Below are 72,089 nucleotides of genomic sequence, written 5' to 3'. Positions count from 1 at the left end.
TGGGGCTTTACTAAACTCTCTCACGAAGCCGAGCGTCTCTGTTTCCACATCCCCGCAGACCGTCACGGTTTTCCAAGCGCCCACTTGCGTCTTCTCTCGGAGCAGTGCGTGTGCTTTCTGAACAGCCTGTCAGATCTCAATCATAAACGTCACTGGGTAACCTACATGCATGCCACAACAATGCAAAAGTGAAAAAGAAGGGCGCCACAACAACTTCCTGCAACCTGAGATGTTTTCTTAAGAGTTCTAAGAGCAAGTTCGCTTCTTAACCTGAGTTCCCAACTGAGTCGATCTGATTCCTCTTCTGTTTTCAGTGGACTGAGAATGAAGGCATTTAGAGCGAACGGCTCATTTCCTCTTTCACACAAATCCATGTGACTTTGAAACGGTAGAGTTGGTATAACTGCAGTGTGACGACGTCGCACATGCATTTAAGGTTAACACTTTAGTGTAGGGACCAATTCTCACTATTAACTAGTTCTAAATTAGCATGGCTGTGGTTAACTTATTGGCTGTTTATTAGTGCTTCTAAAGCACATATTCTGGCTGATGATATTCTACATCCCTAATACATAAATTTAACAACTACCATACTAACTATTAATAAGCAGCAAATTAAGAGTTTATCAAGACTTAATGTTAATGGGTTAATGACCATTTTAAATGTTTGCACAGACAATCAAATTTTTTTTAGGTGTTTTAAGTTAGAATTGATGAGCTTATGTTAGTCTGTTTGTTGTAGTGAACTCGAACAAAAATCTGAAGGATGATTCAAAAATGTGAAGAATGTTTTTTTTTTTTTTTTTAAGTTTTTAATATTATTAGAGTATGTTTAACAAAGAAGATATGAAAACTGCATGGAAATTCAATGCCGCGGCTCATTTCTGTGCAAATAATTGTATAATTTACTTGCAATTTCTGAGTGAAAATTGCTTCTACACCATTCTTTCTCTAGTGCATGTGTCCAAGCTATTTCTTTAAAAATAAATGATACACTAGTAGTTTATACTACTGTCTACATGGATCTTTAAAGTGCATGCAGTGTGGCTCAGAACTCAGATCAGGTCTTGTTCAGATGATCAGATGTTCCTCTCGTCCCTCCTCTAAGCCTTATGTTCCAGGTTTTATCCAAAGCCAAACGGTCTGAAATCCGTCTTGTGGCACTCTTGTCAGTTCCAGGTTGAATAAAGGAGGGATAAAACCGAACCTTCATTCTCCACACAGAGATGTCTTCATCCTAACAGTTCATATAGCTGCATTCTGTTCACGGTCAAGTAACAGCTTGCTTCCTTTCACCCAAACCTCACAGGATACAGAGAAACTCGGCTGCCTCTTTTCTATTTCACGTTCACTGACACTGCATCGGTGCACAGCCAGCACATACCAGACATCACCTGCAAGAAAAACAGCAAAACAATAGCACAAAAACCACAGAACTCACCTCAGGTGGTTGTTCTGGTGCTGTGCCGTGAGATTTTAGATGGCCATAACCCGGGGAGCTCGGCAGGGAAGAGGCGTTGCGTGGCCTCAGTGCAGCCACAGGTATCAGGAACAAGCTTTGATGCAACCGGCAGCTCCAGCGAGTAACTCCACAAGACTCACCCGCAGCTTAGTTCAGAGCATCAACCTGCCTCTCACAGTGACGTCAAAGCTGCTGGTCACATGACCTGCCTGGAGAGCCTATGAGAGAAGAACTCTGCACTGACTCTTGCTGTCTGCCACTCCTTCAGTACTTCTTAAAAAGTCAGAAAATACAACTACACTGAAAAAATTATTCATTGAATTTACTACAGTTTTAAAGGTAAGTGGTTGCAATCAATTTACTTTAGCTACATTCAAATTCTAAATGTATATAAAAAATATTATTTGCAACCACTCACTTAAAAAATTTGGTATAATTTTTTTTCAGTGTATAGAGATAAAAGCAAATAATATGAAGGAACCAAATGAATATATATATATATATATATATATATATATATATATATATATATATATATATACACACACACTGAAAAAAATGATTTATTGAATTAACTAAATATTTTAAGGTAAGCGGTTGCAATGAATTTATTTTAGCTACATTTAAATAAACAAATTTAGTGTAGTTAAAACAAATTGTTTGCATCCACTTACCTTAAAATGATACCAACTTTTTAAGGTGAGTGCTTACAAATACATTATACATTTATAATTTAAATGTAGCTAAAGTAAATCGATTGCAACCACTTACCTTAAAAAATTGAGTATTATTATATATATGATTGAGATGCACTTAAAAATGCTCAATGTACTGTACATGCATACATATGATAAATTTGTTAGCTATTTAATGCAGGAACACATGCACTTGTTGCATGTATGATATAGTGTATGCGTTTGGTTTTCTTTTGGTTTTTTAACTTTCTGTTCTGCAATGACTTTGTTGTCATGATCACATTGTGATGCACAGGACATGAGGAGAGGGTTAGCGTTAAGAGCAGACGTCCCTCACATTGGAGGCCATGCTTTACTTAAGCTGATTAAAGGGAAGTCAAAGCCTCCTCTCATTAGCCTTAATGTACAGACACTTTTTAAGGCTACTTGCTGAGTCAGTCATCTGCATGGCACTCGAATGCATGATCACAAAACACAGGTGCACATGCAAAATACAAGTAATTGCATCTCACGCAGACATTGAGTGTGATTTGCATTCGCAATCTGTGAAACAAAATATGTCATAAAAGTTGCATAACCAGCGCTGTTTGTTGACGTGCGTGGTCATATCCTTGTGCTGATATATGGAAGAGGATTGCACTGCTCAGAGGATGCTCTTTCATAGCTCAGGAGACTTAAGAATGGTTTCATTTAAGAATCAGCTTTGATTGACGTCAGATGTTTGAAATGATAATTGAGAACATAGTGAAATTGTTGCATGGCAGACTTTCTTGGCACAACATTGAGGGTCATTAGGAGAAAAATCAGAGAAACGGGAGCCTTATTGTATGCAAAAGTCTCCATTTGATCTCCATTGCACAAGTAAAGTCATGGGAAAAAAACTTCAAGGCTCTCAAGTAGATCCATCTGAGATATTTTTTGATTTTGGATGCTGTTGGCTGGATATAAAGTGGCCCTGTCTATCCTGTAATGTTGGCTCTGAGCCGCAGCTCCATCAGCCGGTCCGTGCACATCCACGAGCTCTTATCTTTAGATTACGTCAGCTTTAGCGTGGATAATGAGAGCTGTATGGGATGATCATCTGTTACCTAACCCCACAGGCACAGGTGAAGAGCAGTCCAGGCTACTCTCCTGCTGTCATTGCTCTGTGTGTGAGCAGGTTTGTCCTTTACTCTCTTCGCTTCAAAGACAAGGCTTTAGGGTTTATCCTGCGAACACATCGGAAGACTTCAGTTCATGTGAGTTTTCGCAATGTCAGCAAAAAGGTGATGGTGAGATGGTTTCCTCTTGAACTCAGAATGGGGTTTCCATTTATAGATGGTCAGCAGTTCCTGAATATTACATCTAGGCTACACATACTGTAATAGCCTAGTCTACAGTAAATACATTTTAAGGTCTAAAATAATTAATTCTCACAAATGCAGCTCTGTTCATGATCACACGTTTGTAAAAATAAGGTGATTCAGTAAAAAGTGCAATGCCCTGCAGTCGAAGGTCATCACTGCTGCGTGCTGAGAGCCGAGGCTGAGAGCCAGAGAGAGCGAGAAGCTGCCAAAAAAGAAGTGCTCACAAGTCTACTGGATTAGATTGAGTGAGCAGGTGTGTGTGTGTGTGTGTGTGTGAGCACAGGTGGAGCGATTAGAAACACATCATGGCCTCTGTGTACACAGGTAGTCTAGGATACTTCAAACATTATAATATATAGTGATAATAGTATTAATGAGATAAAAGACCGGTTAAGTTTCTTCTCACAGTTTTCATAAGTTCAGCTCTCATTTCAACACACTGTGCTCACGATACGATTATATTTCACTGTATGAATGCAGATTTACATTTCATTTACATTTCCGACATATTACAGCAGAAATGATTTGAATGTGTGTGTTTGCGGTCTGTAAACATTGATTGAATTATTGTGTTGGTGCAATGTGAGCAGAGGGGTTTTGTTCTTACCTCTGAAGTCAGGTCATTATCTAATGCTCTAGAGATAGCACACAGGTGAAGTCACTTTGATCACACACACACACACACACACACACAGAAGCAGAGAGAGTATATTCAATTGCTGAACATTTGTGAAAACGATGTTTGTAGCGTGGCTCTGATCCAGAATTAGACAACAGTTAATGATGCTGGTGACCCAATATGAGGTCAGCTGAACCTGGGAGATACAGTACATTTACATCCTAAAAACATCTCTGCTTTAGTTTAATAAACACATTTCCTTGTGGGAAAAAAATAAATAAACAAATAAAACTTAAACTAAAACCATAAAACAGCTAGTTTTCTATGTAGTTATAACAAAAAAAAAAAAAAATATATATATATATATATATATATATTTAACATAAAGCTTTATTTATTTTTTACATTCAAATGATTAATGTTGCTATACATTATATATATATATATATATATATATATATATATATATATATATATATATATATATATATATATTTATATATATATATATATATTAACTTTATGTAAGACTAAACCTGAAATCAATATATACACCCTGAAATTACTGAAAAAAAAATCTTAAAAATATATATAATATGCAACAATAATCGTTTTGGTCACATTTTATTTTAGGGTCCAATTCTCACTATTAACTAAGACTTTTGCCTCAATTAACTCCTTGTTTGCTGCTTATTAATAGTTTATAAGGTAGTTGTTAAGTTTAGGGTATTGGGTAGGATTATGGATGTCATGCATTATATGTACTTTATAAGCACTAATAAACAACCAATATTTTAATAATAGACATGTTTATAAGTTATTAGTAATAGTGTGAATTGGACCCTATACTAAAGTGTTACCATAGTTTCTTGCTGATACTAAAATAACACCACAAAATACTTGGTAAACCATTAATATAAAAAGATAAACGTTAAATGTAAAGGACTTTCTTTGGCTGAAGCTGATGGTTGAATTGAGTTCAGTGTCATTTGTGAACGCACCAGATTTCTGAATAACCCTGAAAAACACAGGTCACAGATACTTAGCTCAGTGATAAGTGCATTATCATGAGTATTATCTTCAGACTGATATTTAGACAGATAACAAAGACAGATTGTATTTTTGTGGATAATTCTCTGTAAAGAATAGAGAGGTAATATGAAATGGTGAAGGAAAAAAAGAACCTCTGAAACTGTTTTGGTTTGTATTCTATTATATAGCGCTTCTCACTGAAAACACTTCGCAGATGATTTTCGCTATTTTTTATTTTTCTAAGAGTCTAGCGTCATCTTGTGGTCATTCATACAATCAATCAACGAACTGAGCTTCAGCAGTTTCTAGTAAAAATATTTTCTTATGGCTTTTTGTGTATTTGTTTAACACAATAAATGACCTCTTGTAACGGACACATTAAGGTTTGATAAAGATGATGTTATCTTTAATATGCTTCTGATTAACTGATTAATATAGACATCACAAATGTCCTGTTTGTTTTTGTTTTCCCCTGTACTCTCACAGTGATCTAAATCAGGACAGCCATCATTCAGGTCAGAGATGTGCATTTATACAAGTCAACACTTTATCACAAGTATAACATTTAAGTGCTTAAAAGGTTCTTCACAGCAATGCCATTTTTTTGGTTTCATAAAGAACCATTCAGTCAAAGGTTCATTCATGCATGGCACCCCATCCTAAAATTTAAAAGACAGCTATTTATTTGTTTCATTTATAAAGACCTCATTAATAATACTATGAAAAACTAATAATATAAGCATGTGTAAAATATTAATTGGAAATATTTAGTTTTAATGTTTTTTATTCATTTTTTTACTCGCTATAGTACTTTACTGTTAGATGTGTTGTTAAAATCTTTTTTATTTACTTTTATTAAATCATATTCTATGAATTATTTTAATACATTTTAACCAATTATTTGTCTAAATCTAATTTACATATTTTTCAAACCATTTTAATTGTAATTAATTGAATGTAATCATATTTATTATTATATAATAATACATTTTTTAAATAAAAAAAAATCTATATGAAAAATACCTGTAATACTTTTCCATATACCATTTACTTAATTTGTTTAACATTTCTTTCTAATAATTTAATTAAAAAATAATAATAATAAAATAATAATAATAAATTGTCCTGGCGCAGGTAAAATAAAAGCTGCTTCTGATGCTTTTCAGTCTCCAATGATTATTTAAAAAGATCCAAATGTCTGCCGTTATATCAGTTGCTCAGCAGTTTCTTTATTTCAGTTGCACGTGTCTCTTTGCTATTTTCTGCTCTTCACGTAGAGCCACACACTAAAACTGTATAAATGCCAATGTGTGGCACATTTTTCAATCGATACATTTAATGTTAAAACGTTTTAAAGCATAAAACAATTTACTAATCAAAATCAAAAAGTGTTGTGCCACTTTCGAACCTAAGTGAATGATAACTGATGTGATCCTTTGGGCCGGTGGTTCCTCTGTTAGGACACCTGTGTGCACTTGAGAAGAACTTCATAGGTCAAAATCAGCCAATCGTTTGGGTGTTGGGGGTAACTCATTACAAGTAACGCAAGTTGCATAATTAGATTACTTTACTGAAGTAACTAGTAAAGTAATGCTTTACTCTAGAACTAAATCTCCGAGTCACTTTGTGGTTACAGAATATCAGAAGTGAATGTTTTCTGTCTAGTATGAACGTGGTTGTTGTTGTTTTCTCTCCGACGCAGGGTTCAGTGCAGTGTCAGGTTCCTCCCTCGTGGAGGCTGGTGTTCGGCGGAGGTATCCCACCTCTTCTCTTCTGAAGCACGGCTGAAACATCACGCTTGCATATGCATGTGCCTGATGAACATGTTTCAAACATGAACCAGAGAAATCACTGATGGACTGATGGTTGAGCGGTCAAACTGCACAAAGCGCTTGATACACATTTTGCTTGTAAAGAAGTGAAATAGTACTGAAATAATAAGCTGTAACATTTTTTTTGCCAAATCATGTGTGCGGTGTCATTTTTCTTTATAACGTTAGTCATGCTGATAGTTCAGTTTTCATCTCTCTCCATCCAGCTGTGGATGTCTCTGGCTCTCTGCCACGTGTTTCCCAGCAGAGCAGCACTTCTGGTAATGTGACGTAGCTCTGAACCCTGCTGGGACCAGTTGTGTGTGACGTTCTTGTGGGAACAAAGTGAAAATTTTTAAAGCCTCTTCTGCATAAATGATCATGTTAGCAGTGTCAAGTCGTGTCACATCACGGCTGTCTGAAATCTTCACAGCACAGAGTGGCACAAATGAAATATCAAGCGCTGAATCAACAGAAACTACCAAGAAATATCCACATCATATACCACCTTTTGGGGTTAGTAAGATTTTGAGGGGTTCAAGTGTGTAGCTTGCTAGAATGGTAAAGGATCAGCGATCTCCATCTAAAACTGATCGTGCAGATCAAAACCTTAAGTCGTTGAGACTTGAAACTTGTAGAGATGGTAGTACTCAAGAGTAATAATGATCAAACTAGTTGAACTTTCATGGATTTTTGAAAATGGCCCATCATGCGGTGTGTAACAAAGCTCTAAGTGAATGAAAACATCCTACAAAGTTTCAAATCTGAAAGTGTACCGTGTATGAAGTTATTGTCCCTCAAAAGAAAGAGTCAAGTCTGAATCATTGAAACAAATAATTTGTAACTATTTTTTAACTGTTAACGCTGCACACAAAGCAGCACTGCGCTCACAAACGCTGCTTTATCAGGCATCACAGCCTCATGATGACATGAAAATGAGACCAATCCGACCAATCATCACAGATTAGTGCCACGAAAAGGAGGGGTTTGCAAAAAATGAATAGTTGAGCGTATTGTTTGGGAGTCGTTGAGCAAGTAAGGTAAAAATAAATGCATATTATAAGACGATAAGTGTTTTTTTGAGCTTGCATGCATGTCAACCTGTTGTTAGGGACTCCCAAAACCAAAATTTGAACTTTTCATTACCCATAGTAGGGGCACTTTAAACATTTACAATAGCCCAAGCACACCTATATACAGTGCCTATAGAATGTTGCATCAAACAAATTTTGAATGTAAATAATAAACCAACTCCACAGAGGATTCTAAGTGATCAAGGGTGAAGGATGTTCCAGTTCAGTCCATTGCAAGTGCTCCGTCAGAAGTGTGCACTCATGCAATGTAATCAGTGACGTACATGGTTAGAGAATTGGACTCCTAAACATAGGGTTGTGGGTTTGAATCTCGGGCTGGCAATATCATGACTTAGGTGGCCTTGAGCAAGGCATCAAACCCCCAACTGCTCCCCAGGCGCCGCAGCATAAATGGCTGCCCCCTGTGTGTGTGTGCACATCGGATGGGTTAAATGCAGAGCATGAATTCTGAGTATGGGTCACCATACTTGGCTGAATGTCACTTCACTAAAATCCACTGTTGGGAACGTTACTTTAAAAAGTAATTAGTTATAGTTACTCACTACTTGTTCCAAAAAGTAACTGAGTTAGTAACTGAATTACTCTATAATAAAAGTAACGCGTTACCAGGGAAAGTAACTATTTGCGTTACTGTACAAAAAAAAAAAGTTGCTATGTGTCACAGAATTTTTTTCTTTTTTTTTTTGCAGTTTTCACAAGTCAGATGAAATGAGTAGAACAGACAGGTGTTCGTACATAATTTTCGATATTTACTGCACGTCAACAGACAGCAAGAGTTTTATCCTGCACTTAAAGTATTATCTTTGTAAGAAAAGTGTTTTGGGCCACTAGCTTTGTAGATGCGTGTCACATATTACATGTACACATTACATGCACGTTCTTGCCTTTGACCACAATGAATTTAAAGTAGTGCTTATATCTCCACCTTGAAAATGCCAACTTTTCATCAGATTGCTCCCGACTCGCCATTGCTGCCGTTGCGTGTGTGTGTGTGTGGTTGGCGCCGCTGGCGCGTGTGCCCGCATGTGTGTAAAAACACTGGCTCTGATTGGCTACCATGGAACACATGACTCTGCCTTAGCCAATCATAATCGCTTATCTCGTTATTAACCCACCTGCTCACTCGCTGTGTGAGCCAGAGGTGCGTTCGGATTGCATAGTGTATTAAATCAATGCATACATAGTAACGTTAACCGCATTGTAACGACGGGAAAAGTAATTAGTTAGATTACCCCGTTACTGAAAAAATAACTTCGTTACCTAACGCTGTTATTCCAAACACTGCAATCTGGAAAAAAAAAACTTTTCAAATGAAAAGATCAGCTTATTAGAATGATTTCTGTTGGATCATGACTGGAGTAATAATGCTGAAAATTCAGCTTCACGGGAATAAATTAAATTTTACAATATGTAAAACATTTTTTTATCAAAAAAATGTTCCCTTGGTGAGCAGAGGAGAATTCCAAAAACATAAAAAATATTTCCAACCCAAAATTTTTGGATGGTAGTACATTTCACTCCTAAACAAGAATTTTTCATGATAAAATCTATTCACAGTAGCATTTTACAAAATGTGTAAGTTATGATATATATATATATATATAAAATCTTTTCATTACAGTAAATGTGCTTAACTGTAATCAAAATAGCCCAAAAGTTCTTAAATCTCTCAAACATGGTCTTATTTTGATGTGAATTATGAACTGGACATATCTTATGAGATTTAACCAGTGTAACATGACACCGTGTGACTAGTTTAGTCTTCAGAGACAAGTAAATGAGTCATTTTTAGCCTGGCGTGTGACTGTTTGGAAGAAGAGAATGAAACGACGCATTGTTACAGAAACTAAATGATAGCGGTTTTATTCATGGATCCTACTCTTAGATAAAGGAAAGTAAGACTCTTCAGACACTGCTGCTTTGTTCTGTGGGACTCAACCAAATGCAATGTCTTCATCATTTTTGTACAATCACAATTTCTTTTTTTTTTTTTTACATCTCATAAGGTACACTATGTACACATTGTGAGCACTCCAAGATGTCATTTAACAATCTCACAAACTGGATTAAAGCCCTGTAGATATGATAGGACATTTCAAGTAATTTCATATAAAAATAGAGCATTTCATTTTGCCTCTGAAAAAAAGTTGTCTAAAAATACAATGTGTGCACAGCATTAGAAATGCATAGACGTACTTCAGATCCTGCTGCTTTTTCCAACAAAACAAAAAGCAAAATAAAAAATAAGACAAAATAGATCCAATGAAATTAAAACCAATCCGAACCGTGGCGATGCGCTGTCCTGCTGATATTACAGCGCTTCATCCACAGTTATATTGCTGGTGCGTGCTGTTGTTCGGAGTGGAGAAACCTTCTCGAGGAGTTCATGCTGTAAACGACTTCTGAAAACACGGGTGGATGGGAGAGCATTATGGGATGAAGATCTCTTGCTGAGGTTGCCATGGAGTTAGGAGTCACTGGTTGCTCTTGCTCTGTCGATACAATCACAAATCACAGTCAAATATGTCATATTTCAATCACAATGTTAAAGGGCTACTTCACCCACAAAACACTGACTTGCCCTGGTTTGGTTCTAAACCTGCAGGACTGACACTCTTCTATGAACCCACAGCAGAATTGCTGACGTTCCCCATTAGGGGCATGGGCTTCTGAGCTCCAAAACACAAGTGGGAACTGAAGCAATTCTCGCTGGTACCTCGTGAACAACTGTGTTAAACATAACAGACAACGAAAGCATTTTTTGAGGATTAAGCCTAGGAATGAGGCTGAATATCGCCAACCCCCCTCATGATTCAAAAATGCACAATGCAATTCGATTCTGTCACTTCAAATCCATGCTGAAATACATCTACTCTGACTTATCAATAGAAACAGACCAAGCAGGTTTCATATCCCAGTATTACAGGCAACTTTGCATTCACAGTTGCATGCATTTAACTTTAATGCATGCTGTGCAAATACATTTCTCCTGCCTCTGTGCTGCATGTTAATTTTTTAGGGCGATCCCTTTAATTGGCACATTCAGTTTTTCTTAGTAAGCTCTGCCTCTGATTGACATTCTATTAGGAATAATAGGTAGTCAATGTCCCACCATGCAGCAGGGACATCAACGACCGATACGGACCAAGCTCTTATGACTACTGTTGCAAAATGGCATTCAGTATTGGTATATTGTTCCCATATATTAATATTTATACCCTTATTGTCCCCTTGGCCTTCAGTGGTTAATTAAAATGATGAGTGAGTTTAGACCAGTGGTCCTCATCCTTTCTGATCCCCTTTGTCTGAGAATACATTGAAAGGCTTTCCTATCTGGGCTGATATGTACTTCTGTTGTAATTAAAATTAAATCTAGGATGTCAGTTTAGTGTTGTACTTTACTTTTTTATTTAATTTTTTTTAGTTGCTATAGTTGAGAAGCACTGGTTTAGACCATTTTGTCTATCTTTATTTCACCTGAATCTTTACTCACCTTCATTAATACAACATTTAGTCAGAAACTGATGGAAGTAAATTACATATTTTGTTTTGGTTGTCTGTTTTGTTTTCAGAAGCGTGGGAAAATCACAGCTTAAAAATACAAAGACTAATAAATCTGGCATCTCACGAACACCTTAAAACTAGTGTGGTTTCTAATATTAAAATCAGTTCTGCAATCCCCAACCAACATACCGCACACACACACACACACACACACACACACACACACACACACACACACACACACACACAATTCAAGTATTATTGCACTGAGGCTGTGCCAAGAGCTACAAAGTTCTGCCATGTATCGATCACCATTTAAGCTCAGAACAAATAAACACCCCTCAAAAGACTTTGCTTTTTTTTGTTTCAATTAGACATTGAGATCACAATTTAATCTCATTCAATTAGAGAAAGCAAACGTCTACATCTGTGGGGGAAAAAAGCAGCAGCAAAACATCACACCATGCTGAAGCTTAGTCTTAAACACCGACAGCCACGGTCATGAGAACAGCAGCAAGCTCCAAACCAGCACATCATCACGGCACACAAGGCCCGTGTCTGACTCTCACGTACAGCCTGAGGATTTTGAGAAGCCCGGACAAGCTCGTCTTTACAAAAATCCTGCAGATGCGCCATTGCTGCCTCATTCGCTGTGTCACGAACAGCAAATACAGCCCAGACTGCAACCACAATACAAGACACAATTACACAACGCTGACCTGACTCAACTCACTGATCAAATGGAACATGACCTCCATTTTTTTTAAATCACTGTTTACAACAATGGGGGGAAATCAGCTAATCATGAAAATGACACATTTTAAAATATCTTCTAAAATAGGCCATCAGAGCTATGATCACCCTCAGTCTGACTGCGTCAGCATCCCACTAACCAACTCAAAGCAACTCAATTTAGATCAGGGCGTCACACCTACGGACGGTTTTCTCAAATCTCGCCCTCTCTGTCTGTCACATGCACCAATTTAGATCACTTGTGATGGGGGATACTGTAAACGCACACAAAATAATCCAAAATAATTATCTGCCACTGTACTGGACAAACACATTTACATTTAATAATCAATTAATCAAGTTTAATAATCAACAAATAATATATTTATATATAATATATAGCAAAACCCTCCTCTGATATAACTAACTCCCAATGCAACAGTTTGAGCAAAACAAGAAACACTAGCATAATGGTTGGACAAAACAATATGAAGAAGATCCAATTATTATAGGGCTTAATCTCATCTGTGCAGGCTACAGTGAAAAGCCAAATGTTGTGTTATCTTTTCACTGTCTTTATTCTATAGGTTGTGATATAAGCTGTGTTGAGACAATAGTCTGTACAATTGTGACCACATACACAAAGCATGACAAGACTTCATCAGCAAAGTGATAGCAAACCTTAATATTCACTTTGAAGACCCTGTTTCCACAAAAACTGATGACAGAGAACTTCCCAAAGCCAACATCTGTGAAAGAGCTGCAACTGCTCATACTTATTCACAGAAACCACTGATGAAATGCAAATAATACGGAGTCGTGAATAAAACCTAAACTGTTTTGTCAGAAAAATTGCCTGACAATCAGCTAACTTAAATATTATTAAACCACTGTTGATTAGTTTCGGAGAGTGGAGTGAGAAGCCTGTTCCCTCTTTCAACAGCGGGAAGATGTTTCTATACACAACATACAAATGGAGACCATTCAGAAGATGTATGAGTCTATTCTAAGGATTAAAGCTGTATAACATCCAAAAGGCAGAAAAACACTTTAATAAAGAAATACTGCCTATTTCCCAGGTGTTCAGATTATTTTATCCAACCGCTATATACTCTGATAACACAAGTCCACAAATGGCTTAATCTCTAAATGGGCCAAAGACTAAATCTTAACCATTCAGTAGTGAGGCACGAGCATCTCGGATAATAAACACCAAGTGACATTATGAGAACTGAGTGGGCTGAGGCATCTGTGGTATTATACGACACTGCATACACATGAACAGACATGTTGAAATGATTCATCGTGTCAATGAGGAGTAGAGCACCATAATAAAAAATAACACACACATTCCATCCAGACAGACCAGACAGTTTCACCTTTTTCTTTTCTTATCAGGGTCGGTGATCCTGGGTTTTGTCTGCTTCGGAGTCTTCTGCGTGGGGTTGGACATTTTCTCGTCTCGATGTCTTTTGCGAGCACTGGAGAAATAGAAAATAATAGTGTATATAAGCTTAAAATCGAATACTTGAACACGTAGTTTTAACAAGGTCTCATTTCCAGTAAAAAGCCATTTTCCTATTTGCCATCAATAAATGAAGACTCTGCCCAAACAGCAACAAGAAATAAAACAGCAAGTGACAGAATATCGTTGTATTTGTCATGTGGTTTGTTGGGTCAAAACCTCAGATAAACATGGAAGAGATAAGACTTCACGGTGAAGATGGATAATACATGGTGTCAACCATATGGAAGATGTTTTAATGGATTAATGACACAAATTGGGTGAATCTCATTGCAACATTTAACCCCAAATCAAAAGGAAATAATAAAACGGTAAAAAAAAAAAAAGAAACTTTGCTTAAAAAGGTCTTTTTAGGACCATTTTGATGTTTTGCATGGAGACATTATTTTCTTGTCAATCACATTTCTTCCCAAATTTTCATTATCATAATTCCTCTAGATATTGTAGCTTTTATTCTAAAACAAAATGGTTTCATATATTCTTACAGTAAAACAAGATTACTATAATACAGATTTAAATCTGCATATTTTTTAGTAATACCATCATGTATTAAAAAAAAAAGACATAACTGTATTGTAAGGAGATGTTTGTTTAAAATGTGTGTTAAAAAAAAAACACACCAAACAATGCAAAAATGTAAACATGGCTCTTTTTCTTAAAATCACATGATATTTCTTAGTCTATTTTGTATGGTGTAATATGACAAATTGACACTCATTTCATTGAGATTCATCTCATTCTAGAAGCAAATCAGTAATCCGACCACTTTAAAACACTAAACTAATGCTAAAATAATCCTGTGACCGGTTGGATAAACTGCCTAGACTAGTTTTACAAGCAAGTCATCTAATTTGTTTTGGAGACTTGTCATTACTTTTTATATCCATTTGCATAAAACGCAAACTGGCCTAATCTAAATGTGAAAAGACTGATCACCCATTGGTGAAGTGCTAGCAGGACAGACTAGTTCTTAAGACACAGTCTTAACATAGTAGAGATGTTAGTGCAAGTCAGTGGCAGCTGGAATTCATTTGGCAACTAAATAATCAAGCATCTGAAACCGTGCTTGATGAATGCTGATTCCTTATTAGCAGCATGCATGTTTGGAAACAGAAAATGTATATATATGGTGTCTTGCTACATACTTTGTTCCAGCATCTCTGTCTGATTCTTTATTGGGGGTCTCCAGGCCTGTTTTCTTTCCTGTCTTCGGGTCCATCCCGTCCTCCAGACGAGACAGTTTGCTGCCGTTGAAGCGTTCTGTGCATTTGGGAGGCTGTGGCGGCGGGGGAGACTCGGACAGGGGCTCTTGGTCCTCTCTGGAGAGCTCTCGCCACTGTTTCTGCACACACATGAATATCCAAATCAATATCTTCAGCATCAACACAAACGCAGTACATCTAGTCCAGTGTGCGGTTAATAATAACTGTTGGAAATACTCTAGTGATGACATGCCTGCACAGAGGAGTCTCCCATAATGTACTTGGCACCTTCCAGCACAGCCATGTAGGAGAAACGCAGCTGGTCAGGGGTCTGAATCAAACCCATCCGATACTTCCTCATGTCTAGGAGAATCTTTCTGATGTCCACCGCCAGTGGGTCTTTCCTTTTGTCCATCTGAACACATCAGCCATAGCGGAAAAGAAAAGCAGTGGTTAATTACCTCCAAGTCTGAGTGGGTGACAGACAGGAGAAAAAACACAAGTGCTAAACCTCATGATAACACTGGGTATATGTAGTCTTATCACTTGACACTGTATAATATCACTGTCTAACTCAAATATGTTAGTCCCAGATGGTTTACCTTTTTGGAAACACTCAATATTTAATAATATTACCTTATCTTCTCTTTGAACACAATATGTTAATATAAAGGCTAAAGTGCTTAAAATCAGACATTTCAAAAAGCTTTGGAAGTAATTATATTGTATTTTATGTTTTCATATAACTATAAATCTGACTTTTAGTGACTAACAGTCCATAGCAAAACTGAAAATTGCTATGATGGAAGAGAAATGCATTATTGTATTTGAAGAGTTTGGTTCCAAAATGCAATAAATCAATTTTGATTAATTTGAGTAAAAATAAAAAGTGTTTTCTTTACCAAGAAATCTTTTTTTTTAAGCAATAAATACATTGAAACAATATGGAAGTTATTTTTCATATTAAAACTGATGAAATTGCACAAAATAGTAAGTTAATCCACATATGACAGCCTCTGAACTTGGTCAATATTAATCTTATATAAAGGCACTGGACTAAAAATACATTCATCAGTCATCACTCCCAAAATGAATTCAACGGGTCATCTTGTTAATGCTATAAATTAATTACAGCAATATAATAAGACATCATCATGAACAACATCACATTAGTCCACAGAAATGCCAAAAATGACATTTCCCTTACATTCAACTTCCAAAAGTGCATTCATCTTTGCCATATTACATCGCCTCTGGGATGCCAAAGTCAGGCCATGTGGTATTGTGAAAGTGATAGATCTGTCTCGTCTCCCCCGTCTAAGAGGATAAACTAGTGCTATGTGTTGTTTTAACAAAAACATAAATGGCATTAATAAAAACACCTTGCATTAATAATCGAATGCCATTCACCTAATGAACGTGATATAGCAAAGCTTGTCACTGATCTACAGCTCTGTGTACTAAATGTATCTGAATAATTTCCATCTGAATGCACGTGATGGAGATTTACTGGTACTATTAATCACAGAACCAACGAAATGCGCATGACAGTCACATGATTTATCAGGCGGCCCTTGTTTGTGGATCACAAAGTACAAAGTAGATGAGGAAAACTAGGAAGCCGGGTGTATTCAAAGAGCTTCCATTACGGTCTAGACTGCGTGGAATGGTGCGCTGTGATTGGTTGTTACTGTCTGGAGAATGTGGAATGGTGCTCTGTGATTGGTTGTTATTGTTTACAGTGCGTGTAATGGTGCGATGTGATTGGTTGTTATAGTTTACAGTACGTGGAATGGTGCGATGTGATTGGTTGAGCAGATATATTGCATTCTGCAAAAAAGAGAGAGTGGCATTTGTTTCCGGTTTGGAAAAAAAGGCAGAAAACTTGACGTAATAGCTCTGTGTATATCGCATTTTAGGAAAAAATTTAAATTTTACTTTTCAATACAGACCAGATAACTGTTTTGGAACTAAGCTCTTTATTTATTCCTAGTTTTAGTGATCCAACTCACCAAAACGAGACAAGTGTCGACCAGAGAGAATGTTCCCGATCGGCCGATTCCTGCGCTGCAGTGGACCACTGCTGGACCTTGGTCCATCCCAAGTGATCCCGACTCTCGAACCTTGAACAGGAAATTCAGGAAGCTGGCTGGGGATTCTGGGACGCCAAAGTCAGGCCATGTGGTATAGTGAAAGTGATAGATCTGTCTCGTCTCCCCCGTCTAAGAGGATAAATTAATAACAATAAAAAAATAAATAAACAAAACAGAATAGACAGGATTTGTATATGACATTAATATCACTGCAACATAGAATTGCAATTAAAATCAGCATGAGAAGACATCAGATGGCATTCTGTGAGCAAGAACGTGACTTTCAGTGGTCAATGTGTGAAACTTACATTTGTATTCTGGAGTTCCAGCACTCTGGTGGTGTAATATGACTTTATGTCCTCTGACACTAGTGTTACCACAAATCGAGTGTCACGGAACGACATCTCTCGCTCTTCTTGTGTTGGCCAATATTGTGCACACTTTTCCTGCAGTAAGGTATGTGTATAAATAATGAAAAGTAGAACAGAAAATGTATTTCCTTTGTTTAAAACTCATCTGTAAAAGCTAACAACTTCCTGATCTTTCCTGAAATGATGTATTGAAACCCAAAGGCTGGTAAAGAAGTAAATACTGCATTGACTGTGTTAAGGTCAGTGCTTAATTAAGATTTAGAAAACAAAGATCCTACATGGAGTCATGAGATGCTTTACTTACGTTCTGTGATAGTCTTATGACTTCACTATAAAAAAGAGGGTCAGTCTACAATGTCCAAAAACATACGACTGTGTGAAGTGAAAACACTGGTTGGTTATTTTAATTTAGCTGTCTAAGATGTTTTTTACTCAAACAGTTTCAAGTACACCCACTAATGGCATTTGACTCCAAATTTGCAATGATAACCAAGTCAATGCTAAATAAAGATGAGGAGATGTTGATGATAAAGAAAGATAATCTTAGAAAGACGATCTTTTCAAAAAGGGAAATAACCTTTACAAATATCATGTTTACATTTTTTAAACACTCATTAAATCATGTTTATCAGAAAATATATCAACTGCATTTATGATATTTGTTTTAATTATTTTAATTCGCTTTAATTTTTAGATTTTATTTATTCACATCAATTCACAAATTACTTTATTTTTATATTTCTATTTAGCTTTATTTCACAGCGTAGAGTAATTTTAGCACTTTCAAGCGGTTTTAGTTATTCTATGCTTATTATTATGGAAATGTTCCCCATCTATGTTATTTTAAGTTTTATTTCAATTAACTATTTTCAATAGTTATCAAGATCTACAGTGCACTTCTACACATATATGCTGCTTACATAGACTACCTAAGGCACTGCTGAGCTCTGCAATATGAACTAAGAGACAGACTTTACATTTCACTGTAGTATGAATGAGAGTGGAGGCTGAAAGCTCTTAGAGTGGTGCTTTTAAGGAGAAAAGGTTTGGATCAATCACGCCTACCGAGCCTTTCTCTATTACTCTGTTGAGCATGATAACAGCTTTGGTCTTCTGCTCCCAGATCATCAGCCAAAAGTGACCACAGGTGTTTCTCAGAGGACCCTGACAATACAGAAACACACACACACACACAAGTGAAGAATTAGTTGGGATGGGCCACAATAGACAAAAGAATGTGTCTTATGTAATAGAGAAAATTTGACCCAAACTCCAGACTAGATTTTCAGAGCTTTCGTAAGACAGATGAGCCGACTATCACTGGTTGATTTTGAAAAGCATGTCTCGCACCATCTCTAGTAGTTACCTATGCAAAAATCAAGTAATGCAAAAAATTCTAGCACACCTACACAACTGCTGAAAAAATATCAAACTCAAACTGCATCTCAAATGGCTGACTAATGTTTTTGAGAGCGTGTGACCTTCGAAATGCTACCCACACAGTTTGGTTGTAACAGACATTTGTAAAACCTACCAGCTGCCTACTTCATCCTGTAGTAACATCTCTGTAAAATAACTGCCAGAGATGCAGCAAAGGTAACTGTATTCTGCTGATAAAGGTTTTATTAAAAGCTGCTAAGTTGTCTACAGTCTTGTTCTGTGTGTCTGAGCAAAGCCATTTCACCACAGGTTTGTGTGGTGTGGAGACCATCCCTGGAATTAGTCCACTGAAAATAACAAAAATATCTGCTTAAGGCATCTTAGTCACAAGTCAAAACAAAACCTTTCTAGCTCTAAAAACAATGAAAATATTTATTGAAGTCCTATGACTGTTTCTGCCCCCGATTTCTCATATTCATATGAGAGCAAGTCTCATAGTTTTAGTGTCAAGCTGTTTTTCCACGCATTCTCATAAAATGCACAAAATAAACCAAATTATCAGTTTTCTGCAGTTTTTAAAATCAGACTTAAGACTTGCTAAAACCTTTTTAAAGACTAAACTTTTTTTACAGAATATGTAAATATGTATTGAAATCAGTTTATGTACTAATATATCAATAAAAAGAAGTTGATCAACATTGGATATTGATTATGCAATAATGATGTGTTTAAAGAAAGGCTATAAACAGATTATTGTGCTAGAAAAAAAAAAAAAAAAAAAAAAAAAAAATTATATATATATATTGTCACGGGAGGAGCACAAGACAGACACAGTGGGCGTGGCGTCAGGCCTCGGAGAGGCTTTTATTAACAGAAATCATAAAACAAAGGGGATAAAAGTGGCCAAAGGGGGAAAGTGTCCAAAATAACAGGGAATCTGGTGTCCTCGTCGTGCTGCGGGATTTGTGTAGGTCGGGCAGTGTTCAACAAGGAAGGGTCCAGGTAAGGGGCGGAGTCCGGCGGCCGCACGCGCTCCCCTCCTTGGTCCGGGGCGCGAGGGGCGGCGGCTTCATCTAGCGGCCACATCTCTCTCGTCGGCCGCGGCGCTGGTAGGGGATGGACGGCCCGGCATCCTGGCCCGTCGGCCGTGTATACGGGTGCGGTTCCCTTCCGGATCGCGGGTCCGGCAGCTCACGTCTTGGTGGCGCGGGAGTCCCTCAACGCACCCTTCCTGGACCCACGAGGACACCAGTGTGCATGCACGGGGAAGAGACCGGTCTCCTGAGGAGAGGCGCGTTGGGCTTTTAAACAGCGGCGGTAATGAGGCTCCACTTCCTTCAGGTGTGCCCCATCACACGCCGCCAGCCCTGACTCATCCAGCGCCCCTCCTCTCACACACCCACTCCAGTCGGGAGCCTGGTGAAGGGCGGCGATTTAGGACGGGGTGCCGGTGATAATCAGGGAGGAGGCAGCTGACTCGTCACATTCCCCCTCCCAAGCGACATCCCCGTCATCAGGGCGCCGCCCACACGGGAGTGCTACCATCCTCAACCAGGCTCCAAACGGTCGGAGTGGGCGGGGCTTCCTCTCCGGGCGGTCCTCCCTCTCGCAGCGCACCAGAACAGGGACAGAGAAACCGGGTTTTAGTGACAGCCTCAACCAACCACAGGGTAAAATGACAATGGAAAAGTCACTTACCCCTTGTGTGGTTGGGAGGCTGTCCCCAGTTTTCCTCCGTCCCAGTCTGGGTTCTCACGAACGTTTGCAAGCGAGAGGGAGTGACGTCACCAGACGTTTCCCAACTGCGCTGTCTAGGCTCCGCCTTGCCCGCATTCTCCACCAGTGTCACGGGAGGAGCACAAGACAGACACAGTGGGCGTGGCGTCAGGCCTCGGAGAGGCTTTTATTAACAGAAATCATAAAACAAAGGGGATAAAAGTGGCCAAAGGGGGAAAGTGTCCAAAATAACAGGGAATCTGGTGTCCTCGTCGTGCTGCGGGATTTGTGTAGGTCGGGCAGTGTTCAACAAGGAAGGGTCCAGGTAAGGGGCGGAGTCCGGCGGCCGCACGCGCTCCCCTCCTTGGTCCGGGGCGCGAGGGGCGGCGGCTTCATCTAGCGGCCACATCTCTCTCGTCGGCCGCGGCGCTGGTAGGGGATGGACGGCCCGGCATCCTGGCCCGTCGGCCGTGTATACGGGTGCGGTTCCCTTCCGGATCGCGGGTCCGGCAGCTCACGTCTTGGTGGCGCGGGAGTCCCTCAACGCACCCTTCCTGGACCCACGAGGACACCAGTGTGCATGCACGGGGAAGAGACCGGTCTCCTGAGGAGAGGCGCGTTGGGCTTTTAAACAGCGGCGGTAATGAGGCTCCACTTCCTTCAGGTGTGCCCCATCACACGCCGCCAGCCCTGACTCATCCAGCGCCCCTCCTCTCACACACCCACTCCAGTCGGGAGCCTGGTGAAGGGCGGCGATTTAGGACGGGGTGCCGGTGATAATCAGGGAGGAGGCAGCTGACTCGTCACATTATATATATATATTAGTGCTGTCAAAATTAGCGCGTTAACGCATTCGATTAATTTGAAATATTTAACGCGTTAAAATAAAATAACGCAATTAACGCGGTTGCAGTTTTTTTTATTTCCAGTTGTGGCCTATGTGTGTTCAACGTGCAAAGAAATATGGATAAGACCAAGGAAGGACTTTTAGACGGAAAGTTTCAGTATAAAACTCTGCCGGATTACTCTTCAGTCTACCACAAGAAACATTATGACTGTATGACTGTAACAGAGCGTAAATCAGACCTTTCTGTAACGCTAACGTTAATAAGCTTAAACGAAAATAAAGAAATAATTGTGTAGCGGAGTATTTTTTGTACACAGTGCCGCAAACTGTCAATCACTCCTGTACGCGCGCATCACTGTCCTCCTCGCAGCTGCAGCAACTTGCGCTCTCTCTCTTCATCAAGCTTTAAAACAAAAAGGGGACAAAAAGATCATATTGTCTTTGTGCAAAGGCTATAGATTAATTAGATAAATGAATATCTAAATTTGTGCCTTGCCGTCTACGGTATTTTTTTAGAACTTAGAAAAAAGATGCTGCAGCCAATGAACAGCCAGTGGGGGCTGCAGGACGACTGAACCTCCGCAGACAGTTTTTAATGTTTATCAGACAATAAATACTCAAGATTTTGCTTTAGTATAACTCACAACGAGTTTCACACACCTTCTCCGGCCACGTTGAGTTGTTGACACTTAACAGTGGGAAAAGCGACACATGCGCTATTCACTTGTATAATTTAAGGGTGAATGGGTAATGTAGTTTCTGCTCTGGGTGGGATGAATTAGGAAGCTTGCATTGTGAAGGGCGCTCTGAAAATCGGCAGTGCAGGTAAAAGATTAAAACCTCTATTAAAACAGATGTCCAAATGAGCGTACCGGTATGCTACAAGCACGTTCTGGGCGCACGGAGAGGTGGCGGTACGCTCAAGAGCTATATTTGGAAGTGGCGGTACTGAGTACTGGTGCTTACTGGCCCACTTAAAGCACTGGCAATGACTATACTTTGGAATTTTTTTGCAGTCCACTTAGAATTCAACATGGAAATCATTTTTGTTTTTTATTGGCATTGATTGTTTTGAAATTCAAATGGTACTTACATGCCTGTGTTTTTATTTCTGTAATAAATATGGCTTTCAAGCCAACAGTTAATTTGGAGGATATTGATGGTTTATTGCAGGTATGTTGTTTACATGAGAAAATCTGTGTTACAAGTTAAACAAAAATTCCAATAAACAATCATATTTTGAATTTAAATAGTTTCTTTGTCTTGAGTTTACATTAATTATTTACATTTTACATTTACATATCCAAAAAGTTTCAGTCTTTTAATTGCGATTAATCGCGATTAATCGCGATTAATTTTAAAAAATTGTGCGATTAATTAGTTAATTTTTTTTAATCGATTGACAGCACTAATATATATATATATATATATACATACATACATATACATACATACATATATATATATATATATATATACACTGAAAGCATAATTTTTTTTATTTCTTCCTTCATGAGGCATGGAACAAAAAACTACAAGTATTCACTTTCATATTAAATTTCAGATACAGTGTGTCGTGTTAAAAAAAACACCACTAAAATTATTGTAAAACAAATTATTGTGAACAACTCTGAACCAACAGGTCTGCAGAATGTGCAACAGAACATGCAACATCCACATTGATTTTATTCGATCACGGCCTTAAGTTTAATTATCACATTAGGACATGTCGTGATTCACGTTTTTCTGTAACCTATTAAAGATTCTAATTTTAATGAAATTGGAAATAATGAAACTCTTTCAAACTGCACTTATGACTTTTTAAGGACCCGCTCACCTGGGTAAGTATGTATCTTCTCTGGGCTTCTTCCATTAACACCAGGCTGGCATTGATGTAGTCATTTTCTGTGTTTTCTAATTTCACTCGACTGTGGTCAACTGATATGTTTGGAAAAAGTTAAACAACGTCAAATGGAGGATTACATACAGGTCAGTTGCATTACAATGACGAGAGATTAATCCGAATCTGACGTTACTTACACGGGCTCACGTCTCTGTATCGGTTCCGATTGCGATTCTCCGGATACTTGGCCACTTTGAAAGCACATTCATGTGATTGGTTGCGTATTTCCTGGAAAATAAACATTCAAACACTTGAGTATTTTCTGGAAAAGAGCTTCAAAACAACAGTTAAATCAGGTCATCACTGATACATTGATACATGTTCATCAAGTTTAATTTCGGTTAGCTGCCCAAGCCCATGCCCATTACTGTAAACACAGGACAGGAAAAACACATTTAAAAGAAATTAGCTGATCACGTCAGTTGCGATTGAACAGCTTCCAGAAGCAGTAACGTAATATTACTGGAAACATAAATCAAGGAAGCTACATGTTGTTTATTTAGTTACAGACAAACTCACTCAACACAATTTTGAATGAGGCCTATATAAGTATATGCTTATTAAATTGTAATTTGAAAACAATTTAATAGACTTTAATAGTATATTTTTAGTTAATTCCATTTCAGCATCTTAGGCTATTCTCATGGCAAACACACACACACAAAATGCAAGCATAATAAATACAATAAAACCCAGCAAATAAGTTACATTACATATGATTTTTAAATACTTTTAAAGTGCCCACTGTTTACGTGTGTAGGATTCAAAATATAAAAAAGACTGCATGAAAGTTTAAATACTGTCCTGTTGTTTTCAGTGATTAGGAACACATTTAGTCAGAGATAATAGGAAAACCTAACATTTTCTGTTTATAATAATAAACCTGTCAGTTAGAAGAAGCGAACAGCTGTTATTCATATAAACGGAGGGGATGTGTTGCACTGTTGTCATAAAAAGTCTGTTCTAAAAACTAATGTGTTGCCTTCAAAATCAGCCTTTTTGGCCATTAATGTCACTTTAAAATGCTATTTACAGTAAGCAGTTACATTACGATACATTATGATTTCGTACTCTTAGACTATGTCAGTGAGCTTTCTGTTGTTATAATAAAACAATAAGTAACGTTATAATAATGAAGTTAAACAGACTACGATGCCCAGACATGTATACACTCTAGTTGTTTGACTCGGTTTTGGGGCACAGTTACGGTTTCACTCACAACACTGGAGTTTACAACAGAACTAACGTTACCACAATAACATCCCGGCTTCACAGCTTCACTTTCATTTCATTCAACCAAACAGTCAGAAGGAGAACAGTGACAGCACACGGAATTAACGTTTGTAAGGACACAGGGAGATAAAAGGAGACTTCTCCTACGGCTACATGTAGATTGCGTGGCTCATTAGCATGCTAGCTGTGTTAGCTTCACTTACTAAATAAAGGTTCTGCCAGCGGCCCTCTGAGTCTATGTCCTCAAACTCCTGCTCCATGTCTCCGTCAGTTCCTTCGGCTTTAAGCTTGTTGTTGTTTTATTGAGAATGAACGTCACAGCTGTCGAAATCGCTCATTTCTTGTCCTCACACTGAACCGCTGAGAGAGTCTGTCAGTGTTTGTCCGTGTCGCTGACATTTGCGCCGACGAGAAGCCTAGTTCACTGCGCATGCGCTGTGTGAGGAGAGAGGCGCTCATCTGCGCATGCGCATTGAAAGAGCGCCTTCAAGACGTCAGAGCAGAGCGAACATGTCAAACATTTGTCAGTGATTTGGACTGTTGGAAATGCATTTATTTCGTTTTTATTATTTCATATAAGATGATTATTTTGTGTTAAAGTTTGAAATTCATTTTATCAAATGTAATTTTGTAATGATTTACATAAATGGACGAGAGAACATTGTTATCTGTCAAACCAGATTATGGAGGCTTTTCTGCATTTATAGAAATGTTCGTATGGGCTCTACTATATTAGACAGAATTCTGATTATTATTATAATGTTTTGGTATCAGCACCACTATTACTATATAATAAGCCTAAATTAGCCTATACACTTTAATTAGAGCTTTACACACACACACACACACACACACACACACACACACACACACACACACACACACACACACACACACACACACACACACACACACACACACACACATATATTTTCTGATACACTTTTATTATGATATCAGTTTGTCATTAGTATGTTTATAGGTTAATATTACCACAGTTATTTGTGGTACTGCATGCAAATACGTTTCATTGACAGTATTGAACTAAGAAATATGAACTATAACCGTTGGGGGGACAATATGGATTTTGGCTTTATCAGGTGTCCTTTTGTAGTCTCCAAAGTGTCATTTTTGAAAAGATCAATTTAGCTTTAAAAGACGCTCAGAAAATCCAGTATTTCTGAGAATCTGAGTATTAGAGTATTTCTATTTCTGAGAAGCTTAAACCAGAACTTTAAAAAACAGTGGGTTTTTTTCCAAGTATGTTTGTCATACCCTTTAAATCAGTCTTAATATTTCTTTTTTTTCTTGAAAGTATTTCATACAAAAAATGGAGGCTATTTGAGACGCTTTGTCTTTGCGCTTGCTAATTCCGCCGTGAACGTAGGCCTAAATAGCAAAACCGTCTTGGCACGAGTGCAGCTGCATCTTAAAGGGAATGGGAGATTAACATTTTATTGGTTTATTGCATGTTATGCCCAAAAAATACCAATAACTCATTAAGAGAATAGGGTCAACCCTTTTAGACCATGCACCCAGGCGCGCCTCCTGCCTTAAGTAAATGTCAGATGTCAATCTGGAGCTAAAATTAGTGCACTTGCTTCATTTTCTCCTGATAACCTCCTCACATACCTTAGAGCACATCAACAATTGACAGAAATCAGTTGCAAAGTGTATATATTTGTTTTATTATTCTACAAACTTTGAAGTAGGCTATACCAAGCCAAAAGTGTAAAAAAAAAAAAAAAAAAAAAATTAATTCTGTCAGCCAACGTGAGCATATTGTACCATGTTAACAGAGTGCACTGAATGATAGGTTGTGGTTCCTTACTGACAAGAGGACTTTGTGGTACAGCTGGATTAGAATATGCTACAAACGTTGTTTACCTCCTTTTTCTTTTGTAACATTTTAAAGATGAGGTTTCTGAACATTAAGTGGTACTTAACAAGAACTCTGTTCAAAGCTTCTTTATTTAGAGATATTCAGCTGCATCGCTGTATTCATCCTCCATTAATGAAGATCTTTCATGAGGGGTTGATGAACTTTGACCAGGATTCTCAATTGCCACTTGTTCAGCTTCAGGTTCTTTGCTTCCTGATGCTTGGTGGCAACACTTTATACATTCAATAATAAATAGAGGCACAGAGCTCAGACACAGCATGACCAGAGCCACTATCTGAAGTGAAGAATAGTTTTATATACCATTTAAAGCGTGTACAAATTTTATTTAATTTGATGAATCTCATCTTCATCAACACCAGCAGAATTAAATCATCCCATTTCCATTCACCTGTGAAGTATTTCGAAAGCAAAAAAATGCCTTTCAGGGATGTTTTCAGAACTGATCAAAGGCTGACACCATGTTGTTGAAGCAGATATATCAGTGTGGACCGTCATTCCTTCCCAGGAGGTTATCGCACAAGCAAAGTACGGTCCATCAAAGAACAGCAGCATGGTCCAAACAAAAACTTGAATGATGCAGGTTATTGTGAAGAGCAAACACTTGGTTTTGCACTGTGGGCTTTGAATAAAAAACATGAGTGCGCTGGAAAACAGGAAAGCAGGAACTAAAAAATATGCTGCAGAAAACACCAAATTCATCTTTGGATCACGAGGACATGCAAAGTCCATCTCCACGAGTTTCTCAAGACCCACCATTAAAAAGCCAATAATTGCATTTAAATAAAAAGGACTCTTCTTCAGCTCTTTTTTAAAGCATGCTATCCATTCCTTGCTCATTGTCTGGGTTGTTAAGATTGTGAGATGCGCAGACTAAAACTGAAAGTGATTGCACATGCATACTTTTCACATCTTCATATGTCTCTGAGACTCTTTTTTGAGAAGCTATGTGGTTGTGATGGAAAATGTTTTCTTTGTGTGTTCAGCAGAAGAAAAAAAGTCTTTCAGGTTTGTAACAGCACAACGGTGAGAAAATGATGACAGAATTTTCCTTTTTCGGGTAAACAAAGCAGGATCAGATGCTTCAGATGATTTTCTTTCACATGGTTTAAATCTCTCATTATTATTATTTACTCTTTAATAATCCAACAGATTATTGGATTATTGGATTTCATTCCTTAGAAAATTATTTCCTTGGAATTATTTTTCAAGTCTGTGCATCAGTCTTTTTGGCATACTTTTTAAATAGCATGTTAAATGATTCATGAGGTTGTTTGTTGTACATATCATGATAGTTTAGGAATTAAGTGATGCTTAAAAGATAATATTCTGTAATCATAATCCGTGTGAACAAAAGTTATTGGTGTTTTACTGCCTAATTTCACTGCACTTATCCTGAAAGAACAAGAAAAACACAAAGAACTTTTATTCACATAAATTGTGATTACAAGGGATATTGTCAGTGAATAATCAGTGCATTGCTGCAGTTTCTAGGTATTAATTTAATCTGCAGTGAATGCGTGTATAGATACATTTTTTTGCAGTTTTGTAGTTAAGGTACATTCTCCAAGACGAAGGAAAAGTGTCGGACTCCCAATCGAAAGGTTGTGAGTTCTAGTCTCGGGCCGGACGGAATTGTGGGTGGGAGGAGTGCATGTACAGTTCTCTCTCCACCTTCAATACCACGACTTAGGTGCCCTTGAGCAAGGCATCGAACCCCCAACTGCTCCCCGGGCGCCGCAGCATAAATGGCTGCCCACTGCTCCGGGTGTGTGCTCACAGTGTGTGTGTGTGTGTGTGTGTGTGTGTGTGTGTGCATGCATGCATTTCGGATGGGTTAATAAAAGGGCACAAATTCTGAGTATGGGTCACCATACTTGGCCGAATGTCACTTTCACTTATTGCAAATAGTAGCAAATATCTGCACCTCTACATTGTAGTACATTATAAAGCATGCAGTAATAACAGATTGAGTGTAAATTATATTTTTTATTAGAATTATTAAATAGATGCTGCCTTATTGGGTTAATAAAGCCCTCCCTCCCTAAACCTTTTGATTATTTCCTTGTTTCCTTGTTTCAGTTTCCACGTTTCAGTTTCCACGTTCAATCCATCTAAATCAATGTTCAGCAATTCAGAAATTTATCATGTGGCTTTCATCAATTTATTTTATTAAAGTATTATAATATAACTCACTGTATATGAAATCCAACCAATACAAACAAACAAAAATACAAAAACAAAACCAATCATTAATCTCCATAAATGTTCACAATTTATTTAAATATATAATATTACCCAGCCGTATAAATGAAATTGAAAATAAAATAAAAATACAAATAATTAAATCTCCAGATGTTCAGCTATAGGATTTACTGGAATTAAAAATGAGAAATTTATAATGGAGCTTCCATCAATTTATTTTACTGCAGTATATGTAGTATATGTGGCTGTAGTTCCCAAGATGTCTACCTGTCTTTAAGCGCGCATACAGTTTTGAGTTTCTGCTGGATGTCGGCAGAACTGCATTTTTACAGTTAAACTCTGCACATGCAGAACAGCTGCGGGATCTCAGTCTGCTCCGGAGGCCTACACCATCACCGACCACCACTACTGCATCTCGCCCACAGCAGAATGCGTATCACTTGGTTCGCATAAGGGAGGGGGATGAGTGGAAGACCACGTTTAATACTCCCAGGGGGCATTTTGAGTATCTGGTTATGCTGTTTGGGCTATCCAATTCCCCCACAGTTTTCCAAGCACTCGTTAACGACGTACTGAGAGACATGGTCGATCAGTTCATATACGTCTACCTGGATGACATATAGATTTTTTCTTCTTCTCTCCAGGAACATGTTCAGCACATCAGATGTTTGTATGTGTTTGTATTGTATGTGCCCAAATCACAATGATGTATAATGAACAATAGCTAGCCTAAAATGGCATTTTTTTTTCTGAGTGTCATAGTCTTACTCACCCTCAAGTTATTTAATAAAATAAAACTTAAGAAATTCACTTTAAAAACAGAACACATTTCACTGACTGACTGAAATAAATACAAATCAAAACATAAGCAAAACATATCAACATTAACATGTTGGAAAACAGCAAATAAATTAAAATAATAATTCTAAATAATTAGGATTATTATTGAGCAAAAATTCGATGTTTTTGTTGTAGGTACCTAATTTTATCTTGTCTTATCTAGAACTCTGCGTCATGCGCGTGACGACGCAAATATGATGAGAGCGCAACAGTTATTCACATCCATCTAACGTTACCATGTTTACATTGAAAAGTAACGTTACTGTATATAAAATCGACTTAGAAGCTAGTAATTATATTGGTATGTTGAATCACATTAAATGTTTCATGATTAAAACATACATTTATATATTTAGAGATAAAATAAACATAGTTTTGAGCATCCGAGTCAGCTAATATGAAGCAAGCTAAGTTAACTGCTCCCTACGTTACCTGTTTTTTACACAGGACAATGATAAAACTTCAGACACAAATAGTTGAATGGACCTAAAATAATAATTTATCTGACTTTAATAACTCACCTGAAAAGATGTGCTTGTGTGCTCAAACACGAGTTGAACCAGGCACAAAAGCGAAGTTTCACTCCTCGTCCTCTCTCAGTCCTCGACTTTTTACAAACGCTTGAAAGAAACTCTCGCGATAGTTTCGCAGTCCGAACGTAATCGTTTTGCCGTGATCGATCGAGGTAATTTTGATCAAAATCTAATAAACTATTATTATTATTTATGGGTGGCCACTGGCCAGTGGGGTGGCCGTGATAATTTCCATGGTGGCCATGGCTAGCTCCGCCCCTGCCTTTTAGGGGCCAATAGGGTAATGAAAGGTTCATATTTTGGTTTTGGGAGTCCCCAACAACAGGTCGACATGCATTCAAGGTCAAAAAACCCTTCCATTCTCTTATAATATGCATTTATTTTTTACCTTACTTGCTCAATGACTCCCAAACGATTCGCTCAGCGATTAATTTTTCCAAACCCCTCCTTTGCATGACGCTAATCTGCGGTGATTGGTCAGATTGGTCTCATTTTAATTTCATCAGGTGCCTGTGATGCCTGATAAAGCAGCGTTTGTGAGTGCAGTGCTGCTTAGTGTACTGCTTTAGTGCTCTCCAGGCTCACCCCGGTCTGAAGCATGATCAATATTCCCCTGCATTCACTAATAAATGACCTCTATGACAAAAAGACTGAAACCTTCTGGTGCCAAGGGAAGAAAAAAAAGAAGAGAAGAACAAGAAAACGGGACAAAGACAGAGTTATATAAATAAATAAACTAGATGAGGTAAACTTTATGTTGGCCTAGTCTAGAAAGCCTAGTCTAAAAGTTTAAAATAGCATAATAACAATGTTTTTTAGTATTTGGGTATTTTTTTTTTTTTATTTGAATCAGCTAATTTAATAATTATTCAAAATAGCAACATTTTATGTAAAATCCACTTGAAGATGTATGTTTTCCAGCTAAATTTGTGGCGACGAAAGAAAGGGCTATAGTTTAGTTGAACATTGCTGCCATCCACTGGAAATTAAATTAAAATTAAAATTAAATTTTTATGATAAACAGTAACTAGAGAAGTGTTCAGACACAACTGTATTAGTTTTGTGCAGGAAACGATTTAAAATAAGGTTATTTTTCTGTATCTAACATTAAGAAATGGTATGGCACATATACTCCTTTCATTTCTCTCTTCAGATGCACTTTTGAAATATCTAGCTATGCTGTTTCTGTGTACTGTAAATGTTTAAACTCAATGGTGAATGGGCTGAGGCACGGGGCAAGTGGTCAAATATTGTCTAGGGCGGTAAATTGATGAAATAGTTTTTCAATCTCCTTTGTGCAGAAACCCTCCAGTTTCTGTCTCAGATGAGAAACTGATTTTCTTACATCACCAAAAGAGCTCTTACTGAATTTGGGGTAATCTGGAGATCCAGGACGAACTGGGAAAAAACGATAACTCTACATAGACACAAAAACAAAGAAAGAAGAAAATCACACAGAAGCAGAAAAAGCTTTAAAGAATAGCCTAAAGATCATGGTGTTACCTGGAGGAAATGTATGTGATCATGTGTGTGTGAAAGTTGCTCCAGCTCAGTGTTTCTCTTCCTCAGTTCATCAATCTCCTGCTCCAGTTGCTTCATGTGTCCTGCAGCTTGACTCACAATAGTCTTTTCTCGATCTATGATCATCTGCTTGACTGAGTCTGAAAGCAGTAGATATTTTTCTTCTCAAAACTCACCATGTGAGTCCTTACAGCCTCTTCCAGCTCCTGAAGCTTCTTCTCTCTCTCCTTGATTTGCTGCTGGTATTTGCTCTGTGTATTACCCAAATGTTTCTATAGGAAAAAACTAATTATAGAAATATGATTGATGTTTAAAATCTTTTTTTTTTTTTTTTTTAGGCCTCCTGCCTTTGTTTATTGATCACACAGAATGTCTCTGGTTACACATGTAACCTCAGTTCCCTGAAAGAGGGAAGACTTTTTTAAATCTTTCCTGAAGCCCAATAGAATCAGGCTAATGCACCTGTTTGGCCAGTGGTGTTCAAGTGGTGTGTTTTTATTTATTTTATTTTACAGTGAATGCCTCATTAGATCAGCACTATCTCAGGGACAGAGAACAACATGCACATTCTTAAGTTTAAAGGGTTCATCAGATGACCATTTTAGCAGAGTTTCTGGGCACTATTTTCTGGTGCTGCGTAATATCACTGCGCCTGCTGCACCCATGGTACAGCAGCAAAGTTCCTTGATTATAATGCTGGAATGAGAGTATAGTTCCTAGCCATATCGGCATAGAAAATCTGAACTTTTCATTTCCGTTGGTCTAGGTACACGATGTAACTACAGAAGAGTCAAGGTATGAATAGGAAAATTCAGAAACTCTTTGGTCATTTTTAAACGAGATGCTAAAGGTCTAATCAGATTAAATGATCTATGCTAAGCTAAGCTAAAAGTGCTACCGCCAGACCTGGAGATTGACTGAATGGATTCGAAAATGGTAAAACTCAACTGTATAACTCTAGGGGAGTTGGAAAATGAGTCTTTTTTTTTTTTGTTAATGGAGTGTTCCTTTATATGTTAGTTAGCTCTGCTCACCCCAAGACTCTCTTCCGTGCAGGGCCATATTAACCATTTATTCTATATTTGACCTTTGAATGATATGTGCATGTATCTATCAGGTGATTTCTGGCCAGTATGTCTACATTCACCTTTACTCTTCACTTCGGTCTGGAGTAATCTAGAAATGGTTGTGCAAAGAACAATATTCAAAAAGTAAAAATTTCACAAATTCTGAAGGAGAGGGACTCAAATTTTTTTTTTTTTTTACTTGAAATACAAACAGCATGAAAAACATGAGCTATGCTGGGTACACACCAAAAGATTTTTTACATCTTATAAGATTTTCAAAATATGATAGACCACAAACATGAGGATAAAAAAATCCTTGATTTAACCGTTTTGCTCCTATAGTGTGTTGTGTGCCGTGATGTGACAAAGACAGCACACCACACACAAACCGATTTTCAACCAGAGTCTCACTGTGAACACAGGAAGTCTTGCAAAATCTCGCGAAATTTCAGAATAATCATGGGGGACGATATGGAGGAAGACATTTCAATGATAGTGTTTGGAATGATTTTATACACAACACGTTGCACCATGACTGCTTCGGTCTTCCATCATCTCGCTTTCTGATTGGATATTGTTTCATCTCACGTGGGGGGCGGTGTTGGAGCAGTGGATAATACACAACGTATTTTTTTTTTTGTGAAAGACCCGGGTTCGAATCACCAATGTGTCCCTGAGCAAGACACTTAACCCCTTGTTGCTCCAGAGGCGTGTGACCTCTGAAATATATATAGCAATTGTAAGTCGCTTTGGATAAAAGTGTCAGCTAAATGAATAAAAATGTAAATGTAAATGTAAATGTAAAAAAAAAAAAAAAAAAAATCTCAAGAGCGCGTGCGTGGTTGTCCTCGGGGTTCCCCCCACACATCAGGATTTCCAATTCGCGAAATCACATACAGGTTTAGAACATAAACTGAATTTTCATTATTGGGTGAACAATTCCTCTAAAGCAGCCTAATAAAGCCATTGTTGCTATTTGTGTTAATAATGTAACTGGTAACTGTGGAGGCCATTTAAGTAAAGTGAACAGGAATCTCAGAACAGCCTGATTTGAGAAAAGGGACTTTAAAACAGGGATGTTAAAAAAAAAAAACACTGGGTGGATTTGTATCATTATAAGGTGGAGCTGTACATACAGTTCCAACACAAATTTATGTTCAAATAACATGTTAAGTGAATTTAGCATCCGGTGTCTCCTTTAAGTATATTAATGCAGTAACGGTTCTGACTTCCAGCCACTGGCCTGGCAGGCATAATACTGCATTTTAGTTGTTTTTGCTGTTCTGTGTGAATGGGGATAGTTTTTTCAATGTTGTCAAAAGGAAACCTTTTGTTTTTAGTTGTTGTATAAACATACCTTCAGATTTCTCTCTGTTGTTTTTCCTGTATCTAGTTTGTTTCTATAGATACATTTATTGATGAGCCCCACCTGTGCCTTGTTTTATCTCTTATTATCTTGCCCTTAGCTGATTCATTTCTTTGGGTTGATTTGTACTGGCACACGTTTTTTCACAAATACAGCCAGATTACACAGTGCCTTGTTTGCTATATCTTAGCTAACCATGGTTGTTTAACCACTTCTTTAAACAGAGGTGTTCTCCTTCAACTGTGATATGCTCATCATTGCATCAACAGTTGGCATGGAAAACAGTGTCCCATCACAAGTGCATTACTGCCATTGAACTGGCCTATATAATGAGGATAAGAAAAAGATCACCCAACTAGCATATATCAAGCTCAAATGAGATGGCATGGCCAGCACATAAATGTATTGTCAGACATATAAGCACACTCACACCCCTAAGGAGATCAGCCCGGAAAATGGAGCGCAGCTGGAGGAAAACAATACTAGAGTTTTTTTTTGTATTGCTTGGGGGGAAATAACCTATTCTACAGAAAAGCATTAAAAACTGCTAGATCGGATTACTTTTCGTCTCTTTTAGAAGAAAACAAACATAACCCCTAGGTATTTATTCAATACAGTGGCTAAATTAACGAAAAATAAGGCATCAACAAGTGTTGAAATTTCCCAACATCACAGCAGTAATGACTTTATGAACTATGTTACTTCTAACATCGATACTATTAGAGATAAAATTGTAACAATGCAGCTATTAGTTACATTATCGCATCAGACAGTGCACTATAGATCCCCTGAGGAACAGCTCCACTCATTCTCTACTGTATGAGAGGAAGAATTGTATAAACTTGTTAAATCATCTAAACCAACAACATGTATGTTAGACCCTATTCCATCTAAGCTCCTAAAAGAGGTGCATCCAAAAGCCATAGATTCTCTTCTGACTATTACTAATCTTCATTGTCATTAGGATATGTCCCCAAAACCTTGACCTGTTATTAAGCCTCTCATCAAAAAAACACAACTTGACCCCAAAGAACTAGTTAACTACAGAATGATCTCAAAACTCCCTTTCTGGCCAAGAAACTAGAAAAGGTAATATCCTCACAATTATTGAGCATCGCGTTAGTTCAGTCAGGCCATGTTAGTCACGCATGCATCAGCCGACAGTCAGCTGTTTCTGACGTGTACCATTCCAGTCTTGACACCTATCACATGCGGTCTATTCGTCAGTGTCTCTTCCATCTCATCACTGCTTGCAATTAACTCCCTCCTCCAACCCCAACTCCACCAACTGAACCTTTAATCTGATCTAACTTTGTTCTATCTTTACAGTCTCTTCATTGGAAGCACTCTCTATCACATTTTGTTTACAACTCATGTAATTGTGAATTGTAATTATGTATGCTTATAATGGTTCTGTTCTGTACCCGAGGTTTTTTTTTCTTGCTGCTCTCCCCGCTCTGTCCAAGCATGGCTGCATGGACAGGCGTGTGGAGTGTTGCCCAGAACATAACCATACCACTAACACTAACTGTATGCAATATAATTGTATAAAATATACTTGACAGAAGTGGTCCTGATTAAAATATTCCTTCTTAGAGAAAAATGGTATCTGTGAGGATTTCCAGTCATGATTTAGACCTTATTATAATACTGAGATGGCTCTTCTTAGAGTTACAAATTACCTGCTCTTATTATCTTATAGTGGTTGTATCTCTCTATTATTTCTATTGGATCTTAGCACTGTGTTTGACACTATTGACCACAACATTCTTTTGCATAGACTAGAAAACTTTGTTGGCATTAATGGCAGTGCATTAGAATGGTTTAAATCATACTTATATGATGTAGCAGTGAATGAAGAGGTATAATATCGATCACAAGTGCAGTATGGAGTACCTCAAGGCTCAGTACTAGGGTCGTTACTCTTCACGCTTTACATGTTGCCCTTGGGTGATATCATCAGCAAACACGGTGTTAGCTTTCACTGTTATGCTGATTATACTGAAACATACCAATTTGAAAACGGAATGCATAGTTGATATAAAAAAAACTGGATGACAAGTAATTTCATACTGTTCAATTCTGAAAAAAAAAACAGGTGTTAATTATAGGATCTAAAAACTATTACTTACTGCATGTAATAACCTAGAACATTGTCTAAGACTTGATGGCTGCTCTGTCAATTCTTCTGACAACAACGGAACAAGAGAAAGATGGCATTCTTACCATCTCCACAAGGACTTGTACCACAGCAGATCAACATTGTTTTTCGTGGACTACTGTAGTATAAATATAAATAACAGGAAAATATAAGCACACTCGCTCCCTAAAGAGATCAGCCCGGAAAATGGAGTGCAGCTGGAGGAAAACAATACTAGAGGTATTTTGTATTGCTTGGCGGGAAAGTAACCTATTCTACAGAAAAGTGTTAAAAACTGCTAGATCGGATTACTTTTCGTCTCTCTTAGAATATTTGTTATCTGTCAAAATTACATAATTTTGAAATATCACTCAATGTTAATTTAACTTAACATTTAATTAAGGCTTTTAGTCTATGTTACATAATATAAACACACAAGTCTTTATTTTTGATGTTATAAATGAGATTTTAGGGTTATCATTGATCTGTTTAAATAATGTACTTTAACATTCAAAGATCAATTTGATGTGTATGGCACAATTTCTATGATGACTCGTGGTTTTGGCGCTCTTTTAAAAATATCTTGTGTTCACCGCTGCTGCAACAGGGTTTCATGACCTTTAATCATTATGAACCATACATAATTAATTATTAATATTTGTCTTTTAATAATGATCTATTTGCTATAAATTTTTTTAATCACTGTTACTCTTCAATAAAGAATGACGGCGGTTTAATGATTTTAGTAGTTTTAGAAAAGTGCACAAAATCAGCAAAATAAATTTCCTGTACCTGTTTCTCTGTCCTCTCTGCTGCAGTTGATACAATATCATGATTTTTGTGTTCATCCACCATACAGAGAACACATATACACCTCTGGTCAGTGCGGCAGTAAATGTCCAGCAGTTTTTTATGTTTACGGCAGATCATCTCCTGCAGCCGTCCAGTGCCGTCTATTAAATCATGTCTCTGTCCTCTGAAGAGATTCTCATGCTGTTCAAGGTGATTTTGACAGAAAGAGTTAAGACACACCAGACAGGACTTCACTGCTTTTTGTTTTCTTCCAGTACAGATGTCACACTCCGCATCTCCAGGTCCAGCAAGAATACCAGTTTGGAGATCAGTCTTCTACTCCACCACTTCAGCCAGCATGGTGCTTTTCTTTAAAGCAGGTCTTGGTCTGAAGGTCTGTCTGCACTGAGGGCAGCTGTAAACTCTCTTCTCATCCTCTTGATTCCAGCATTGTTTAATGCAGCTCATACAGTAACTGTGACCACAGGGAATACTTCAACACACAAATACTTCAAAATGTCCATGCATTTTATGTTGACTTCTTACATTATAGACTAATAGTTTTCAAGGAAGATAAATGTTGCAGTTAATTGCTTGTGCAAAAAATGTTGACAAGTGATATATACCTCAATTTTTATGGTCAACATCAGTGTTAATGTAAAATATATAGGGTACAGAGTTGGCTGTAGCTGGCAGTAATCAGTTACAGTGTAGAGAGGTCATGTCAAGAGGAAGCCCTTTTTCTTTGATGTATTGACACATACTAAGTCATTGTACATCTTAATAAATAACTAAATAAATAAAGTATGTCAGAACTCTGTAGTTCAAAACTAACATTTAGTGTTTCCAAAAACAACTAGTTTAAAATCACATACTTTTTTTTTAATATCCAACGTGTAGAAAAAGAAACCATATATCAGCATGATTTATATTTATTGGTAATAAGTTAAATGTAAATTTTTTTGTTTGCCAGTTAGTAGCAGTGCAGTAGCAGCTTATTATCATACAGGAAAGTGCCATTTATACAGTGTAATTATATTTAACACATACATAATATTGCTGTGGATATTTTGGAGTTAATCATGGTATGTTGAAAGTAATTTGTTAGTGCTTGTACACTTAAATTTCCTTTTAATGATCGGTTGTTAAAGAGTGAGTTAAATAATGTCGACTCATTGTAACCAGTTTTTGAAAATGCTTATTGCTTTCACAGAGTGAACCTTTTACTGATTGGTACAGTGTACACGGAAGTTACTCCCATAATTTGCGCAAAGCGTCATGTGGCATAGAAAATGGTGAATAGGTGGAAATGCAATTTTCCGTTTTTTCAATTCCTCCTGGGGTCTCTGAAGAACTTTGTATGAAGACTTCATTGATAATGTAATTTTCATGAATAATAATATTCTTTAGAATCAATAGTGGAGTGAAACAGTGACGGTCTTGTAGATATATGAGTTTTGTTTTTCTTCAGTTTTAAGTTTAGAGCATTTAATTAAACATTTTATAAAAAAAATTATGAAACTGTTCTGTTCACACAGTATTTCAAGTTTTATATGTATTTCATTTAAAATATGTGTTGTATTTCGTCAAAAATTGAAATGTAAAATGTACATTTTATAAAGCATTTTTGTCTTTCAAAAATAAAAAGTTAAGTTACAGACTTGAACACTTTGACACTTTATTGAATACTTTTGATTGTAATCATTTGTAAAAAAACTGTCCCAGCAAACATTGGTCCGACGGCGACGTCGTGTGGCCGGCCAAAAATAGTCGCGGTAGGACGGCATAAATCGGTAGAAATACGTAACGCAGAAGATTTCCTAAAAATGCATTCAGATATGTTTGTACACGTTTATAGTTCTATGGGGTTTCATGTATAATTGTTTCTTTGACTTTTAGATAAATGTAGTTCAATATTTACCCGTGTTGTGAATCGGTTGTGAGAGGACGTCACCTAGTGACGTCATTTACACGTGCGTTACACGTCCATCATGACCCTCTGTGAAATCCTTGTGGAATATGCAAAAGCTGTGCTTACACCTTGATTAATACTGCAATATTTAATTAAAGTGCACCAAGTAGTTTTTAAGAGGTTTTAAAGAGGTTGTGAATAGACGTCCACTGACGTCTTTTAAACGTCTCGTCATGGTTTGTGAAAAGATGTCCAGGCAAGACTAGCAGGAAAAAAAAATTATATACAAAGTAAATATATTCACTTTATCTTGTTAAAAAAAAATTATAATCACAAAGAGCCCAGTGTGGGTAAGTGATTGCAAATCAATGCTGCAATTTAGTCATTATTTCAACCTGTTTTATGTATTTGTTGTTATTATTTTTATTGAATCTATGCATATACATGTGAAACAGATATATACCGGGTCACAATCTCGGTCTGAGTTGAATGTAATTGCCAAAACGGTGCTGCCAAGATAGACACAAAACATACTGATGTTTTCGTGATATTACAAAATCCCGCGATAGGATAGATTATCTCGCGAGATCTCGCTTTCTTGCGGAAGTTCCCTTCCGGAAGTTCCGGTATATTGAGCAGGCAACCACGAGGAGGAGAGGACTCGAAGAGGACTGAGATGTATCGATATAAATTATATAAAATCTACTGTTGTGTAAGTACATTTTGTATTATTTGATTAACGTGCTTGAGTTTTACTTGTTTGACACAAAGGAACCGAGAGAAATGATGCCCACCTTGTCAACTGAAATTCACTGAGTATGGCTAAAATTAGCTAACGTTAGAAGGCTAAAAGTTACTTATATTGATGTAATTTTTATTGGCACGCTTTAATTAATTATTCAGGGGACATCACAGCCCTCCTGTCTTATCAGAAATGTCCTGTTCACTTTCTCACAGTTACACTGTGAGTGTTTCTCAAGGGCATCACATTAAAGCGTAACACCTTTTGTACAATAAAAATAAAATCTAATGCTTGTTGATTACATTTTTTTCCTAATGTTTCATTTATGATTCATTCATCTTGATCCAAGGGTTTTTTTTTTAGCTGTAGACCATAAAGATATTTTGAAAAAAAGTGCATGTCATTTATCTCAAATGTTTTATTTTATTTATTTTAAAAAGAAATGTATTCTCTTGCCTCAGATGCTGTGAAAAGGTGGAGACTCTGAAGTGGATGCAGCAATGACAGAACACCTGAAGCTTGTTCCGGGAAGAGATGGGGGTGGAGGTTACAAGAAATGAGCCAAACAACTGTAGTGTGTTTAAGGGATATTTCACCCAAAAATGAAAATAGTCATAATTTTCTCACCCTCATGTTACGATCATAATAATTTTTCCTACTGTGGCAGTTAATGGATTGTGAGATCTGCTTGGTTACAAACATTCTTCCAAATATCTTTGTGTTTATGAGACAACTGTGTAAGTCAATGACAAGATTAAAAAAGAATTGATAAAAAGAAACCATATTTTAACATTCTAGTAGAAAACATTCTCAGAAATGTAATATTTGAATTCATGTCGGTTCTATACAGTATAAAATCATTGACACCACATTGATTTCATAAATAGCAATGTTTTCAAACATGTTTTATGATGAGGGTCTTATGTTTTATGATATTCTTGTCACATGACAACAATGGCTCCTGCAAGGTGTTTATGCCACATGTTCAAATATTAATAATGTTCTTAATATTATATGATTAAAGTATTTTAAAATAAATGCAATTAATATTGATTTATATTATATATAAAAAACATTAATAAACACTGCAAATATAAATTTTTAACAATAATAATGGACTTTAAGATTGAGTATTTCAGCACTTTTTATTCAGTGATGGCCCTCATTAAATCATATTTCTGATGAAAAAAATGGTAGGCCTGTAAACTTATTTCAGAAATCCAAAATGGATACAAAGATAACATTGAAAAACACATTTTTAAATATATTATCATCTTGAAGATTCTTATTTGTCATTGTCCCAGTAAAGCAAACATGAAAACAATATGGTCAGAACACAGAAAGGTATACAGGTTTGAAACATGAGGGTGAGTAAATGAAAGAATTTTCCCTTTATATAATAATACAGTATTTTTGTATTTAGTATTTTATTTTGGTTAACAGATGCTAAACTGTTCAAAAACAATAAAATGTGCTAAATCAGAAAATGCTTCTTTTTTTTTGCATATGTCCACAAATAATGTGTTATTGTTAGTGATGTACTCTTGATCATGCGCGTAATTTGCAGGGGGGTTACGGGGGTCATGACCCCCCCAAAAATCAGATCCAACTAATATAACCCCCTTAATATCATAACATCATTCAGATTAAAATAATATGAAATATTCAGAATTAATACTTTTGTTCGTTTTCTTTATTAATTTCATTTGCCAGCAAGAAAGATAGTATCATATTTTAAATAATCTGTAGTGTAAATTAGCATGTTACCTTTTACACAAGAAAATTATTCATATGCCGCGAGTGTAACCCCCCCAATGGTAGACCCAAAGTTACGCCCTTGCTCTTGATTAAGATGTTTTATGGATGTTCATGTCTGACTGGACCGGTCTTGAACTTCTGTCAAGATGTGTTAAACCTCAAGACATAATTGATTGCCTTTCACGATGTTACACAGTGGGCGTGTGATTATTTTATATGCAGGCTTATATATATATATATATATATATATATATATATATATATATATATATATATATATATATATATATATATATACACACTTAAACTATGCAGCAACGCATTTAAAAATCCAGAAGACAACGAAGTCCAGAAATCGGCGCATTTAGACGTCCAGAAGACGACGCATTTAGACGTCCAGGGACGTGCAGAAAAGACGTGCAGTTCACGTCTAAAAGACGTCGGTTCAACTTTCATTTTGGAACTATTTTTCAACCATGACGGGACGTCTCGGATGGACGTCTTTTCACCGGTCAAAAGACGTCCGATTGTTTGCTGGGGTGTTTCTGTGACGGCTGGTGAAAGACAGTCCGGAAACAAATGCGAGTTAACAGGATTTAATGAGATGAAGACAAGTAGAACAATGATACACAAAGACGATGGGACGATAACACTCCAGGGAGACGGTGGTTGGTGAGGAATCCAGCCTGAAGCAAGTATCCCAGAGTGCAGTCTGGACGATGGGGCGGGGCGACACGTTGGGGCGGAGCGACACGTGTCGCCCCGCCCACCTCAGCGTTTATTGGTGTACAGATGAGTGACGATTTTACAGCTTATTGGTATAGAGAATTATGACGCTATTAGCAGGATTGGAATGCGGAGGTAGACACTCAGAAGAATAAACTTTTAATATAAATTAAAAAGTGAATATAAATGTTGTGTTTTTGCATTTATTGTTGCATTTCCACAACATCCCGTATAAATACAAAGAGTTTTGGATTACGACGAACAGAATAGAAATAAATGGTCTACTCCCTCAACGGCTGTAGTGTAGACGCTACCTCGGCATTACTCGCTGGTTTGAAAATGACACGGCAATATTATGCGAAGTATGGTTATGTAGATAGTCATGGAGTACCTTGATTTATATATTCAAATTATATATATATATATGCGTGTGTGTGAAACAAATTGTCACCAGTCTCTGAACGTTACCAATAATATTCTGAACATTCCCTTGGCCCCTACGAAAATTTACCATGGTTCTGCTACAGTAACTATAGTAAAACTATGGTGTTTTTATAATTACAGCTCACAGTAATTAATATGCCAACAAATAATTTTACTACAATAAATCCATGGTTACTTTTTGCAAGGAAGGAACTATACAGGTTCTAATGTACTTGCCCCAAAACACCTTGTTACTTTCTGTTATTTGTTTTCTGAACTGCACTACTGAAAACCTCATTAATCCTCACAATCCTGTAACAACTTAATAAAGAATCCATTATGAGCAATGCATAGCAAATGATGTTATCATCAAATATGAGAAACGTGTTTTCCATAGCTTTTTTATTAAAACATTATACACTGCAAAGTTTAACTTTAAATTAAATCAATTAATACATCAAAACCAGTTGATCTCAGTCCATTCTCTATTTCCCTTCAATTAACTTAACACACAAATGTGTTTCATGCCGCAAAAAAAAAAAAAAACGGTCCTTGGAACAAAATCCTGTGTAAACAAAAGCCCAGAAGATCACCACGCCGGTCTCTTCCCTGTACCCTGGTGGGTTAAACTTGAAAAGGGCTCTGCACTGCAAGCATTCCCTGATGCTGTACATCCGTCTGAACTCGTTCCGGTCAGGAGACAGGAGGACAATTCTTCCAGTTGGCCACAACTTATAGTGTAAAGACAAAATACATGAAAGATAATAATAATAATAATACAAAAAAAGTTTAACAGCCTTCTACTACAAAATTCAATTGGAGAATGAGCATTAAACGGGGAAATCTTACTGTCTAGCCAGGCAAACTGTGCCGCTTTCCGAAAAACTTCGGAACACATCCCTTAACCATCTGCAAACCAGAGAAAGTGTCAAATATGCAGAGTCACCCGCCGACAAAATAACTTCCCTGAGGATTTCCAGGGGAAGCCGTTGAATCAAAAACATACATAGGTTTATTTATACATGTATATAAAAGTTATTAAACATTATATAAACACTGACTACAGACAACCGTGCTTTAAAACTCTCTAAAAACTCTATAGATTGTTGTCACAACTGCATACTCATTCTTTTATAATAACACTAATAAAATGTTAATATATACAGTACTGTGCAGAAGTATAAGGCATGTTAGTATTTTCACATTGAAAAAAAAAAACTGTTTTAAGCCAATTATTTATATCTTTTGCTGTTGTGTGTCAGTAGGATATATTAGTTTACATTTCCACACATTCATTTTGCCATTAATTGTAATAATCCAGTGATATATTTGTATATATTTGTATGCATGATCCACATGAAGATCTTTTACATTGAATATGAATATTTCTGTCTTATATGGTGAACAAAATCCACATTAGGTCGCAAACAGAAGTTATTTAAATCACTCGCTGCTGTCTGAAAATGAATTAAGCTGAAATGTTTTTAAATGTCTTTGATGCTGATGTTAACTGATAGCTATATATTAAATAATCCACAGTGCTGACCAATATAGTACTTGTACATAATACCAATTTCACATCTGAACAACTATGTAGCTGTAATAACTAAAATACCTCTGCATGTACACACATGTAATTATTAGTTGTTAATGAATGTATGTGCACAAATAACCTGCTTTGCTGGACTCTGCCTGAAGACATGGTGAATGGTGAAGTTCCTCCCCTCAGTGGTTGAGCTCTAAAAGAACAAATGTCAAGATATTGCTAGATATAGTACAGAGTAATGTTTCATGTAGCAACATTCAAACAGCTACATCCATTTGCGGAGTGAAGCTGTCCAGGAGAACAGAAAACCACCACCTCCTGATCATGTCATCCTGAAGAATAATAATAATAATAATATACACACAAATAATATATACACTCATGCATGTCTGTTCAAATAACTTGACAAATGTGATGCCATACCTCTGTAAAATCGAACCTATGAACTAAAGCCATGTGCAGAGCGTACTGTTACAATCCACAAAGAACAATAAAATTAGCTATTTATAACAATTATTAACAATAATTATTCAAATTGAACGTACCATGGATAAATAAATGATCGAACATCGCATTTCATATTATAAGATATTTACACAACCACTTTTGTGAGTAAAAGTGGTTGTGTAAATATCTTATAATTTACGGAATAGCGTTATTACTCTGCTGCTGTAGTTGCCACCGTTCTGTTTGTTTCAACGCAAACTGCCCCCTGCTGGCTCGGAGGAAAATGTCAAAGGCGGGGAAAACAAATATGGGCGGGGCGACACGTGTCGCTCCGCCTCGAAGTGTCGCCCCGCCCCATCGTCCAGACTGCACTCTGGGGTTACTCGCCTGAAGTGGAGTGTAGGTGGGAAGTCTGGGTCTTGGTGGCGTGAGGCAGCAGGAGAGAGTGGCACAGGAACTGCGGGGAATAGAGCCGAAGGTAAGTGTCTGTGGCTGAGTGATCGTGCGGAGAGCGGATGAGGTTCTGGGGAAAAACACAGACATCCAAACGCAAACTAACACTAAAGCCAGACGGGGGTAACATAACGACATGAAACAACGATCTCGCAAACACAAGACGTGAGACAAGCCATTATATAGGAGATGAGTAATGAGTGGCAGCTGTTGCTGATACAATTAACGGAGACGCGCACAACTAATAAGTGCAGACGCAGAACACACAGAATTCACCACAAAGTGTAAACAACCCGAGATCACGGTTTACCAACCGTGACAGTTTCTCTGTGGAACATTTTGGTCTGTCATTGTAATAATCTAGGAAAGATCTGTAAAACAATTGTTTATATAAGATTTTTTTATATATTGTATAAGTTGTTTTAGATATTTTACTAGTTTGACCTTTTTTTGTTAGTTTGCTTTTTACAGTGCTAAAAAAAAGCAAAGCTTGGTTAAAACATCACAACAGTGTTCCAAAGCAGGGGTTCCCAAACTTTTCCATTCCACGACCCACAAGTGTAATCTATTTCACGACCCACCAAAATATATATATATAAAAAAAAAAACTAAAACATTTTGTTGACATTTTTGTTTACAGACATTAAAATATGAAGTGTCCATAAAAACGTGTAACAGGCTCACTCTAGTGAATTGTAATCTGCGCTACTGTGTTTTGTCACAGAAAATGAACTCATGATCCTTCCGTGTGTGTCGCGAGAATGGAGCACAATCCAACACTTTTTTTTTTAAAAGCATAAGAAGCAAAGCAGAACTATCTAAAACAGTTTGGAGATGAAAATAATTGTGAAATAGGTTTAAAAATATATTATAATAAATAGATGTGTCTCGTTTTAAATAAACAAACAACAACAAAAAAATCTGGATGACATTTAGTTCAGGCAGAAATGTTCAGCGATATCTTCAAAAGATTTCTGAACTTTGGGAAATTTTTCTCTAAACAGAGATGTTACGTCAAGGAAATATTGTGCATTTTTGTACATTTTGTTATGTGGAAATGTTTAAATCTTGTAGTGTTACAGTTAACCCTGTGTTTGTGCCCTGCTCACACTGTACATGTGAAATGCTTTTTACAAACCGTTTCCCAAATGAAAAAAGTGCAGAGTTCAACCAGACGATTGAAATGAATAAACATGACCTACCTGAAACCGTTTTCGTAACATTTGAATTTTCTGGTGTATGCAATCTCATGCAGAATATAGTGTATTGAAGTGAGCAAGTTTTTTTCTCTTTAATAATGCGGACCGATTTAACCTTTTAATGACATTGATCTGGGACCTTCACTGTTATTACAACTTGTGTGTGCCCGCGCTTCAAAACACGCAATGCATGCAGACTTGATTTCAATTCGAAAATCACAATAAGGATATTGCAGTTCGTAATTAATGTTGGTAGGTTATATCTTTGTGACGAGTGGGGCAGGGCTGAGAGCCGTGGGAACAGAGCGAGGCCGGTGGAGTGATGAGTGACACATGCTACACTCACTGGTCTCGAGTCCCACGGAAGAGATCAGGGCCCGGTTTCCCGATAACAAGTTTTGCTGGACATTGCCATCAGATCAGAGATCACACCCATATGGTCCACTATAACCTTCACGTTTATGGCCTCGTCTCCCTTTCGCGATATGTACGGCTGATCAATCACTGATGGATTGGCGATAGTGATGAGTGTGCCATCCACCAGGATGTAATCCCCGGCATGGCGCAGAAGGGCGTTGGTGACAGTGTGGACGCACCTCCACACCGAGGTCTTGCATAGACTGTAGCCCTCTCCCACGACCTCAATGAATCTCTCTGTAGAAAAAAAAAAAAGAAAGAAAGAAAGAAAGAAAAAAAAAGTAGTGCTGGGCTTCAGGGCTAAAAGCAAAATTTTGCCGCATTAGCCTGGCAAGCGCAGGTCTGAGAAGGTCCAGCAGCTTCATTATGAACTGTCTTGGGAGGCAAAATTATTTTTTAATATAGCCACGTCTTAAGGGCTTAAGTTTTGCCGAATAAAAAAATTTACATGGACTAAATGGCTCCACGTCCGGCTCCGCGTCGGGCTCCGTCTTTGATTCAATACAATGACACGTTCGCTGCCATAGTCAGTATAGTTGGTTGCTTACTGGAACCCACCATGCCATTTATAGATCTTAGCCATTTAGAGACAAATTGTTTGCCAGATTTTAATTATCCAAAAATTGATTGTCAATTAGCTTTAATTACTACATTACAAAAAAGCCTACACTAACTACCACCACATAAAGTCAACTTCAAAAAAAGGCCTGTATCCAGTGCGAACATAATTTATTATGAGTCTTAAAAAATAACATAAAATCATTGTTGAGCCAAAACATTGTCAACATACCATAGTTTGACTTGCACTTCGCTGCGCTGATTTCTAAAGACTGCTGTACAGTAGCGTTTTGAGCTCAAACAACGCTAAGAGAGAGCTTACGAATGGTCCAGACCAACCTTACGAAAGTATGACTTACAGAAGATATACTTAGCGTACGAACGTGTCAGGAATCGTGCCATAAGGTTAAGAGAGAGGTTAAGGAATAGGTTAAGAACTACTTAGCGATAAGAACGTTTTGGGGAAACGAGCCCAGAAGGATACAAAAGAGGAGCGACGACAGTGAAGGGTGAGAGAGGACCAGTCCTGGGCTTTAGGGACGCGCTGCCGAAGATCCCTCGCAGCTGGGGTGAATCCAAAAATGAATTCCAAAGCATTGCTTGATATGAAGCTGTTTATAAATTCACTGTAATGGCTTCATGGGGCTTTTTGCTTTTATGAAATGGTTATTCCATATACACAGTAAAGTTTCACAGAATAAACAAGTCAGTCTATTGTTCGTTATCTGGCTCGGCTGTTCATCTTCTAAGCAGTTCAGTCAGTGTACTGTGTGAGTGCATGCATTACTCCGGGATATTGGTTTGTTTGAACTCAGAGGGAGTGTCAGCCACATTAAAAAAGTGAACAGCTTAAGTAATTTGTGGATTAATGCATAATAGAGATGCGAATCATTTAAAACGATTCAGTTCGATTTGGTGAACTGAATGATTCGTTCCCAAACTGGATATCCAGACTGCTTTTATTTGAACTCTCTCTCACAACAGACACGGAAGAGAAGACAATGCTGAATAAAGTCGTCGTTTTTGCCATTTTTGGACCAAAATGTATTCTCGATGCTTCAAAAAATTTACTATTTACTGAAACTTATCTCTTATATTGTCCTTCCTGAAAGAGCTGTTGGATAAGGTTCTTTCCCCTTCCACGCTCAAGGTCTATGTAGCAGTCATAGCAGCCTTTCAAGCTCCTATAGCTGGCCAATCGGTGGGCAGCAACAACCTAGTTGTTAGTTTTTTAAAGGGGTCTAGGAGGCTCAACTCAGCTTGCCCCATCACTGTCCCGAAGCCAAGGCATGGTTATGTACCTAAAGTGCTCTCTACTCTGTTCAGAGCACATATAATAACTCTATCAGCACCTCCTCCTTCAGAGTAAGACTAAGAGTTGTATTTACTCTGCCCCATCAGGGTGTTGAGCATTTGTGTTGAACGCTTTGCCCTGTTCAGGCAGTTGGATCAGCTCATAAGATGCTTCGGCAGCCGCACCAAAGGGCTTCTGGTCACAAAGTAGAGACTGTTGATGAAAAGGATAGTTGATGCTATTGCGCTAGCATACTCTGCTTTAGGCCTACAATACCCCATGGGTGTAAAAGCCCACTCAACTAGAGGCATCGCCTCTTCCTGGGCTTGGTCTAGCAGTGTGTCCATTGCAGTGATCTGTGTGGTGGTTGGCTTGGCCTCGCCATCCACATTTACCAGGTTCTGTAATCTGGACATCCCGGGCTTACAGGCTTCTGGTCACAAGGCAGAGACTGTCCAAAAGGATAGTTGATGCTATTGCGCTAGCATACTCTTCTTTGGGCCTACAATGTCCCATGGGTGTAAAAGCCCACTCAACTAGAGGCATCGCCTCTTCCCGGGCTTGGTCTAGCAGTGTGTCCATTGCAGTGATCTGTGTGGCGGTTGGCTTGGCCTCGCCATCCACATTTACCAGGTTCTGTAATCTGGACATCCCGGCCTTACAGGCCTGGGTCCTGTCTGCATGAATGGGCCCACAAACCACTGTTCAGGCATTTGCCTTCTTCCTGTATGCTCTTGGCCTTCACTGAGTTCCGAGGCAGTACTAAATTATCTTGGAACGATTATTTAAGGCTGGGCCGACTTGTGAGTTTGGCCCTATTGCCTCCTGTTGGGTTTCCCTGCAAAGTACTTGGTCCCTCTGGGCCCCCTTGGGTGCTTAAAGCAACACTATGTAACTTTTTCTGTGTTTAAAATTTGAAATATGTATATAATGAGCGAATACATCATAAATTAATCTACCAAACCACCATTTTATCTTAACCCAGTAGCCTGTTTGGTTTGTCTCTGCTGCGGAGTAACACACACCTGCATGAATTGCCATAGACATCAATTGGAGAAGAAATTTCAGTTACAATGTTCTTCCGTAGGATGAATGCAGTTTTGTTTATTAACTCCTAGAGCAGCAAAATGTACATAGTGTTTCTTTTATGCAAGTTCAAGTATTAGGTGTTCCTCTAGAATAGCACAGCGGATTGTAATGAATGAATGTGGCTGACACTCCCTCTGAGTTCAAACAAACCAATATCCCGGACTAATGCATGCACTCAAACAGTACACTGACTGAACTGCTGTGAAGAGAGAACTGAAGATGAACACCGAGCCGAGCCAGATAACGAACAATAGACTTACTCGTTCACGAGTGAAGAACCGGTTGCATCGGTTTTCGGATCATCAGTAGTTCTTTCGGACAGTTCGATTCAATAAACCGTTTGAAGAAAACGGTTCAGCGGTTCTTTTGCGCTCGACGTAATGGCGTCATTTGCGATGACTGCACTTGATTCAAGCCTTCGGTTTACCCGCCCTCATAACACTAGCACAGAATCAGTTCAGAATCAATCACCAAAAGAATCAGTTCAGTTCAGACGCCCTGTGTGTCGGTCTGCTTCACGCTGAATCACACATGCGCAGTATCATCAGCTCCTCAGTTCACGAATCGGACGCGTCTGACAGAAATGTTTTGCTCGTTATCTGGCTCGGCTCGGTGTTCATCTTCAGTTCTCTCTTCACAGCAGTTCAGTCAGTGTACTGTTTGAGTGCATGCATTACTCCGGGATATTGGTTTGTTTGAACTCATTATTACAGATGCGAATCGTTTAAAAAGATTCAGTTCGATTTGGTGAACTGAATGATTCGTTCGCAAACCGGATATCCAGACTGCTTTGATTTGAACTCTCTCTCACAACAGACACGGAAGAGAAGACAATGCTGAATAAAGTCGTAGTTTTTGCAATTTTTGGACCAAAATGTATTTTCGATTCTTTAAAAAATTCCAATGGAACCTCTGATGTCACATGGACTACTTTGATAATGTTCTTCTTACCTTTCTGGACATGGACAGTATACTGTACACACAGCTTCAATGGAGGGACTGAGAGCTCTCGGACTAAATCTAAAATATCTTAAACTGTGTTCCGAAGATAAAAGGAGGTCTTACATGTTTGGAACAGCATAAGGGTGAGTTATTAATGACATAATTTTCATTTTTGGGTGAACCAACCCTTTAAAGAGCAAATTTTCTAGTGACATTGTTGCAAATGTCATGCTGTGAGTGTGGCTCATGCAGAGGAGTAATGAGTGCATTGCCTCTGGGTAGCCTCCACGCAGAGACATCTAAATGAAGGCAGCCCTGCCCTCTCATTTCTCCTCTCTTAGAGATAGAAACAGTAAAGCCACAGAGCTAAGCAATCAGGTTTCCCTGCTGTCCCCACTGCACTTTGATAATTCCAGTGTGTTTTGCATGTGAGGATCAGCACCTCTCGTTACATTGAGCATCTCTGCGTTCATTTGAAAGCCCCAGTATCTTCCTGTTTCGCTCGCTGGTCCCCTGCTGCACCTATGTTTCACCCCTCCTAGATTCCTCGAAAGAAGAAATGGCAAATTCACAGTTTGAGCGGTCAGGCTTGGGTGATTTAACACTGACACACATCCCGCTTGCCTCACTTGATCTGCCAGTGTGTGTGTGCTACACGCAAGGATCAGCGCCCCTCGTTACATTGAGTGGCACAATCATTTTAAGTGATTGGAATGAAATGGACAGCTTCGCATTTGTGTGTACATCTCAGAGGCTGCTTTCAATGTGAAAGTGTGAGTCTGTCCATGCTATCGTCTTTCCCCCCTTCCAGTTACATTGTAGAAAGAATCAGCAAACTCACATGTTTGTGCGATTGTGCTTGAGTGTTTAACAAATGAGGATCAGCATCACATAAGGAACGAAATAGGTTACAGATTACAAGTTACCCTACTTATAATTCAATAAGTAGTGTAACTTTTCAATTATTTATTAAAGTAACTGATTACATTTGTTTACTTTTTGATAACTTTTCAAAATGTTTAATGTTTGCTACTGTTTATCATTTTCAAACATGCAAACAAGACAAGGTAAACCTTATAGTAGTGCTCAACACACATTACTGGTCAGGCTTTCGAAATCCTTCACTTGAATTAAGAATATATTTCAGTTTTAAAGTAGACATTGGATGCAAAATTCACCTTTACTTGGTGTTTGCATATAAATGCATCTTAGCGATGTGTGGACAAAACCACCCTACAATTTAAAAATCCATCCACTCCATTATTGATCTGCCAAAATCCTAAACCGCCTCAATTATCAAGTTGTTTTGATTTTTCAAGCAGTATGATGTCATATTGTTCAGGCCCCACCCACAACCGAAGATGTACAGTACTGTCCAATATTAGCAAATTTTTGCCCTCATCCAGTTCAAAATCCATCATTTTCTCCACACTCCAGCAGCTGTAGTGACAATGTCTTGTAAGCAATGCAAGTGTATTGTAGTGTTGTGATATAGAAGAACATAAGAATCTTAATTTTCTCCTGCCATCAGAGCCACTGAGCACACTTTATATTTTTTTGTGATTCTTTGCAAATTGCCTTTGCACCTCCATGGAAGAAAGGGGCGGGTGAGCAGAGCTCATTAGCATTTAAAAAGTAAATTTGGGCATTTTAACATGGGGAGTCAATGGTATTGACTCCCTTTTGGAGCCAGTCGATGAATTGCAGTTTTAATAATTTCCATGTTGGTTTTACGAGAGAGACCAGAAGGTAGCCGCTTGGTTGTTTTACACAACCACTGAGGAATTTTAACCAAAGTATGTTGCAGACCGTTCAGGAAGACCTTTAAGAATCATACCAACTTACAGAAGATCAACGTCCCCTTTGAAGTACAGCCACCACAAAATCAGACTTGCTTCTAGATCATTCTAAGATTAAATCCATATTTAAAAATATTTAATTAGCTGTGATACCGTTTTTGAAATGAAATCTTTATATAGCTATGATAATGCCTTGGGGGGGAAAAACTGTTAATCTTTTAAAAAAGAAGCATAGCTATACATAAACCCATATAAGAAATAAAAGAGTTATTAAATAAGCCTGTTCTAAACTCCTGAAACATTGGTGTTTCATATTTTTGAGCAGTCCCAGCAATTTATGATATAAATCAATTGAAAATTTTCAAATGTTTAAATCTGTATGTGTGAAATAAAGCAGATGTAACCCCCTTTGAAATCCTTAACATTTGCATAAGTAGCTGTTATTTTATTACACATTTTTTCTCAGCAACTGTAACTGATTGCAGTTACTTTTATTTTATAATTAAATTACGTTATTATGTTACATGTAACTAGTTACTACCCAACACTGGCTACAGTATATATTATATAATACATTTCCATATAAGGGAAACTAGTGCTGATATTTTTATATATACTTTAGCATGTGCATTGACCATATATGGTAATATATACTGATAAATACAAATATTTAGAAATGAAGACAAAAATAGCATAATGTATGTAATAATCAAAACTCCATAACAGGGACGTGCACAGGAATTTTGAGGGGCAGTTGCTCTGATCTAAAAAAGGGCACTCACCCCCCCCCTCACCCCCCCCCCCTCACCCAAAAAAAAATATATAGGCTATATGAAGGACTGTAATACTATAATATATTATTAATACTATAATAATATATTATTAATACTATAATATTATATATTAATACTATTAATACTATAATACTATATATAATATATTATTAATACTATAATACTATCAAAGTTTTAAAATGACATTGTGAAACCAGCAAAAGAAGCGTTGGGTGAGATGCGGAAGAAATAGTCCAGACCCACTTTATATTAAGTGGCCTTAACTACTATGTACTTACATTTTAATTAATCATTTAGTACAATGTACTTATTGTGTACATACATGTTTTTACATTGTACTTATATTTAAAAAAAAAAAAAACTACATGTAATTACATCTGTATTTAATTTCTGTAATTACATTTATAATTACACTGTTGACCCATACTTTACACCTTATCCCACCCTTACCCATACCTCCAACCCTCTCCCTAACCTTACCCCTATCCCACCTCAATAGCAGCAAAAGTGTTTTACAATACAATATGAACACAATAAGTACATTGTACTTATTTTTTTATGTAAGTACATAGTAGTTAAGGCCACTTAATATAAAGTGGGACCAATAGTCCTACCCACAATAGCGATTAAGTACAAAAACCGAACGAATCCCTTTAAATATATCATCTGATCGATGTCTTGAGGTGTGGTAACCATGGTATAAGAGGAATAATTGACTCCGCTTCGAGTAATGACCGAATCACCACCTCAAGTGTGCATTATTTTTCTAATAATTCAACGGCCCGTCGTCAATTATTCCTTACTTGAATCACAGCTTAAATAGTGTTTTGACATCGACAACCCAAGTGCATTTTACCTCAAACTTGCGTCTAGTTAACTTTCTAAAGTAGCAATCGCTTCTCGGGTCGACATAAACACACTGACAAAATTATATTCAGAATTAAAAATATTTGTATACCACTTTTTAATGTGTGATTGTGTAATGGTTTTCACGAGATACCAACCTTTCGCAAACTTGCTTCCAACACTCGTTCTCATGGAGACGCGGTGTGCACGGAGGGGAGGGCTGTGCGCGCGCGAGTAACGTTATGTGAGAGAGACTCGCGAGTGAGAGATGCAGGGAAATGGCAGTGGAAATGAAATGCAGCTGAACGCTTGCTCTATGAAAGACATTGACAAAGACGAAAACTAAGGACATTTAATCTATAATTTTATTTTATTTTAGTTAGCTTTGCCAAACACACATTACAGTTTTGGTTAGTTATCGTTTTTTGTAATGCCTCGTTTTTATTTTTATTTCAGTTAACACAATTTTTCCCAACTAGTTTCCGTTTTTTTGTTCGATTTCGTTTACGATTATAACCTTACTATTACTTTTCCGACAACGTTGAGTCGTCTCACCCGACAACCGTGACAATCGGACAATCTCCTTCTAAGGCCGCTCATGCAGGCTCAGCTCAGGTGCCGGTCGCGTGCAGCGCTGCAGCCACGTAAAGAGAGTTTGCCCTTCCCCTACCGACTTTCACTTTCGGAAGGGTGCCCGAATATGGAAGTGAATGAGGCTTTGCGATTTTTTTTATTTATTTATTTTTTCTCTAGGCCTACGTGAAATTCTGCATCCATTGTACGATTTTTTTAATTTATTTTTTTTCCACCTCGGAAGGGCAACGTGAGTCGAGAAGGGCATATGGGCAGTTGCCCGGGCAACCTGAGCAACCCCCCTGTGCACGTCCCTGCTCCATAATCATCGGGAAGAAGGAGGCGGGAACTGGCGGACAATCAAATAAAGACTTTAATTACAAAAATAAACAAAAACAGCGCATCAGCCCCTCACGGACGACTGATGCGCACAAATAAAAAGCAAACATAAACTAAAGCCCAGGCCTGGTCCTCGTCCTTCACTGTCGTCGCTCCAGTTTTATATCCTTCCATCTCCTCCTCCTCGCTCGTTCCCACATCTCTTGGCCCTGCCCCACTCGTCACAACGTAATATTCATTGGAAAACTGATGATACTGCATTTTGATGCACTACCATAATATTTCACAAGTTCGTTGCCATTGTTTTTTTGTTTTGTTTTTGTTTTTTTAGCTGAGAGTTGAAAACTGTTCAACTTTGGGCAAATCGTAGCACTCATCATTGTCACTTTTTTACTCAGTCGTCCAATTAATGGAGGAGGACAAATACTTCAATCATCCCACTTGTTTAACGACTGAACAAATATGGAGAAGTCAATATTGCTGGGTACTTTCTTCAAAACGAGATACTATACGTAACTTCCATAGACATTCCAAATAACATCAACCATGTAATACAATACAACTTATATTTCAGAAATTTAAACACGCATAAAATATTGCCGCAATCCCACAAACATGTTAATGCATTATTCTATGAAGAGTAGAGTCCTACTGAAGATCTGAAGCTCTTTACTCTTATCTATTTTATATCTAATCAAATCTGTTACATCAACAAGTGTGTATTGTTACTAAGCAGCAACATCTGTCAAATCCCATTAACTATTTTAGGCAAATCAGCATGTGCAGAATCCAAGGATCATCTATTTTATGTCACACAGTTTCGCTGTTGGATATTCAGCTGACCCAAATAATCTGTACATAAATGGAAAAATAAACCTAAACCCAGGATAGAGCGGCTGAGTGAATGTGGTCTGAACTCTGTGGATGAGGGTCATTGTGTCAGAGATGCTGTAGAAGGACAGAATTCCGATATTGTGATCCACATACACTCCTATTTTACTCCTATTGGAGTTGGACACTGCAGGGAGTTCAGTCTGTTTGTTATTTTCACAGAATGTGTAACTGGAAGGAGAGCAGATTAAACTCCAGGACTGATCATTACTTCCAAATTGGCTCTTATCACCCCATGCCTTTCTGCTTATACTCTGATAAGACACTGATACACAGACACAATAATCCCCACCCCATTCTACCTCCCAATAGCAGCGTTCACGCACTCTCTCAATACACAACACCTGATGCCAAAAACTAAATCTGTCTGGGTGATCAGGCCACTCTTGATGTGTTCCAGTGTAAGTCACAACTCTGTTCCCCTCCTGCAGATGGAGGTGTTTATGCACTGTGTTTGGATCCAGAGTAAATCGACAGAAATCTGATGGAGACAAAAAACATGATGTGCACCAAAATCTGTAGTTTCAATTATTAAAACATTAAACGCATCTGTTAGTTTTCATATAGACAAAATGTGATGGATGTTGTTATGGACGATATGCATGTTGATATGAATGCTGATAACTGCAACTTTTATTTTAAAACACTGATGTAGTGCATTCTGATAAATTTGCCAAATGTGCAAATCTTCATGTTTTCCTATATATCTGAAAAATTCATTTAAAAAATGCAATAATGTTATATAATTTTTTATTGACAACAATCCTATTTTTTCATACATCACTTACACTGCAGGAAGTCTTTCCTGCTCTCATATTCTGGGGTGGGAATGATCTGAATGCATGTCACTGTAGAAAACAACACACATGAAATACAGTTTTAGTGTAAAGGAACTAGATAGATAAATAGAATAATGATTCTCCCATATTTTACCTCTTGCAGAAAGTTTTTCGGTCTCTTCTCTGCAGAAATCCTCCAGTTTCTGTCGCATTTTAGAGACTGATTTTCCTACAACATCCAAAGAACTGTCAGTGATGCTGGGACCATCTGGAGATCCAGGAGGAACAGGGAGAGACTGGAAACTCTACACAGACACAAAAAAACAGAGAATATAAGACAGAAATATTTCATAGAGAGTAAATCATCCTCAAGTGTCAATAAAATCTGTAAAAACTCACAGTAATGAAAAGACTGAGGGCCATTGTGTTACCTGGAGGAAATAGGTGTGATTATGTGTCTGTGAAAGGTGTTGTAGTTCAGCATCTCTTCTCCGTAGTTGAGCAATTTCCCGCTTTATTCGCTCTATAAGTGCTTCAGCTCGACTCACTACAATCTTTTCTCGATCTCTGATCTTCTGTGTGACCTCAGAGCGTCTTCTCTCAATGGAGATGATGAGTTCAGTAAAGATCCTCTCACTGTCCTCCACTGCTGTCTGTGCAGATTGCTGTAAGACACACAATACAATCAGCTCTTACTGCTTCTCACACAGTCTGCTGTGCATCAGTGGGACTGAAAATCACCCTCAATTACCAACTGAAGAAGAGTCTTAACTAAACCAGCGCTGCTGCTTTTTCCTCAAAACTCACCTTATGAGTCTTCACAGCCTCTTTCAGCTCCTGAAGCTTCTTCTCTCGCTCCAGGATTTGCTGCTGGAATTTTCTCTGTGTCTGAACCAAGTATTTCTGTAGGACAAAAGCAGCAAGTCACAAAAATATACTGGGCCCTATCTTGCACCCAGCGCAATTGACTTTGTACACCGACGCATGTGTCATTCCTATTTTGCACCCGCGCAAAGCGCGCTTTTCCCTCCACAGAAGCACGTCGCTAAACTAGTGAATGAACTTGCGCTCCCTGAGCGGTTCAGCGCAAAAAAGGAGGCGTGTTCCGGCGCAAACAATCCCTGGTGCTATTTTCCTGTTCCATTAAACAATTGCGCCACTGACCAGAAAAAACCTAGACTAAAGTCAGTGGCGCGTTGCGCGTTGTTCCTTATGCTATTTTAAGGGCGCATGCTTGACCATAATGTATAGCGTGCACAACGCGCATACACTTTGCTCATGTAATCTACACAGATGCAACAGTTATTTTTGCAAATCATAAATTGTTACACTAAAAAAATATTAACACTTGAGATGACGGAAATCATTGTGGTGTGCCACGAACATGTGAAAAAATAGGCATAAATCTAGCTTACAAATTATTCAGGCTAATTGTAGTAATTAAGGATCAGACATGTTTGAGGTCATATATGTATATAAGGACATCTGACAAATTGGTTTGTCCGTCAGGAACCAGGAAAAAAAATCGATGAAACAATTGTGGCTATTTCCTCCCACGCTTGTTTAACCGACACTATTTTGGGTGGGTTTCTCCCATCCCCATACAACACAACTTCTCTGTCTTTCACTGCTCTTACAAGAACATCAGTCTCCTCGGCTGTGAACCGCTCCTGGCGTGCGCCTGGTAAATACGCCATAATAATAGCAATCCATAATGGAACTTGCGCACCTGCTTTTAAAGGGAATGTTGGATGACCCTCTGATTGGTTTATTTCACGTTACGCCCAAACCACACCTATGAATAATGAAGCTACTTCAGACCAACCCATTTTAGATTTGCGCCGGGCGCAAGAGCCATTTATCCCGCCGGGAAAATAGCAACAGCGCCGAGACCCGCCCACAAAGTTACTTGCGCTTCGCGCTTTGACACTTGCGTTTCAGATCGTTAAAATAGGGCCCACTGACTGAAAACAAAAGTTCAAATTGTTTTTGTACCACAGAACTGGATGAATGACATTCTTAACCATGAAAAAGCTCATAAATGAATGACTTCCTGCTATAGTCTAGAAGTAGCTGGGGGGATAAGTCTAGTTGTTAGGCTAACCCTAACCCTAAAAATGTAAATCTACCGCTATTAATGATACAATTTTAAGGTCATGTGAAATGTGATGTGTTGTTGTTGCAACCGGTGTTTGGCAGTAACGCATTACTTAGTAATGAGTTACTGTAATTTGATTACTTTTTTAGTAATTTTTTAATGCATTTAAAGTTTTCAAAATATTAATTAGAGTATAGTTACAAGCCGAGGTCTCTAAACGTTACTGCCACGTTTAATTTCTGACAGAATGCAGTGTTTTATAATCTAGAGATTGTAAAAAGGATGTAGCACACGCACTGACGAGTCAGGTGCCAGTGGATCAGAGACCTTCTCCCGCGAGACATGACACAACAGAGTACACCGCGTCAGACAAGACTTGATAGGCGAGTGCAGAGACGTGTGTGTGTGCAGGAAGTGGTAGAATAAAATGATTCAAGGGATTCACACAAAATAGAAATATCTGAACATAAAATATCTAAAACACATGAATTGTTATTGCACAAAAGCTCCATGAACTAATATAAAATATAAATGATTAACAGGTGCAATTGTATGCGTAGTTTCTATTTAAGCTATAACAGGTGCTTGTAGCATTGAGCAATGCAGTGTTGAAATTTGCATGCAAACAAATCCTCTCATTAAAACGCACAAATTGTAGATAAAGATTTATTATGCATATATCTGTTGCGTTATAACATAGATTTGTGAGATTATGATGAACAGAGATGTCTTTTAGAGATTATAAATGAAGCTCTCTTTGCCAAACCATGCACGCAGCATCAGCAGCTTGCTTCAGTTAAAAATAACAGTGTTTTGTGAATGTTGATGCTTTAATAACAAATATTTATCGGGAGCATGTATGCCGGGACTTCATAAATTTCAAGGAGACAAAAAAGTAACGTAGCTAGTATTGTAACTAATTACAATTTACTTGTGAAATTAAGTAATTAGAACAGTAACATGATTACTTTTAAAAGGAGTCAGTAATCAATAATTTGATTACATTTTTAGTGTAACTTGCCTAACACTGATCACAACAGACAGAATCAGACTACAATGCCATACCTGTTTCTCGGTCCTCTCCACCGCACTTGAGACAGTTTTGTGGTTTTTGTGTTCATCCACCACACAGAGCACACAAATGCAACACTTGTCAGTACGGCAGTAAATGTCCAGGAGTTTTTCATGTTTCTGGCAGATCATCTTCTGCAGTCGTCCAGTGGCGTCCATGAGATTGTGTTTCTTTCCTTTGAAGAGATTCTCATGTTGTTCAAGGTGGTTTTGACAATAAGAGTTCAGACACACCATACAGGACTTTACAGCTTTGAGTTTTCTTCCGATGCAGACGTCACACTCCACATCTCCAGGTCCAGCAGGGACAGTTTGGAGTTCAGTTTTCTTTAGTTTCTCCACCACTTCAGCCAGCATGGTGTTTTTACCTAAAGTAGGTCTTGGTCTGAAGGTTTGTCTGCACTGAGGGCAGCTGTAAAGTCTCTTCTCATCCTCTTGATTCCAGTGGCCTGTAATGCAGCTCTTACAGTAACTGTGTCCACAGGGAATGGCTACTGGATCCTTCAGCAAATCCAGGCACACTGAACAGCTGAACTGCTCTGCTGAAACACTTGCTTCAGCCATTTCACTACATGCAATCACAGACAGAGACACAACACAGCTAAACAGCATGTGATGTTCCCCCTAACTGGAGAGAACTAGAATCATTTCCTGGTTCTCTGTTTGAGAGACGTGGCAAATGCCTGTGACATACAAAAGGCTTGTTTGCATAAGGCTTGATCACTGATAATGCAACCATAACATATTTCAGTTACATACAGAATAGACATAAATAATTTCTCACAATCACCAGCCAGACTGTCCATAAGCTCCCCCAGGGGCACTCCTTACTACACCTTTACCATTTCATCACAAACTACATTTCCCAGTAACCTTTATAATGTCTGTGCTTGATTTATTGTGTTCCGTTCATTGTTTCCTGTATGCGTGTTCCCAGTTGATGCTCTAGCTTGCTTACTCTGAGTGGCGTATGTTCCTGTTTCCCCTATGTTGATTGCAGCTTGGCTTTTGGCTTGGATAATCTGTGTTTGTGTTTGTAAACTTTTGTGCTTGCACTTGTGAAGCATGTAAGAAAGTAGGTAATGGGGGCGGGGTTATCTGACTAGGTATATCTGGGCAGATTAGAGGGAGATTAGCTTTTTGTACGGTATACAAGAGTTTTTATGGGTATGTGTGATTTACGTTTTAAACTGTGAGTTTCATATCCTGACTTGTTCTTTGTGTACAGGTGAATCTCAATAAATTAGAATGTGGTGGAAAAGATAATTTATTTCAGTAATTCAACTCAAATTGTGTAACTCATGTATTAAATAAATTCAGTGCACAGAGTGAATTAGTTTAAGTCTTTGGTTCTTTTAATTGTGATGATTTTGGCTCACATTTAAGAAAAAAACACCAATTCTCAACAAATTAGAATACTTCATAATGAATAATAAATTATTTTTTTTTGTGAATTGTTGGCCTGCTGGAAAGTATGTTCATTTACTGTACATGTTCTCAATACTTGGTAGAGGCTCCTTTAGCTTTAATTACTGCCTCTATTCGGCGTGGCATGGAGGTGATCAGTTTGTGGCACTGCTGAGGTGGTCTGGAAGCCCAGGTTTATTTGACAGTGGCCTTCACCTCATCTGCATTGTTTGGTCTCTTGTTTCTCATCTTCTTCTTGACAATAGCCCATAGATTTTCTCTGGGGTTTACTTCTGGTGAGTTTGCTGGCCAGTCAAGCACACCAACACCATGGTCATTTAACCAACTTTTGGTGCTTTCGGCAGTGTGGGGGCAGGAGCCAAATCCTGCTGGAAAATTAAATCAGCATCTTCAAAAAGCTGGTCAGCAGAAGGAATCATGAAGTGCTCCAAAATTTTTAGTAACACTACAATCAATAATAAGGTTGTGACACTGTCACAAAAGAGACTTCTTGTTTTACTTCTACTGCAATGGTTTTATGTATAATAGAGTTCTCTTACTAGAGTCCTCTCGTGTTGCATAAGATAGCTTACACTATGGGAACATCAATTTTCCCTGAGAATATTGAAGCCAAAAAATTAATCTTTCATTTTGCATTAATTTAAAACGCATTGCTGCTCAAGCACGTGAGGTCCGCTCCCTTTCTGCTGGAACTCCATGAGGAGCTGACTAAAAGCTGGAAGACACCATTTTCTCTTAGGCTGCGGCCTACTGTCTCGTCGATGCTCTCCCAACGTGCACAGCTCGAAAAACAAAGGCTACCTCTCCATTCCTGCCGTCGAGGAGCCGGTAGCAACACACTTGTGCCCACCTTCCGCTGGATGACGCTCTAGGCCATCGCTGCCTTCAAAAGCCTGCAATGTATGCTGGCGCCGATACAGGATGGCTGCCTCCGTGATGTGCTCTGCAGTTGTTTTTGTGTTTTTGTTAGTTTGTCCTGTCTTTAGTTATATTCCTGCAATCAGTTTCACCAGGGACGAATTGCTGGACATTCGGCAAAACACATCTCCCGATATATCACCGGTTTTCGACTATTCTGATGTTTTGCTGGACATTCTTGTCGGCGGAGCGGCTGCGCTGATCAAGCGCTTCAGGACACGCAGACGGGGTAAAAGAGCTGAGCGCGCTCATGAGACTCAGAAAATGCGGATTTCGAACGCCGTTGCCTAGCATCCATCTGGCAAATCTCCGCTCTCTACCCAACAAAACGGACGAACTGCTTCTGCTCTCTCGGACAAATAAGGATTTCTCACACTCTGCTGCTCTGTGTTTCATGGAAACCTGGCTGAATGACGCCATACCGGACAGCGCGCTCCATCTGCTGGGCTTTCAGCTGTCCAGAGCGGACCGCGATGCAGAATCAACGAGGAAATCGCGCGGCGGCGGGACATGCTTTTACATCAATGAACAGTGGTGTACAGATGTAACTGTGTTAAAGAAGACGTGCTGCTCAAATCTCGAAACACTCTTCATTGCAAGCCGTTCTATTCGCCGCGGGAGTTTCACACGTTCATTCTGGTGAGTGTTTACATCCCTCCACAAGCGCATGTGAGCTCAGCTTTACAGAAACTCGCTGATCAGCTCAGCACAGACACAGAACAACAACACCCGGACTCTGTTCTAATCATTCTTGGGGACTTTAATAAAGCCAATCTCTCCCTTGAACTGCCAAAATACAGGCAGCACATCACATGTCCCACAAGAGACAGTAATATATTGGATCACTGTTACACAACAATAAAGGATGCATTTCACTCTGTTCCATGAGCAGCTTTGGGACGTTCTGATCACCTTCTGGTTCATCTTATACTGACCTACAGGCAGAAACTAAAATCAGCTAAACCTGTATTAAGGACTGTTAAAAGATGGACTAATGAAGCAGAGCAGGATTTACGATCTTGTTTTGACCTCAATGACTGGAGTGTTTTTGAAGCTGCTGCCACCGATCTGGATGAGCTCACAGAGACCGTAACATCATATATCAGTTTCTGTGAGGATATATGCATTCCTACCAGGACTCAACTAAATTACAACAATGACTAACCGTGGTTCACTGCAAAACTCAGACAGCTCCGTCAGGCCAAAGAAGATGCTTACGTGAAGGGGGACAATGTCCTGTATAAACAGGCTAAATACACACTGGAAAAGGAGATCAAAGTGGCAAAGTGGCAAACAGGTCTGTGGACGATGCAGTAAACATCCGACTGCATTATGTTCTGAAACACCTAGACAGGCCGGGGACTTATGTGAGGATCCTGTTTGTGGACTTCAGCTCGGCCTTCAACACGATCATCCCAAACCTCCTCTTGCCCAAACTAACTCAGCTCTCTGTGCCCACCTCCATCTGTCAGTGGATCAACAGCTTCCTGACAGACAGGCAGCAGCTAGTGAGGCTGGGTGAATACAAATCCAGCACCCGTACAATCAGCACCGGAGCTCCCCAGGGCTGTGTTCTCTCCCCACTGCTCTTCTCCCTGTACACTAATGATTGCATATGATAAGTCTGCTTACAGACAGTAGGTTAAAGAGCTGGCTGTCTGGTGCACTCTCAACAACCTGGAGCTTAACAAACTCAAAATAGTGGAGATGATCGTGGACTTCAGAAGAAACCCCCCTGCTCTCCCCCCACTCACTACCGTGAACAGACCTGTGACTGCAGTGGAGTCATTCAGGTTCCTGGGCACCACTGTCTCTCAGGACCTGAAGTGGGACATTCACATTGACTCCATTATGAAAAAGGCCCAGCAGAGGTTGGACTTCCTTCGCCAGCTGAAGAAGTTTAACCTGCCACAGGAGCTGCTGAAACAGTTCTTCTCCACCATCATCGAATCCATCCTCTGCACTTCAGTAACTGTCTGGTTCAGCTCAGCTTCTAAATCTGACCTCAGAAGACTACAGACTCCTAACTGGAGAGAACTAGAATCATTTCCTGGTTCTCTGTTTGAGAGATGTGGCAAATGCCTGTGACATACAAAAGGCTTGTTTGCATAAAGCTTGATCACTGATAATGCAACCATAACATATTTCAGTTACATACAGTATAGACACAAATAATTTCTCACAATCACCAGCCAGACTGTCCATAAGCTCCCCCAGGGGCACTCCTTACTACACCTTTACATTTCAACACAAACTACATTTCCCATTAACCTTTATAATGTCTGTGCTTGATTTATTGTGTTCCGTTCATTGTTTCCTGTATGCGTGTTCCCAGTTGATGCTCTAGCTTGCTTACTCTGAGTGGCTGATGTTCCTGTTTCCCCTATGTTGATTGCAGCTTGGCTTTTGGCTTGGATAATCTGTGTTTGTGTTTGTAAACTTTTTTTTACGATCTTGTTTTGACCTCACTGACTGGAGTGTTTTTAAAGCTGCTGCCACCGATCTGGATGAGCTCACAGAGACCGTAACATCATATATCAGTTTCTGTGAGGATATATGCATTCCTACCAGGACTCAACTAAATTACAACAATGACTAACCGTGGTTCACTGCAAAACTCAGACAGCTCCGTCAGGCCAAAGAAGATGCTTACGTGAAGGGGGACAATGTCCTGTATAAACAGGCTAAATACACACTGGAAAAGGAGATCAAAGTGGCAAAGTGGCAAACAGGTCTGTGGACGATGCAGTAAACATCCGACTGCATTATGTTCTGAAACACCTAGACAGGCCGGGGACTTATGTGAGGATCCTGTTTGTGGACTTCAGCTCGGCCTTCAACACGATCATCCCAAACCTCCTCTTGCCCAAACTAACTCAGCTCTCTGTGCCCACCTCCATCTGTCAGTGGATCAACAGCTTCCTGACAGACAGGCAGCAGCTAGTGAGGCTGGGTGAATACAAATCCAGCACCCGTACAATCAGCACCGGAGCTCCCCAGGGCTGTGTTCTCTCCCCACTGCTCTTCTCCCTGTACACTAATGATTGCATATGATAAGTCAGCTTACAGACAGGAGGTTAAAGAGCTGGCTGTCTGGTGCACTCTCAACAACCTGGAGCTTAACAAACTCAAAATAGTGGAGATGATCGTGGACTTCAGAAGAAACCCCCCTGCTCTCCCCCCACTCACTACCGTGAACAGACCTGTGACTGCAGTGGAGTCATTCAGGTTCCTGGGCACCACTGTCTCTCAGGACCTGAAGTGGGACATTCACATTGACTCCATTGTGAAAAAGGCCCAGCAGAGGTTGTACTTCCTTCGCCAGCTGAAGAAGTTTAACCTGCCACAGGAGCTGCTGAAACAGTTCTTCTCCACCATCATCGAATCCATCCTCTGCACTTCAGTAACTGTCTGGTTCAGCTCAGCTTCTAAATCTGACCTCAGAAGACTACAGAGGGTAGTCCGGACAGCTGAGCGAATCATTGGTACAACCCTCCCTTCTATTTAAGAACTGTACTTATCCAGAGTGAGCAAAAGGGCTGTCAAAATCACTCTTGACCCACACATCCAGCAGACTTCCTCTTTGAACTGTTGCCATCTGGTCGACGCTACAGAGCACTGAGCACCAGAACGACCAGACACAGGAACAGTTTCTTCCCTCAGGCAATTCATCTCATGAACACTTGACAATAATCGTGGAACCTATACACTTTATATTTATATACACATACACGTATTTTTTTTATTTTTGCACATAATATACATGTACATACATATATGCTCATTGTAATATACATGCCATACATTGTCAATTTGTATATTGTCATTCCTTACCCACCTATTTGTATTTTTTATTCCTTATTGTGTTTTTTGTTCTGACGCTGTTATGTTGCACTGCGGAGCTTCTGTCACGAAAACAAATTCCTTCTATCTGTGAACATACCTGGCAATAAAACTCATTCTGATTCTGATTCTGACAACTTCAGATTAGATCGGTCGCGCTTACACCACCGCCGGCCAAGCCACGTCAGCACCCTGATAGTTTTACGGTCCCCAGAAGCGCCACGGAGTTAGCTCTACAAGCAATATAGTTTGTATGTTTCTATGCATCTTCTACCTAACGTTAACGTCTTTGCTGTTCATTTCTTCCTACTCTTCCACATCTTATTCTTCTTACTTGGTGGCCACGGCCAGTGCAGCTGGCATCCAACTTAAAGGTGCATTGCTGCGACCTACAGTACTGGAGTGTAAAAAAGATTAGTGGGGATTGGGAAAAAAAACAGGTGATGACTGCATGGTGGTGGGCCGGCCCGTTCTGTGATTCTCCAGATCACACAGATGGCCAGTCTGCCGCTGCTTTGAGGAGAGGTACACAGAGGTGCAGAACACTTCGCAGGCTATTTGACACTTCCTGCCGAAGTGTTCTAGTTCCGCGACGGGTCGCTCTAAAAAGCAGCCGCTCAGCTGGAACACAGTGCCGCCATCGCCTCTGCAGCCAGCGTCACAGCGCAGGGATTTTCAACAGTGCTCGTGCTCTTCTAGCCGCCACAGACCACCTCCCCCTCGGGGACCCAGGCAGAAGATAGCTCTGAAATCTGAGCCCTCAAAGTCTCCCTGCCACATTAGGAAGACGAAGATGGTGGTTTTCACGTCCGCACAAATAAATCTCAAAAAGAGCATTATGTCTGTTTTTCCGGCTCATGCCGAAGGTGTTGCAAATGTAGGAAATATGCCAACGCCCCAGTGCTCACTCCTACACATAAGCACAGCCCGCTCAGTGTCACACACTCATTCACGGCCAATATCAATGAAACCAGCTCACGCTGTGTTTGTTTTAAATGTAGGAAATGTGCCCGCTGTACAGTGTTCACCCCTACTCATAAACAAGGGCTGCTCTGTGACACCCAGTCACTTAGAGCCCCCGTCAATAAACGCAAGATGTGTTTTGTGTGCAGACCACACGCAAGCGCTGTATGTTATGCGCAGCACACACACATCAGCCAGAACCCAGATACCATCCTTCCTCTGGCTTTAATCATAAAAGCATGGGAAGTGATTCCGGGTGTGTCAGATTGGGTAATAAATAGCGGTGTAACGATACGCATATTCGTATTGAACCTATTTGTGTTGGACTAATTAATTATATTTGAAAAAAAAAAAAAAAAAAAAAAAAGAGAAATAAAATGATATGCGTTCAACAAGGTAGCCCAATAACCCAAACGACGTAACAGGCAACGCCCCTGACACTCCCAAAGAAGAAAAAAACACCAACTTATAGTTATATGTTTATGTTAGGCTACTCAGTCAGGCGCTCGCTCACTCAGTACGCGCTGAAGGCTCGTTGCAAAATGGCCAATGCGTTTAACAGACCAGAAATAGAAGATCCTCCAATAACCAACAGGTCTGGTGTTTGGGTGCACTTTGGATTCCCTTTAAGCTATAATGGTGATGGCAAGAGAGTGGCGGATAAAAAAAAAACCGGTATGTCGCATCTGCTACATGACAATAGGGTACACCAGCGGGAATACAAAAAAAAAACACCAGCAGGAATACTTGAAACATGTCAACTAATTTACGCCGACATCACCTTATTGTGTCAGTATCTGGGAAAAGATGAAAAAAAGGAGAAACATACACGCAACAAACTATCCCCACAGCATTTAGACACCGGTACACCATTATAGCTTACAGGGAATCCAAAGTGCACCCAAACACCAGACCTGTTGGTTATTGGAGGATCTTCTATTTCTGGTCTGTTAAATGCATTAGACATTTTGCAACGAGCCTTCAGCGCGTGCTGAGTGAGCGAGCGCCTTAGTGGCCGTTCACATATCGTGCCTAAAAACGCGTGGAAAACGCTAGTCGCGCCGCTTTCTCCTCCTTTCCAAAGCGCTCGGGCAGAAGCGCTCATGAGGCGTCTGTCTTTGCTAAGCAACAATGACGTGCTCTCTCCATGAGACGCGGGAATTTCAGCAAAGGATAAATGGATTTGCAGCTCTAAAAATCGCTTGCAGTAGCTCTGCTACTAAATTTATTTCAATCCATTAACAACTATGATCAGCTGTTCCTTCATCTTGGCTGAGCTTTCAACGTTTTTACGGGAAAGGATGAAGCTGATTGGTTAGTTATTGTCACATGACCCGCGGTGCGCTTGCGGCATTCAGAAAAGTTGAGATGTTTTTACATTTTGCTGTATCTAAAACGTACCGAACCGAACCAAACCGTGGAATCAGTGTATCATATCGAACCGAACCGTGAATTTTGTGAACCGTTACACCCCTAGTAATAAACACTATAAAACGAGGCTATTCGCTTCAGTTTGATCGCAGACCCCCGTGCTTTCGAGCCAGGGTCAAAACCACGGTAAAAGATGAAGCAGCTCATCTACTTCGTGCCGAGATTGCGAAACTGCTGAGAAGGGGTGCTATAGAAACCGTTCTGAGAAGGTTGGCCTGATGCACTTGCACAGCTAAAATCTGAGCCCTCAAAGTCTTCCTGACCACACAAGGAAGACGAAGATGGTCGATCAGGGCCTGAAGTTAACTTTTTTGATCACCAGCCACAGTAACTTTTTACCAGCTTTTTTTTTTTGCCTCATAAAGGTGAAAAATAGAAATCACACAAACATTGTTATTTAACTTGTAAGAATACACATTTAAGTGCTGTCAAATTGTTAACAAAATCATTATAAGTAATAATAACTCTTAGACTATAATTTTTTTAATCTTTTTAATTAATTGATTTGCTGTGTCACACAGATATATTCATATGTCATAGTCATATATACTGACTGCTGCTAATCTGAGTCCACAAAAAAGGAGCAGATGCACTCCTCTTCCTACACCTCTGCAGCTGCATCTTCCATGAGGTCTTGTCTCCTTGACCGTATGCTGCTGGTGTCACAACCACACCTGCTACACTCCCAGGATCGGACACTTACGCCACACCCACTCGTCCTCAATAACCAGAATTCTAAACACCTGTGCATCATCACCAGCACCACATATAAAGCCACCAGTCACCATCACTCAGTGTCTGGTCTTGCACCGATCTCCTCACATACCTGAACTACATTCGTCTGCCTACCTGATCTGCCTTACCCTCTTCATCCTCATCGGAATTCCTACTACCATTGTCTTCGTCTGAGTCACCATCTGCATCACCACTCACCTGAAGGAAAGTTGTGTTGTCTCTGTGTCTACTACGTGTCAAGATTCACCTGTGTCTGAAACCTCTGATTTATATTAAACACTGTTTCACTGAATCCTCTGTGTCCTCGTCTGTGTCTGACAGAAGACCAGACCAAATGCAGAGCTCTCCAGATACAGGCGAGGACCGCACCGCGGATCCCTTCACTGAACTGGTTCACGCTGTCCGGTCCTCACTAATACAACAAACTCAACTTTCTTCACCGACTGTCAACAGTTCTATCATCGCTACCCCCGCCGGTCACTTCTTCAGTTGCCCCTGCGAGTCCCATGGCCAAACCTGCGACATACAGCGGCACGGCGGAGGATTGCAGCGGGTTCCTACTACAATGTTCCCTCTACATGGAATCCAACGCTCATTTATTCACCACTGAACGCAGTCGAGTCGCATTTATCATCAACCTGCTCTCAGGTAAAGCTCTCCAATGGGCTCAATCTCTCTGGGACTCTAATTCCTCTGCCATTGGATCAGTCACTAATTTCTGTTCTCCGTTAAAATCCGTCTTTGGTCAACAAACTTCCGCATTATCTGTCCATGATCAACTATTTACAATTCGCCAACAGAGAGATGAATCCGTGAGTGATTATGCCGTGCGCTTCCGTACACTCGCTTACATAAGCGGCTGGAATGAAACTGCCTTAATTACAGCATATCGCCACGGATTGTGTGATAAAATACAAGGTTTGATTGTGGTATATGAAGACTCACTGGGACTTGAGTGTCTAATCCAGAAATCCATTAGAGTGGCCCAGAGACTCACTGCCTGTCATCAGCTCACTCCCGCTGTACTTCCTCCGTCCGCTATACCATCTGTCGCTCCTCCAGCACCTGAGCCCATGCAAGTGGATTCTAAACACCTCTCCACATCGGAACGTCAGCGGAGGATTAACACCGGGCTGTGTCTCTATTGTGGGGGAGATGGACACCTCTTACCATCCTGTCCAGTACAGCCTCCACGCCCAGCGGTGAGTACCATCCATATTCCGCCTCAAACTGCTCCTCTGACTAAAACCTGGGTTACTCTAAGACATCTCCACTCTTCTGTTTCAGTACAAGCCCTCATCGACTCCGGTTCGGCGGGGAACTTCATCAACCGGCAAACATTAACTCGTCTAAGTGCCAAACACCATCGAAGCCCCGTCGAACTCAAAATAACGACGATACAGGGAAAGCCGCTGGGCAAGGGTCGTGTCCACCATTTCTCCCCCACAATCATCCTCCGCGTGGGACTCCTGCACGAGGAAGACATCACGTTCATGGTGCTGGAGGAATCCACCGCAGACATCATCCTGGGACGCCCCTGGCTTAATCAACACCAACCTCACATCCATTGGCCCACTGGTGAGATCCTGAAATGGGGACAGTCTTGTCATCGTACCTGCATCACTCTTCCAGCTAAAATTCCCAAGGTCATTTCTCCCATAAAGAAGTCATCCCTACCAGTCCAGTCCACATCAGTGGAGAGCCCCGACACCAAGGTAGATCCTATCATCCCTCCTGAATATCGGGCGTTCCAGGATGTGTTCAGTAAGCGGTTGGCAACGAAACTTCCACCTCATAGGCCATGGGACTGCGCCATTGACCTCCTGCCTGGAGCAACTCTTCCTAAAGGACGAGTCTATCCTCTGTCCATCCCGGAGCAGAAGGCCATGGAGGAGTACATACAGGAAGCCCTCGCTCAGGAGTTCATCCGACCATCTACTTCCCCTGCCGCTTCCAGCTTTTTCTTCATGGCCAAGAAGGACGGAGGCTTGAGGCCGTGTATCGACTATCGCCACCTCAACTCTCAAACCATCAAATTCAGCTATCCTCTTCCCCTGGTCCCAACGGCATTAGAACAACTACGCGGAGCCAAGATCTTCACGAAACTGGACTTGAGGAGCGCCTACAACTTAATCCGCATCCGGAAGGGAGACGAGTGGAAAACTGCTTTCATTACTCCTTCCGGGCACTATGAATACAGGGTCATGCCGTATGGGTTATCCAACAGTCCATCCGTCTTCCAAAATTACATGAATGAAGTCTTCAGAGAATACCTTAACCAGTTCGTAATTGTCTACATCGACAACATCCTCATCTACTCCACTTCCAAGGAGCAACACATCCAACATGTCACACTCGTACTCCGAAAACTCCGGGAACACCATCTCTACCTCAAATCTGAAAAATGTGAGTTCCACACGCCCTCAGTCCAGTTCCTGGGATACATCATCGACCCACAAGGCGTGAAGATGGACCAGGGGAAGGTGGACGCCATTACACACTGGCCTCAACCTGGTTCCATTAAAGAACTCCAACGCTTCCTGGGCTTTGCCAACTTCTATAGAAGATTCATCAAGGACTACAGTTTACTCAGCTCCCCTCTAACTTCTCTCCTCCGGAACCGGCCCAAGTCTCTGTCCTGGAACCCCGAAGCCACTGAAGCTTTCCACCTACTCAAGCAGGCCTTCAAGACTGCTCCGATCCTAGTCCACCCTGATCCCAAGCAACAGTTCATTGTGGAAGTGGACGCCTCATCAACCGGGGTCAGAGCAGTCCTATCCCAGCGGCAGGGGGATCCTCCAAAACTCCATCCATGAGCCTTCTTCTCGAAGAAGCTATCCCCGGCGGAGCAGAATTATGACATCGGTAACCGTGAACTACTGGCCATAAAGCTGGCTCTGGAAGAATGGCGTCATTGGCTGGAGGGAGCCCAGTTCCCTTTCGAGGTAATAACAGACCACCGGAACCTGGAATACCTCCGTGAAGCTAAGAGACTGAATCATCGCCAAGCCAGATGGGCCTTGTTCTTCACGAGATTCAACTTTAAGGTCACTTATCGTCCTGGCTCCCAGAACAATAGAGCCGATGCCCTCTCCCGTCTTCATCAAGCAGATCCCGAACCCGAATCTCCGGAACCAATCCTCCCT

General features: G+C 39.3%; 3 protein-coding genes and 2 long non-coding RNA genes across 8 annotated transcripts in view; 1 reads left to right on the top strand and 4 right to left on the bottom strand.

Annotated features, from left to right (window-relative positions):
- Positions 1 to 1,675, bottom strand: part of LOC127978849 (neurocalcin-delta B) — a 12,363-nt gene extending 10,688 nt beyond the window's left edge. The window contains exon 1 of one of the 4 annotated variants that reach the window (XM_052583792.1): positions 1,442 to 1,675. The gene's annotated coding sequence lies outside the window, so the exon portion shown is untranslated. The other 3 variants (XM_052583795.1, XM_052583794.1, XM_052583793.1) reach the window with 3 other exon arrangements.
- An 8,218-nt stretch (positions 1,676 to 9,893) lies between these two features.
- On the bottom strand, positions 9,894 to 24,993 carry LOC127978847 (tyrosine-protein phosphatase non-receptor type 2). Its single transcript, XM_052583790.1, has 10 exons — positions 24,769 to 24,993; positions 23,470 to 23,560; positions 23,267 to 23,367; positions 18,552 to 18,650; positions 17,424 to 17,561; positions 17,035 to 17,244; positions 15,276 to 15,437; positions 14,966 to 15,162; positions 13,675 to 13,776; positions 9,894 to 10,551 (listed from the first exon to the last, which is right to left on the bottom strand). Exons 1-10 carry the CDS (start codon positions 24,823 to 24,825, stop codon positions 10,527 to 10,529), a joined length of 1,182 nt encoding a protein of 393 aa, XP_052439750.1. The 5' UTR covers positions 24,826 to 24,993; the 3' UTR covers positions 9,894 to 10,526.
- Positions 24,994 to 38,725: 13,732 nt separating this feature from the next.
- On the top strand, positions 38,726 to 40,362 carry LOC127979635 (uncharacterized). The gene is made up of 2 exons (XR_008158826.1): positions 38,726 to 39,553; positions 40,045 to 40,362. It is a non-coding gene; the product is annotated as an uncharacterized LOC127979635 (long non-coding RNA).
- Positions 40,363 to 42,875: 2,513 nt separating this feature from the next.
- Positions 42,876 to 43,538, bottom strand: LOC127979641 (uncharacterized). Its single transcript, XR_008158827.1, has 2 exons — positions 43,340 to 43,538; positions 42,876 to 43,221 (listed from the first exon to the last, which is right to left on the bottom strand). It is a non-coding gene; the product is annotated as an uncharacterized LOC127979641 (long non-coding RNA).
- Positions 43,539 to 54,802: 11,264 nt separating this feature from the next.
- On the bottom strand, positions 54,803 to 64,393 carry LOC127979098 (tripartite motif-containing protein 16). Its single transcript, XM_052584242.1, has 7 exons — positions 64,243 to 64,393; positions 59,620 to 60,498; positions 57,264 to 57,359; positions 56,888 to 57,121; positions 56,611 to 56,761; positions 56,466 to 56,525; positions 54,803 to 56,158 (listed from the first exon to the last, which is right to left on the bottom strand). The coding sequence occupies exons 2-7, from the start codon at positions 60,235 to 60,237 to the stop codon at positions 55,587 to 55,589; spliced, it is 1,731 nt and encodes a 576-aa protein (XP_052440202.1). The 5' UTR covers positions 60,238 to 60,498; positions 64,243 to 64,393; the 3' UTR covers positions 54,803 to 55,586.
- Between the last annotated feature and the right edge of the window lie 7,696 nt (positions 64,394 to 72,089).

Source organism: Carassius gibelio, chromosome B19, assembly GCF_023724105.1.
Source record: "Carassius gibelio isolate Cgi1373 ecotype wild population from Czech Republic chromosome B19, carGib1.2-hapl.c, whole genome shotgun sequence".
In the NCBI taxonomy this organism is placed as follows: Eukaryota; Metazoa; Chordata; class Actinopteri; order Cypriniformes; family Cyprinidae; genus Carassius; species Carassius gibelio.
Note: the sequence above shows the minus strand (reverse complement) of the source record. Positions and strands in the feature narration are given on the sequence as shown.

Excerpts from the sequence above, each read along its gene's own strand:
- LOC127978847 (XM_052583790.1), bottom strand. The coding sequence starts at position 24,825 with ATGGAGCAGGAGTTTGAGGACATAGACTCAGAGGGCCGCTGGCAGAAC. Across the intron at positions 18,651-23,266 it reads GAAGATACATACTTACCCAG|GGTCCTCTGAGAAACACCTG; the intron begins GTGAGCGGGTCC and ends CTGTATTGTCAG. Across the intron at positions 13,777-14,965 it reads GACAGAGATGCTGGAACAAA|TGCTCGCAAAAGACATCGAG; the intron begins GTATGTAGCAAG and ends CTATTTCTCCAG.
- LOC127979098 (XM_052584242.1), bottom strand. The coding sequence starts at position 60,237 with ATGCTGTTTAGCTGTGTTGTGTCTCTGTCTGTGATTGCATGTAGTGAA. Across the intron at positions 56,762-56,887 it reads ATCACACCTATTTCCTCCAG|AGTTTCCAGTCTCTCCCTGT; the intron begins GTAACACAATGG and ends GTGTCTGTGTAG. Across the intron at positions 56,526-56,610 it reads CGAAAAACTTTCTGCAAGAG|TGACATGCATTCAGATCATT; the intron begins GTAAAATATGGG and ends TGTTTTCTACAG.